The 72,089-nt window shown below is 39.2% G+C and overlaps 1 protein-coding gene across 2 annotated transcripts; it reads right to left on the bottom strand.

Annotated features, from left to right (window-relative positions):
- Positions 1-34,707: 34,707 nt before the first annotated feature.
- SEC62 (SEC62 homolog, preprotein translocation factor) lies at positions 34,708-61,541 on the bottom strand. 2 transcript variants are annotated; one of them, XM_080808230.1, is made up of 8 exons: positions 61,174-61,541; positions 52,955-53,063; positions 51,647-51,752; positions 46,332-46,551; positions 46,009-46,101; positions 43,407-43,467; positions 40,626-40,745; positions 34,708-36,614 (listed from the first exon to the last, which is right to left on the bottom strand). In XM_080808230.1, the coding sequence occupies exons 1-8, from the start codon at positions 61,207-61,209 to the stop codon at positions 36,145-36,147; spliced, it is 1,215 nt and encodes a 404-aa protein (XP_080664356.1). In that variant the 5' UTR covers positions 61,210-61,541; the 3' UTR covers positions 34,708-36,144. The 2 variants fall into 2 exon arrangements, with proteins under 2 accessions (XP_080664356.1, XP_080664357.1); XM_080808231.1 differs by having other exon boundaries at positions 46,347-46,551.
- Between the last annotated feature and the right edge of the window lie 10,548 nt (positions 61,542-72,089).

Raw genomic sequence — 72,089 nt, 5'->3', positions numbered from 1 at the left:
AAAATGTGGCACAGTTCCCTCCTCGTTTTCCTGCAGAGCCTTGAACGAGGGGAGTGGCCTGAGCCTTTCTCAATTTCTCAGAGAGCCTGCGCCGGCTTTACAAGGAGTCTCGTAAACGCCCGCCAGAGGGCGCAAGAAGAACCCCGTGGTAGAAGTAAGTGTGCGCCGCGGAGGGAACCGAAGACCTCCCCTGAGGAGAATTCCCGAAGGAGGGGCGAGGTGAGCTGTCACGAAGGACTGCAGGGTTCATTGGGCAGTGCAGTGTTCCAGCCGGGATCCCACCGAGAGCAAGGCCAGAAGCAAAAAGCTGGGCAGGGTGTGCATGTTCGGACAGAGGAATGGCACGTGAGTCAGTGTGGCTGAGGAGAGGACGCGAGCTGAGTTAGGGCCGGGGCCGCGGGGGGGCCGGATGGTGCTCCTGTGAAAAGTAACAGCCGCCATCCATGGAGTGCAGGTAAGACAGGAGCTGGGCACGCATCGCTTGAAACGAAGCTCACACCAGCCCTACAAGGCAGGGCTCTTACTCCTGAAGAGCGAAAGGAAGGTTTGGCCGGCGACCGCGTTGGGACCAGGTGACTCTGAGGCGCTAGCCTCCCGCTAGCCGACACTTTGCAGGCCAGTCCGGCAGGCTGGACTTGTCGTCCGACGCTCCCAGCATCCCGGGATAGCCCCGGGTGCCTGCTGCTCTCCCTCCGTTCCCAAGGCCTGTGTCCACAACTGCCCTCAGACCCCTCCGGTCTGGAAGAGATGCCCGACCTCGCGGCTGTGCACACGGGACTCCTTCCCAAGGGGAACCCCGTCTCAGGAGCCTGTGGAGGGACGGAGGCAGAGCCCCTGGTCGTTCCCCCAGCATCTGTTCTCTCTCCCTCCAAAAGAACAGAACTGAGCTGGGACGCCTGGGTGGCTCAGTTGGTTAAGCCGCTGCCTTCAGCTCAGGTGGTGATCCCAGGGTTCTGGGATCGAGTCCCACATTGGGCTCCTTGCTCAGCAGGGAGCCTGCTTCTCTTGCTGCCTCTGCCTGCCTCTCTGCCTGCTTGTGTGTACTCTCTCTCTGACAAATAAATAAATAAAATCTTAAAAAAAACACACAAAAAACAAAACTGAGCTGAGCCTGGGACCGCTTAGAACAAAGACTACGTTTCCTTGCCTCTCACAACAAAATTCATCGACAGGGGTGCCCAGAGCCCCCAGAATCCACTTGACGCAGCAGCACTTCTGAGATGACTAGCCCTCCCCCGGCATCTTTGATCTGTCAGATATTCTTCACGAGGCAGACATGGCGCTCTGCCTTCCTGATATCCGCTTCCCCGACCTTTCTGAGAGAACCCACACTTTGTTCAGGGAGGCAACAGGCGGAGTGGGAAAACGCCCATCTTCCCAGAGGTCCTTGCGAGGCTGTCCCGTGACTTGATTCTGGCCATTGGGATGCAGGAGGAAGTTGCCTAACACACCTGAGATTTTACCTTCGTAATATTGCCTTGGTGTTTCCTTCCGGCTGTGAGGTGCTTGTGAGGTTGGAGGAGGGGCGGCTGGGGGGTGTTGTCTCGAACAACTGAATACAACCCTAATGGATACGCTATTCTTTCCCAAGAATAAGCGTCAAACATCAATCCTGATTAATACTCTGCCTAATACAGAGTAGTAATAGCAGAAAGAGGAGGACTTTTGGCATGAAATAGTCCAACTATGAGTTTCAGCTCTTCCTTTTTTTTTTTTTTTGCTAACCACTTTGGGCAAATTTGTGAAATTAGATTTTGTAAAATTAGAAGTCATAAACACACACACACACACACACAAAACCCTATAAAAACACAAAAAAACCCAGAGGTCATAAAAACACATAAAAACACACAAACATAAAAACATAAAAACACAAAATTGGAAGTCATAAAAACATAAACTCACACACACAAAATGCAGTGCCTGGCATACAGTAAGTGATTAATAAATGATCATTGAGATACTGGGATGATTCTTATCTAACGGTTTTTAGTCTCCACCAGATGGATACCTGGCCTTCTGTAAATTCAGAATCACGTATTCACTTTCCAGTTTCATCCCTTACACAAGCCTTTTTGCCTATTCAGATCTTAGATACTTTGTAACAGCAAAGCCAATCCTTAGGTAAAAACCTTCACTTGTCTAGTATCTTGTTTCCTCAATTTCTAGGCTATACCTGATGTACCAAAAATAGTTTTTAAAAAATAAGAATAGAGAGATACATGCTGGCTCAGTCTGTAGAGCCTGCCACTTTTGATCTCCTGGTCATGAGTTCGAGCCCCACCTTGGGCCTAAAGTTTGCCTAAAAAACAAATTAAAAATAAAAAAATAAAAGAATAGAAATGTGTGCTTTGTAGTGACTACTCATGAATTACTGGTACCCAAGTTTGACAAATGCAGGTGCATATTTGTTTGACTCTTTCTAAAACAAGAAATTCTAATTTCAATGCTTCTAGGTTTGCATTTTTAATTACCAAACTGTTAGGTCCCCCAATAATGGGTCCGTGATTAAAGGAGCAAGACTGATACAAAGTGAAGGTCAAGCAAAGCTTTATTTCGTGCCAAGCATCAAGAATCAAACCTAATGTTCGGGGCTGCACCTCTTAGAAGAGAGGGCGACCTTTCTCTGTTTCACAGACTAGCTTTTAAGGGCAAAGGCCATGAGGTTGGGCCTGGCCACGCACAGGTGGCCAATGAGATTGTAACACACAGAGAAAGTTGCACAGTGATACTAGGTGACCAATTGAATTACAATTTACCCTATAGTAGGCATTTGATCCAGCCTATCACCTTGGTTAGAATTGGCGCCCAAAAGGTTCCCAAAGGGTGGGGCCCATACTCCTTGGTAGCTAGGGAGACAGTATGTAACCCCCCACTGATCGGATGTCTCCACCTGGCCTGACCTATCCTTGTATCTGGGCTTTGTTACCTGGGGCTGGTTTCTGGGACTTGTTTTTAAGTTCCCTGGGGAAAGGGGAGCAGGGACAGTTTAAGGGTTAAACAACAAGGTTATTGTTTAATCTGGATGGAAGTCTCTGGCTAAATAGGTCCTTACACAAACAAAATGTTTTAATGGTCCAAAAACATGCTTTTGTTGAAACTGTATCATATCCCTCTTTGCTGAAGTTGAATAACATTAAAAATGAGTATTAATCACTTAGATTTTTAATTAAAAAATATACATGCTTTCAACTACTGCGGGTTTGTTTGCTTGTTTTTTTAAGATTTTATTTATTTATTTGACAGAGAGAAAGAGATCACAAGTAGGCAGAGAGGCAGGCAGAGAGAGAGGGGGGAAGCAGGCTCCCTGCTGAGCAGAGAGCCAGATTCAGGCCTCGATCCCAGGACCCTGAGACTACGACCTGAGCTGAAGGCAGAGGCTTAACCCACTGAGCCACCCAGGCGCCCTACTGCAGGTTTTTTTCATTTAAATTTTAGGTAGTTAACATACAGTGCAATATTGGTTTCTGGAGTAGAATTCAGTGATTCATCCCTTACATACAGCACCTGGTGCTCATCATAACACGTGCCCTCCTTAATTATTTTTTATTTTTTACTTTTACTTTTATTGGGGGGAGGGGCAGAAGGAGAGGGAGAGAGACTCTTAAGCAGGCTCACACCCAGCATGGAGCCTGTTGCAGGGCTTGATCTCACAACCCTGAGATCATGACCTGAACTGAAATCAGATGCTTAACTGACTGAGTCACCCAGGCACCCTGTAATTTTTAAGTTAAAAAATTACCATAATTTAACCTGCCTTCTATTACTAGACATTTAGGTTATTTTTAGTTTCTCTCATTACAAACAACATTGCCTTGAATATCTTAGTCCCTACACTTTGGCCCATGTTAAGCTGACTACATCTCCCTGCTCCACTGCTACCTCCCCATTCTGCCATCTCCAGGCCACCATCTATCTGTTGATTGGATTATTTGAAGAGCCTCCTGAATGGCTCCCTTCCCCTCTTTTTTTTTTTTTTTTTTAAGATTGTACTTATTTGTTTGACAGAGAGAAATCACAAGTAGGCAGAGAGGCAGGCAGAGAGAGGGGGAAGCAGGCTCTCTGCCGAGCAGAGAGCCTGATGTAGGGCTCGATCCCAGGACCCTGAGATCATGACCTGAGCTGAAGGCAGAGGCTTTAACCCACTGAGAAACCCAGATGCCCCCCTTCCCCTCTTTTAATCCAGCTGCTGCAATAGTCATGTTAAAATGTTAGGTCAGGGGTGCCTGGGTGGCTCAGTGGGTTGAAGTCTCTGCCTTCGGCTCTGGTCATGATCCCAGGGTCCTGGAATCAAGCCCCGCATCGGGCTCTCTGCTCAGTAGGGAGCCTGCTTCCCTTCCTCTCTCTTTGCCTTCCTCTCTGCCTACTTGTGATCTCTGTCTGTCAAATAAATAAATAAAATCTATTTTTAAAAAAGTTCTAAAATGTCAGGTCAGATATTATCCCTCTCTGCTCAAAACTTCCCAGGGGCTTCCTTCTTGAATTCAGAGAGAAAACCAGTCTCTGCAATGGACTATAAAGCTGTACTGTCTGCCCCCAATGCCATTACCTCCCTGAACTGTACCCCACTCTGTTCCAGCCACACTAGCTTCCTTGTAGCTTGTCTATTTTTTTTATGTGCCATGTATGCTTCTGCCTCAGGGCCTTTGCACTTGCCATCTCCTCTCTCTTAACTCTCTTCTTCCAAATACCATAAGACTTTATCTTTTACCTCCTTCAAGTCTTTACTCACAGGCGCGTCTTCCCTGGCCACAAATTACTAAATGCCCAATATATCCTGGTTCCCTTTCATTTTCCTTTCCCCTTAGCACTTTTCACCTTCTAACATGCTGTATCTTTGAAGTGTTTACCTTCTTTACTGTCTGTTATGCCTCCATCCTTCTACCTCAAGATGTGAGCTCTGAGAGGGTAAGGATTTTTGTTGTTGAGAGTAGGGATTTATTTCGTTTATTGCAGTATCTCTAGCACCTAGCAGTTTTCAGGATAGACTTGTCGAGTGAATGAAATATGTAAATATGTAAATAAATATTTAAATATGTACTTCTAGAATAGAAGTACAATTTCTGGGTCATGGGGACTTATGCTCAAGATTTTCATCAACACTTCCAAATTGCCCTTTCAAAAGGTTGGAACAACATTCCTACCAACTGAGCACTGGTTTCCCCTCATACTCATGGCTTTGATCACATACCTGTCTTTCTTCAGTGTTATTTATTTATTTATTTTTTAAAGATTTTATTTATTTATTTGATAGAGATCACAAGTAGGCAGAGAGGTAGGCAGAGAGTGAGAGGGGGAAGCAGGCTCCCCGCCGAGCAGAGAGCCCAACTCGGGGCTCGATTCCAGGCCCCTGGATCGTGACCTGAGCCGAAGGCATAGGCTTTAACCCACTGAGCCACCCAGGCGCCCCTCTTCAGTGTTATTTAAAGGGCTTATCAGATAGAGTCTCAATGACAAACAATGGAATCCATTTTAGCTAATGTAAGTAGAAAAATAAAAATTTTTAAAGGAAATTCACAGAATCTCAGGGCAGAACAGAGAGCCAAATGCACCTCTGCAGACAGGAACAATGCCAAATTGTACCTTGGTGACTGTACCCACAAACACCCCACTGCTGGTGCCTCTGGGCCCAGATGCCCAGCTTGCCCTCCTAGACCACCTGTCTGATTTAATAATTCTTGCTATTGATTACCTTAGTTTGATATTTAAAGGATTCATTGCTCACCAATGATCCACTAAGGTAGTGTCTTTCCCATTTTTAAATTCTTTATCTCAGACTGTCTTTTGATTGTCTTGATTTTGCAAGTAACTTTTCTGAGAAGAGTTGATGCATCAATGCCATATTTTGAGTCACCCCTCCTTATATCTATCATCTCAACTCATTGTCTTTCCTTTACCTCGGCCTTCTCTATTTTCTCAAGCCCATCTTCCAAGTCATTGATTCTTTTTTTGTTTTTTTCAAACATATCTGCACTTTGTACCATTTCTGTTATGGTTTTCATTTCCAAAATGCTTTCAATGTTACATCTCATTCCTTTCCTGGTTGATGCCATTTTACTTCATCTTCCTCTCTGACCTCTCATATCTCTTCCTGAAGCCCTTGAATTATAGGCTCAGTGAATCACAGGTTCTTTTTAAATTCTTTGAGAGAAGTATTTTTCTTAAATATCCTCCCATATGTGTCTCTTTCTTTCAGTTGTGCTGATATGACTTAAGTCATACTCTCTGTGTTCGACTCACCTCCAGATGTGAACAGTTATGCCTGGGTCGGTGTTGTTCAAAAATAATTTGGAGAGGGTCAGTGAAGTGAGCTGGCATAGAAGGCAGCTTCAAAGTGAAAATGTGGCCTCAGACTGCTCATGCCAAGTTATCTGTGTTGTCCTTGTTCTGAGTGGGACTGGTCAGCACCTGCCAAGCCAGCTTTGGTCTCCTCTTCCTTCTTCTGACCTCCAAGCAACTTCAATAGGTTAGAACACAGGTTCCAGAGAAAATAAAAATGATTCAGGAATTCAGTTTTATCATCAGCTCTACTTTCCTCTTTGTCTGTTCACAATTCTGTGGCTTTGGGGTTTGTTTTTGCTTTTAATGGTTAACTTCCATGGCGTAGTACACATGGGCAAGGCATAATTCTAAGTGTTTTACAACTGATATTCCCTGATTGAAGTCTTCCAACTATACTCAATTTTATGATCCCCATGTTACGGATGAGGAACCAAAAGCACAGAGAGAATGAAAGAACTTGCTCAAGCTGCATGATGTACAAAACAGAACAGGGTTTGAGTAACCAGGGCCATTGCACTTTGCCATCCTTGTAAACTCGCTATAACCTTGCTCAAGATCTGAAGAGCCACATTTCTTCATCGTCCGGGTTTTAGATGTTGTAGTTATTTCCTTCTTTTTGGATGGACTTGTCTAAGTTTTTGTGTTTGTTTGTTTTTGGTTTTTTAAGAGATTTTATTTATTTATTTGACAGAGAGAGAACACACAAGCAGGGGGAGCAGCAGACAGAGGGAGAGGGGGAAGCAGGCTCTCCACTGCCCAATATAGGACCCAAACCCAGGACCCTGGGATCATGACCTGAGCCAGAGGCAGATGCCTAACCAACTGGGCCAACCAGGCGTCCCTAAGTTTTTTGTTGTTGCATTTTCTCTTGTTCCTCTCAGTAGATTTCCTGGAGAAGCCCAGCTATCTATAATATAATTCAACTTTTACCAGAAATCTTTATAGCATTATTTTCAAGTAAATTGCCAAGTGGCTGTTGCCTCCACTGTCCCGGGATCTCTAGGGCTACTCTGTCCAGTACAATAGCCACTAGTGTACATATGGCTCTTAAGCCCTTAAAATATCAGTGGTTCAGATAATAAAATCTCATTTTTCAGAGACATGCTATAATTTCAAAACACACACTGCATAAAGGAAAGAATGTAAAATATTTTCATAATTTTGTATATTGATACCATATTGGAATGATAATATTTTATAGTTATTGGGTTAAAGGAAATAGAGAATTAAAATTAATTTCACATGTTTCTTCTCCTTACTCTTTACAATATGGCTACTAGAATGTGTGAAATTATACCTGTGGCTCACATTATATTTTGATTGGATAGTGCTGCTCTAGGGGTCCGTTTCATGATGTAATGGTTTAGGCAAGACAGGGAGGCAGTATGGATCCACAAACAAATGACTTAATTACATTGGTGGTGAACATGCTAGAGGGGAAGAACAAGAGGCAGAGGTGATATGTTCAAGAACCTTGACAGGTAGACCCACCATATTCCCTTGTCCACAATCAAAACTTTGCCCCTGTGGTGCATTCTTGTCTGCTTCTGCAAACACCACCAATAATCCATGCCAACCTTCCCATGTTTTTTGTGCTCCAAATCACACAACTTTTTCCTCTTTCTTGTTCCTGTTTCCCCAAGTATCTTGCTGACCAAGTCATGTTTATTTATTCTTTTGATTCCACGCATTCTACATTTTACCAGCAGAACATAGCATTCAGAATATTCCCAAACATGTTGGCTTTCAACACAAGAGGGGTAGAAAGTCGATGGCAATATAAATGAAACAGATTGGTCATGAGTTGGTCACAGTTGAAGCAGGGTTATGGGTACAAGGGGGTTTATTATATTATTTGGACTACTTTTGTATATGATGGAAAATTTTCTTAATTAAAAATTAGAAACAAATTCCCAAGTATGCATAATTAATACAAAATCATTTTTCATGGCTCAGAGAGCACACACGTAATTTACTCTAACAATTTCTCCCTTTTAAAATACAATCAATTTCCTCTGGGTCAGAACCCATTGGTAGGAAATAAGCAGACAAGATCCACTGCACAATGAAGGAAACAAGCAGAGCTTTCAATTTGGCTGGGAAGACAAGCTAAGTTCATAGCAGGCAGTGTCTTTACAACTTGCAAGTTTCTAGTTTATATTTCTTAACAGGAAAGATTTGGTACAGAGTCCAAATTCAGGGATGCCTGGGTGGCTCAGGAGGTTAAGTGTCTGCCTTTGGCTCAGGTCACGATCCCAGCGTCCTGGGATCAAATCCCGCATTGGCCTCCCTGCTCAGCAGGAAGCCTGCTTCTCCCTCTGCTTACCTCTCCCTCTCTCCCTGACAAATAAAAATCTTAAAACAAAACAAAACAAACAAAAAAAACAACCAAAGTCCAAATTCAACAATTAGAGCCTTGGGCCCATAGGAAACTGACCTTATCAGTAACAGGTTTTCAATAGCTGCTGTTTTCCTAAGAAAGTGTGTACACATAGCTCAGAAACCAGGACACCAAGTAGAAACCACGGATGAACTGGAAAGGGTCCTTTATTTTTTCTTGCAGCAGTACTCAAAGATAGCTTGTCAGCCCCAGCAAAGAGTGTCAGGGGCCTCTCTCTGGAGTTGGACTCCCCAGTTTCAAATCCTGGGTGACTTAGAGTTATCTAAGATTTAATGTCTTTGTAGTTAAAAAAAAAAATCAGCAAAATGGGAATAAAGCATATCTCAAAGGGTTTTATAAGGATTAAATGACATCATGTGTGAAATATGCTTTTGATCACACCTGGACCAAATGAAGGATCCAGTAAATGTCAGTTATTGTTTTATAGCTATTTATGTTTATTCTTAGTTGTTTTGAAAGTTTGCAGATTCTCTGACTAATTAATATTCTGATTCCTATATATATGACATGAGAAATTACCAATTTTCAAACAATTAGATGACTGTCTTTTCTATGAGACTCAGCTCTTTGAGGATAGGATCTATGTATTATTCATCTCTGAATCCTTAGTGTTTAGCATAATATAGCTCATAATCTTTTTAAAAAGTCATATTGAATATAACATGTAACACACTGAACAGAATAAAAAACACTGAAAATTAAAAGCCTAAGCACTGCTCTTGTGGTTTTAAAAGGTTTAGGACATTGGTCTCTAAGCAATTTATAATGTGAAATGCATTGGCTTTTGTGTTTGCCTTTCTCGGGCACCTCATTCGACAAATATTTATCAAGTGTTTCTTTTTTTTTTTTAAGATTTTATTTATTATATGACAGACAGAGATCACAAGTAGGCAGAGAGGCAGGCAGAGAGAAAGAGATGGGGAAGCAGGCTCCCTGCTGAGCAGAGAGCCTGATGCGGGGCTCAATCCCAGCACCCTGGGATCATGACCTGAGCCAAAGGCAGAGGCTTTAACCCACTGAGCCACCCAGGTGCCCCTTACTAAGTGTTTCTTATAATGAGGGTATTGAATTGCATGCTGGGTCTCTTTAGGGAATAGGATAGGCACAGTTCTTTAGTCCATGGAGTTGACTTCTAACAGGGGAGACGACTTCGCATGACTACTTACAAAATTATGTATGTATAACTGGAGGAGAAACACAGGATACCAACTGTGCAGACATGGGGTTCCAAGCCCCAGCATCAGGGCCTCTCAGGAGTGATGTGTAGGGTGATAGCAGAAGACATAGCAGCTGACCCTGAGCAACAAGGGCAAGAGAAGGGAAAGGACAGGCTTTCTGGGCACTTGAAGATAGCCCAAGGTGAAGATTTCTGGACCACGAGGAGACAACTTAAAATGCTGGAGGAACTGAGAGGGGGCCGGTGTGACTGAGTCTGGGAAGGGGGAATAGCGAATTGTGATCTGTAGTCAGAGAAGTCCACAGGGATCAGATTTGAAGGAATTCAAATTTTATTCTGAATGCGTGAAAAGATCCTTCTAAAAACCGATGCCTTCTGGATTTGTTTTAAATAATCCAAGGACATTGACCAAGAGGGTGGAGTATATATGAAGGAAAATTGGCCGTTCATTGATCACTGTTGAAGCTACATGCCAGTTACATGATACTCTCTATCTTTGTGAATATTTAAAATTTTCCACAATTAAAAAGAAAAAAAGAAGAAAAAATCCCTCCAGCTGCAGTGAACAGAAAGGATTGTAGAGGGGTCAGAACAGATGTGAGGACAACTGACTTTGCTACAGACCAAGTAAAAGAGAAGATAAGATCTTGAACTGAGGTGATAATGGTAGGATTTGAGGGAAGTGGAAAGTTCTAGGCATAATTGAGAACTTGCATAGTTAGAATTTGGTGATTGATTAGATCTGAGGAAGAGGGAGACATCACCAGTGGGTCCTCGTCGTCTGGCTTGAACAGTTAGGTGGAGAAACTCTCATGAGGTTGAGTGACCTGCAAAGAGGGGGCTTCTGATATAGTTCTACTACTTCTTCCTGCTAACTCTGTCTACCACGTCCAGGTTTAATGTAATTCAGCAAACATTTGTTGCATTCCTACCATGTGCTAGGTACTATATTGGGAGATATGGAGTGGGCTAAAGAGAAAGATACAGCTATAAATACAGTTGGGTACCATAAATTGTCTGTGATGGAGAAGGATTTTACATACATTAACCCCAAATTCTCACAGCTTCCCTGTGAAGTGCATAGATGAGGAAATTGAGGTTCAGAGAGGTTATGCAACTTGCCCAAAGTCATACAGCAGGTGCTGAAATGGAAGTCAAGGCAACTTTTTTGGCTCCAAAGTCTTTGGTCTTTTCACTACCTAATACTGCCTCAAAGGAGTATTGAAAAGGCAGGTGAGGATGTTCCAAAGAAAATTCTACCCATTTCTCAAGTTCTTTTTCTCAGCTTTGTACTGAGGCTAAAACCACAGCTCCACGATCCAAAGGGTTTCTAAGTTAATATGCTGCCTAGAAATTAGTGCATGAAAATTCTGAGACAGGTCAAGCCAGGTCATCACTTTCATCATGAAGAGCCACAATCATCCCTTAGTCAAGTTAAACTGTTTTTTTCCCAAATGGTATCGTTAGCTCTTTGAATCAAATTATTGGAATAATGTTCTAGAGTTTTATTGTTTCTTCTCTGGAGGATAGGACCATTATTATTTCAAGACAAGCATCAGTCAAGATATCCAACACTTTCTCTTCTCGGCTGTGACTCTGGTGACCATAGAAAATGATTATTTTGTCAAATATCTGTATGCTTGCTTTTATTTATTTTTTAAATCTAAGCAATTATTTATTTTTTTTAAAGATTTTATTTATATGAGAGAGAGATTGAGAGAGAGAGAACACAAGAGTGGGGAGGGTCAGAGGGAGAAGCAGACTCTGAGCAGGCAGCCTGATGTGGGGCTCGAACCTGGGACTTGGGGTGTCATGACATGAGCCAAAGACAGACGCTTAACCAACTGAGCCACCCAGGTGCCCCTAGGAAATTACGTAGGGAGTAAAATACATCCAAATGTTAAGTTCCTTTCAGTGACACAAAGTGAAATGTGAGGACTTTTTTCTCCTTAACATTTTTTATTATGGACCATTTTAAACATGCAAAAAATAGGTTAGTATAATGAACACCCCATGTTCCCACCACCCAACTTCAGCAATTCTTAGCTCAGGCTTATTTCATCACTACCTACCCACTTCCACCCACGTTTTGTTCAGAAGCAAATCCCAGACTTTGTATCATTTCATCTGTAAATATTTCAGTATATATTTCTAAAAGATAAGGACTCTTCAGGAGCTGAATATTTTGTCAAGCATTTCCTGAGACTGGTTTGTGGAGACATTTGCCAAGGGCTCACATGCTTCCCAGAAAGTGGGCCCTGGGAATGCACTCATCTCACCTTCTGGTCCAGCCAACCAGGTGCCTGGCGTCACATTCCTGTGAAGAGAGGGAAATGCCTCATGAAACAGTCTGTCAGCCACAGTTGATAGAACCAGAGAGAGAAAGGCTAGAGGGACAGAGCCGTGCCTGCTGGAGGCCGGCAGAAGCGTGGCTAGGATGACACAACAGGATGTCAGGAGAGTGATGACAGGGGCCCGCCGTTATGGCAGAAGGGTTTTGACAGAACAGCAAAGAAGGGATGGATATAGAGCACAAGTGGTCCCTGTGCATGGGCAAGGGGGGCAGGGAGCACGCTAGGGCCACAAACGGACAATTGTGACCACTGGGGAACACTTGTGAGCTATCTAGGGACTCCTTGAACAAGAAGGAGGGATTTGGGGGCTGGGGTCCAGGTAATTTTGGTGACTGGGTCTGCAGCAGACCATTTTGTTCCTCCCTATCTGCACTGTTGTTAGGATTTTAGCCTAGAACAAGGAAGACTGTAAGAGGTTTTCAAAAGCCAAGCATGAAGCCTTTTGTTGTCCTATCAGAAGTCTAGGATCGCTCTCAGCTTTCGGTTACCGACCTGGTTGGTGTAGTTTTGAGAGCTAGGGTTTTTGTTTGTTTGTTTGTTTGTTGTTTTTTGTTTTTTATCAGAGGCTTGTCTGTGATCTCCCATCACTTGAGGGAGAAGGTGACTTCAAAACACCAAATCCTTCAACAAGGGGCATGTCAAGTCCCCTTGTTTTCCACCTGAAAATCACCTTCAAGGTCACGACGTGGTTTTCCCTTAAAAGTTGGGAAAATTAATATTGCAGAACAAGAGACCAGCTCTTTGAAGCCCCTGGCTCTGCAAAGTAGCAGCAAAGAGGGGGGGGGGGCTTTAGGTAGCATGATTTCAATCCCAGCTGCCTCTTGGATGTTTGCATTTGCTGGCGGCAGCCCTAGAGTACCATCTCTGACTTACAAGAAACCAGCTTAGTTGAGATCTGAGCTTCTCTCCAAAACAGCACTAAGGTGGCTACTGCTGGCCAACTAAGCTAGGAACCCTGCAGCTAGGAGGCTCTTCAAGCATTTGTCCTGTCCTTTGGGAGAAGTCTCAGAGCTGATGCTCTTAGACCTCCACCTGAGTTGAGCAGCATGCCCTGTGGGTCATCAATCATTTCTTCATTAATCGGGCACTTGCTATGTACTCAGTACTGTGCTAATGCTTTGGGGGGTAGATGTATAATGCAAAAGTATTGGCATGGGGGAGACCCGGGTACTTTCCCTCTGGCTCCCCTTCACCCCCTATTAGCTAGCCACAGGACCCCCCTTTGCAAAGCCATTTAATCGAATGTTAAATGTCCATGCAACTGTTTCTTCATCTGTAAAATGAGAGGGGGCAGACTCCATGCCTTTAAAAATCTTCTCTCATTCTAAAATCTAGATGCTAAGAAATAGAAAAATCATAACTAGATATTTTAATTGGATGTCCACTAAGTGTAAGATACAGTGAAAATATTAAGATTTCCTCAGTTCTTTCATTAAAACATTAGGGAATACTTTTTTTGAGATTATAACATAAAAGGAACTTCCTAATTATGTGACTTGATTAACAAAGTGTTCTACCCAGAAGAGACTTGACAAAGGAGTTAGGTGCCATGTCATTCTAGAACCCCTGCTGTGGTAGAGGCTAGGCCTACAGGTCTCCATAGCCATCCTGCCCATGTCTTGCAAGTTGTGTCTGATAGATGATTCAGTCTTAGATCTCTGATTCATTTTTAAAAGGCAATAACCAACTCTATATGAGTTAAGCAAGAAGGTGAAACACTTTTGCACATGACATGGAAATGTCAAGAGATTGGCAGGGTTTGGCATAGTTTGATCCAGGAATTCAATGATGTCCTAGTTCTTGGCTTCTCTCCATTTCTCTTGTCCGCTCATCTTCGTGTTGGCTTCATTCTCAGGCTCCATATGGTGGCAAGACGAATGCCAGGAGCTCCAGGCCACCTGCCTATCTGGACTGATAGCTGCCACACAGGTCCTGGAATTCACTCTGATTAGACTAAGTTGGGAACGACTTAAAATAAGGAGCCACATTTGAGCTGGAACTTAAAGTGTCAGAACTTGTGAATTGTTGGTGGGATGGAGAAAATAGTCCAGGCAAAGGCAGAAAGATCTATGAGAGCTTGATGCGTTTAGGGAAATCTGAAACTCCAGTCCATCAGAAGAATTTGTGGTGGTCACTGGGGAAATGAATAATGAGTGGTGTGCCCAATTTTTTATCTTGAGTTTTAGACAGCCTCTTTACTTGATCTCCACAGTTTTGACAAAAAATCTTTCCTTCTAGTCTACCTACTTCATTTGAATCTTTTTATAAGTTGAAAATGTCACCAAATAAACCACAAAAGCTTGATTGACAAAGATTCCACCCCCAGAGTTACCAAGTTATATTAAGTTCTTAAGAAAAGTAGCCCATGAGTTCATATTTGCAGACCAAACCCTTGGTTCTTTCAGAAAGGATGAGTATCACTGGAATTTTTGACCCTGTTGGAAGAAGGTGATCATAGGACCTGGGAGTGATGTTTGCCTTTAAACCCGGCAAGGGCCTGATTGTTTGTCTTGACTTTGGCTCCTGGAAGCAGGCCCTGAGACAAGGATTTGAGTGCCTGTAGCTTATTGGGCAGTGATAGCAAACATCAGCTGGAGAGTAAGAAAGTAAAACAAAGAAGATGTTAGGGGTTGAATTGTTTCCCCCCCAAATTTGTGTTGAATTCCTAACCCCCAGTGTGATGTTATTTGTGAATATGATATTCCACATCCTACACACAGGATAAAGTCATCTGAAGTGGGATGGGCCTTAATCTGACATGACTGATGTTTTTGTTAAAAGGGGAAATTTGAACACAAACACACCCAGAGATAGAAAACCACACGAACATGAAGGCAGAGATCAGAGTGATACTTCTTTAAGACAAGGAACATCAAAGATTGCAAGCAAACCACCAGAAGCTAGCTTAATGGAATGGAACAGATTTTTTTTCTCTGTTTGGGTGAAACCAAGATGGCCAGCACCTCGATCTGGACTTCCAGTCTCCAGAACTGTGAGATAATACATTTCTGTTATTGAAGCCCCCCTAAGTCCGTACACCTTTGTTCTGGCCATCCCAGATAAATGATGTGCTGTCAAGCGAGTTACCAACGTGCCCTAATGCGTCTCAATCTCAAATGGACAACTCTGCAAACAAAGGGGAATGTGCATCTTAAAACTGTCCTGCCCGACTCAGCAATAAAAAGGCAACTCAATTTAAAAATGGGCAAGGATAGATATTTATCCATATGTAAATAGCCAAAAGGTACAAGAAAGGATTTTAACATCCGACTTAGTCGTTTGAGCTGTTAAAACAGAATACCGTAGACTGCACAGCTTAAGCAACAGATATTTATTTTTCACAGTTCTAGACGTTGAAGTCCAAGATCAGGGTGCCGGCATGGTCAGGTTCTTGGAGAAGGTCTGGCTTGCAGATGTCTGTCTTCTGATTGTATCCTCATATGGAGGAGAGAAAGAGGACTAGCTCTCTTCCTCTTCTAATGAAGAAATTAATCCCATCCTGAGTCTCTACCCTCATGACCTACTTACCTCCCAACATCCCGACACATTAGGGCTTCGATATATGAATTTTGGGGAACACAAACATTCAGTCTATAGCAACATCATAAAAAGTTAGGGAATAATGGCTAATTATGAAAAAAGACAGACAATAACAAGGCTTAATGAAGATATAGAGAAGTAGGAAACTTCATTCCTTACTGGTGAGATTGTGGTGCAGTCTCTTTGAGAAACAGTTTTCTAGTTCCTCAAATACTTAAACATAGAGTTATCATATAACCCAGCAATTCCACTCTGAGGTATATACCCAAGAGAATGGAACATACATGTGCACATGAAAACTTGTACACAAATGCTCACAGGAGCAAAATGAAACAGAAACAACGCAAAAAGATGAATGCATAAACAAAATGTGGTCTATTCATAAAACGGAATCTTACTCAGCAATAAAAAGGAATGAAGTACTGATACATGCTACAACATGAATGAATCTTGAACACATGTTAAATGACAGAAGCCAGTCACGAAAGGCCACATATTATATGATTCCATTTATTTGAAATCTCTAGAAAGACAAATCCATAGAGACAGAAGGTAGATTAGTGATCGTCAGGGCCTGGAGTGAGGGTGGAATGGGGAATGGCTACCAATGGGCATAGGGTTTCTTTTCGGTGTGAAGAAAACGTTCTAGTAGTGATGGTGGCACAGCTTTGTGAATATATAAAAACCACTGAATTACACGCTTTAAAGCGTGAGTCTTAGTGGTGCCTGAGTGGCTCAGTCGTTAAGCATCTGCCTTCTGCTCAGGTCATGATCCTAGGGTCCTGGGATGGAGCCCCACTGTGGGGCTCCCTGCTCAGTGCGGAGTCTGCTTCTTCCTCTCCCTCCCCCTTTACTGCCTCTCTCTCTCCCTCAAATAAACAAATCTTTATAAAGTGTGAGTTTTATGGCATGTGAGAGAGAGTGGATCTCTAACAAAACTCTCCTGCCTGGGGGTTAAGGCAACTGTAACAGTTACCTACCAGCCCCCAGCAGTCATTGTTGAAAGCCACTCCTGAGATGTGCTAATTGTCTGGAACTTGTAGCCAGGTTTATATGTAGAGCCCAGGACTCAGAGAGAGCCTTTGCAAATGTTGGAACTTGGAAATTAGGGAAAGATATTTTCAGGAACTCTCCATTTCAAAAGGGTGGGGAATTCCCCAGGGCCTCAAGGGCAAATGCTCCTTGCTTTCTAGGGTTATGTGGTATTGACTTCTTACTGCTCTGGACTCCTAAAAGTCACAGTCCTGACTTCCAAGTCCCTCAACTTGGAAGATGAAGCATCACATGGCGGGGGGTGGGGGAGGGTGGTTTCCAAGAAGTGCTTAGGTCTCGCTTTGCTTTGAGATCACCTACAGTCACTTTGGCCGCGAACACTGGAACTCCACCCTGGCTAGGATAGCTGTAATAAAATGGATGGCCCGTGACAAGTGCGAGGGACCAGGGGGCAGAAGGGAGCCCTCATTTATGGTTATGAGAAACAAATGCACTGAGAGGCATTGTCCGCGTGGCTCTGAGACTCCTGGGAGAAGCTGGAGCAGAAGAAGCCGCGCTGGCAGGGCGGATCGGATCCCGCGCGCTCTGGTTTCCCAGGCCAGCACCTTCCGCAGTCAGAGCTTGAACGCTTAGCATCTCACGTCGCGATGTCTACTGGGAGAGTGGGATTAGGGGGCTCCCTGAAGGCAAGACTCATACTCTTGTCTTCTGCAAGTGTGCAGTTTCTTTAAAGTAAAATGGATGCAAGATGGTGGGAAGGTGGCGGCCAATGCCGCCAGGGACATGGAAAGTGTCCCTGTGGGCCGATGCTAGCTATTTATTTATTTATTTATACTTACTTACTTACTTATTTATTTATTTATCTATCTATCTATCTATCTATCTATTTATTTATTTATTTATTTATTTATTTATTTATTTATAAGTAGGCTCCGTGTCCAACAGGGAGCTTGAACTCAGAGCGCTGAGATCAAGAGTCACATGCTCTACCGAATGAGCCAGCCTGGCGGCACCTCCCCCCCAACAACCTCCATGCAATTTAAACGGTAGTATTATTAAATGCAGCCACAATCAGCGGTCATATCTGTGTCTCAAACAACTCATTGCTGAAGTTGCTGGGCATTTATATTTGCGAGGCACAATGGGTCCACGGTGAGCAGGTAAATGATTTACACCCCAGAGCAATCTCCTCAAAGCTTTTGTCCTTCCTTTATTTTGTGCACACCTCCAGCTTGGGTTTCCTGGGTCTTATGCTGTCTGCTTCATCTGTGAAGCTTTTTCTTCATCCCTTTTCTCACCACATGGCTCGATGTGTCACCACACCCTCATTTTCATCATCTTTGTCAAGGGCCTTTAAATGCTAAACTGCTCTGGAAGGGCAGCCCTCACATTTTTTTGGTCTTAGGGTTCCTTAAATAATCTTAAAAAGGACTGAGGATGCAGGAAAAGCTTCTGTTTCTGTGGATCATTCACTGCACTGAACATTTGAAAAACATAAATTAAAAAAATTAAAATTAAAAAGATCATTAATTTTAAAACAACAGTGAAAGTGATTACAGATCAATTTAAATCACATAAAGATGTTTTCGGGGAAAAGAAAATCAGTGGCATTTTTAACAAATCTCTTCAATGTCTGGTTTCATAGAAGAAAGTTGGAATCTCTTATTTGCCTCTGCATTTATGTTCTGTCATATCACACTAGGAAACTCCACTGTACACTTTGGAAAACGGGCACGGAAAGGCAGAAACATATTAGCATTATTATGAAAATAATTAGAACTCGCAGACCTCCTGGAGGGGGACAACCAGCAGTCCCCAGACCAGCTGTTGAGAACTACTGCCATTTTTGGTGTTCTTCATTCTTTGTGTGGATCTAAGCTTCCATCTGGCACCATTTTCCTTTTACATTTCTTGCAGTGTTGGTCTGTTGTAATGAATTCTTTCAGCTTGTGTATGTTTGGATAATGTATATTTTGTTTTGGCTCTTGAAAGATATTTTCACTGGGGGGGTGGTTAGAACTCTCTGTTGACAATGTTTTATTTCGGTTTTTTAATGGTGCTGCTCCACTGTCTTTTCACTTAAGCTGTTTCTTTTTGTTATTGGGATATAATTATAATTAACATATAACATTGAAACAGTTTGAGGTGTCAGCAGAATGATTCAATATTTGTATGGAATTGCAAAAGAATCACCACAATAAGTCTCACTAACATCCATCACCACACATAGTAATGTTTTTTCCTTGGGGTAACTTTTAAATACACAATATAGTATTTTTAACTTTCAAATATACAAGATAGTATTATTAACTATAGTCATACTGTGCATTACATCCCTAGGACTTATTTGTTTGATAGCTGGAAGTTTGTACCTTTTGACCACCTTCATCCATTTCAACCACACTCCACCATCTGCCTCTGGTAATGACCAAATCTATTCTCTGTGTCTGAGTTCAGGTTCTTATTTTATTTTTTTAGATTCCACATGTGAGATCATGCAGAATTTGTCTTTGTCTGAGAAACCTATTTCATTTAGCATAATGTCCTCAAAGTTCATCCGTATTGTTGCAAATGGCAGGTTTTCCTTTTTTATGGCCGAATAATATTCCATTGTATTTATATATACCACATCTTCTTTATCCATTCATCCATCGCTGGGCACTTAGGTTGCCTCCATGTCTTGGCTGTATAAATAATGCTGCAAGGGAAGTGCGGGTGCAGATATCTTTTTCAAGTAAGTATATTCACTTCCTTCGGATAAATACCCAGGAGAGGAATTGCTAGGTCATATAGTAGTTGTATTTTTAATCTTTTGAGGAATTTTCATGCCGTTTTCCATGGTGGTAATGCTAATTTTTATTCCCACCAACAGCACAGCTGGGTTCCCTTTTCTCCACACCCTCATCCACACTTGTTATTTCTTGTCTTTTTGACTTTCTGACAGGTGTGAAGTGACATCTTACTGCAGTTTTGATTTGCATTTCCCTGATGACAGGTGTTGTGAAGCACCTTTTTAAGTACCTTTGGTTTTGTTTATTTTCTTTTACTTTTATTGTTTGTTTTTTCAAATTTTAATATAAATTTTAGTTAGTTAATATACGGTGCTTCGTATACCTTTTGACCCTCTATTTGTCTCTTTTGGAAAATTGCCTGTTCAGATCCTCTGCCCATTTTTAAAAAATCAGACTGATTTTTTGTTATTGAGTTGAATGAGTTTTTTACATATTTTAGATATTAACCCTTTATCAGATATAGAATATGCAAATATTTTCTTCCATCCAGGACATTGCCTTTTCATCTCATTGATGATTTCCCTTGCTGTGCAGAAGCTTTTTCCTTTGCTCTAGTCCTACTTAGTTGTTTTTGCTTTTGTTGCCTTCACTTGCATTGCCTCTGATGAGTAATCCACTGTCGCCTTTATTTTTGTTTCTCTGTATGTAATGTATTTTTTTCTATTTCTGCGTTTAAGATTTTCTCTTTATCCCTGGTTTTGAGCATTTTGATTATGCTGTACCCTGGTGGAGTTTTTTTCCTTCTTCTTCTCATGTTTCTTGTGCTTGAGGTTTGTTGGGACTTTTTGATCCATAGGTTGAAAGTTTTCATCAAATTTGGAAAACTTTGGTCGTTATTTCTTCCTATGTTCTTTCAGTCTCCCTCTCTCATATTTCAGGGATTCCAATTACACACATATTCGACTAAAGTTTTTCCACAGCTTACTAGTGCACAGTTCATTTTTAATAACTTATTTTAAAATGATTATAGACTTACAGGAAATTGCAAAAGCACACAGTCCCTTGTACTCTTCTCCCAGTTTCTCCTACAGATATAACTGTAATGCAATATCAAATCAAGGAAAATAGCATTGGTACCAGTCTGTTAACTAGGCTATAGATCTTATTTGGTTTTCATCATTTTTAACATATATCTGTGTTTGTGTGTATAGTTCCTTTTTTTTTTTTCAGGTTTTATTTATTTGGCAGACAGAAAGAGAGCACAAGCAGGCAGAGTGGCAGGCAGAGGGAGAAGGAGAAGCAGGCGGGGAACCTGATGCAGGGCTCGGTCCCAGGACCCTGAGCAGATCAGGACCTGAGATGAAGGCAGATGCCTAACCACTGAGCCACTGAGGTACCGCTGTGTGTATAGTTCTGTGAGTTTATCTTACACATAGATTTATATAACTACCACCACAATCAAGATATGAGACCATTTTATCAGCACAAAATAACTCCTCTGTGCTATCCTATTATATTCTGGTAACCATTAGTCCATTCTCAATGTCTATAGTTGTGCATTGTGAGAACTTTATATAAAGAGAATCATGAAGTACGTAACATTTTAAAATTTATGAGTGAAACTATCTGAACCTAGAACTTTCTTTATGGGAACTCAAGGAAAAAAAAGAGAGAAGACACAAATGACAAATACCAGGTGCCTATGGACATTAAAGAGGTAGGGAATATTGAGAACAATTTTATGACAATAAGTTTGATAAATTAGGTGAAATAAAATTTCTTGATAAGGTAATTCTCTGCCACATATTTTCTGATTTTTCTCTCTACTTGTCCTGAGACAGTAGTCCTGAAATCTTTATATCTGTAGGACAGCCTTTTTCTCCTATGAAGTCTAACAGCTTTTGTTTCATGTCTTTTGAAGCTTTTGTCTTAGGTGTGTACATATTTAGGATTGTTATTTTTTTAATTTTTTTTTAAGATTTTATTTATTTGCCAGAGAGAGAGTACACACAAGCAGGCAGAGAGGCAGGCAGAGGCAGCGAGAGAAGCAGGCTCCCTGCCAAGCAAGGAACCCGATGCGGGACTCGATCCCAGGACTCTGGGATCATGACCTGAGCCGAAGGCAGCGGCTCAACCAACTGAGCCACCCAGGTGTCCTAGGATTGTTATTTTTTTTAAAAAAGACTTATTTATTTTGAGAGAGAGACAGTGTTCTTGTGAGAGCAGGGGAAGGGGCCAAAGGAGAGGGAAAGAAGCAGACTTCCTGGTGAGCACAGAGCCCAGAGCAGACTCCATCTCAAAAGCCTGAAGTCACGACCTGCACTGAAAGCAAGAGTCAGATGCTTAACTGACGGAGCCAGCCAGGCACCTCCAGAAAAATTCTTAACAGGGATTGAGCTACAATGGTTAGCAAGTTCTCAGGAAATTATTATTCTAGCCAGGATCCACCCTCCATGGATAATGGCAACTATGCTTCTCCAAGGTTACACTGGGAGATGAGGAAATGAAGTTGCACTTGGAGTCCTAGTCTGAGGGAAACCTTACACTCATCTGTGTCATTCTCTCTCCCCTCCAGGATGTGATTATTTGTCGGCATGGAGAAGATGAAGGTATTGGTACTATATACAATATAGATTTCACAATGTTGAAAGTCCAACACAGAAGACTACCTATGAGGATTCCCTTTACATGAAGTTAGAAAGAAGCAAAACTAATCCATGGTGTCAAAAATGAGCACAGTGGGGAGAGAAGGAGTCAGGTGCTTGGGAAGTGCATGGGGAGCTTCTAGATGCTGGTGTTTGACTTCTTGGCTTGACTGATGTCATGTGGGTAGGGTTTTTTTGTAATGATTCACTGAGCCATGCACTTAAGATTTGAACATTTTTCTCTAGGTATGATACACTTTATTTTAAAAGTTTGTTTTAAAATATTTGTTGTGCATGTATACATTTTGAATTTAATTATCCAATTAAACTGTTCTAGCAACAGAACATTAAAAAGCAACAGGAAGTGGGTCACACACATTTTTTCAAGACTTTATTTTATTTATTTGAGAGAGAGAGAGAGGGAGAGAGAGAGAACAAGCAGGCGATTGGGGAGAGGGAGAAACAGACTCACTGCTGAGCAGGGAGACCTATGCAGGGCTCAACCCCAGGACCCTGGGATCATGACCTGAGCCGGAGGTAGACACTTAACTGACTGAGCCACCCAGGTGTCCCTGTCACACAAAATATTAAAGCAAACCACCTTCTCTAAATGCATAGTTCTTTGTTGCCTTCTTCTGCAGGGGGATCTTATGTTGCTCTAGGAGGAATTAAATTTTCAAGCCCAAATGTATTTGGAAAAAATTCCCATAATTGCATGTCATATTAAGAAAAAAAATCCATTTCTTACTCCACTGCTATAGGGTGTTAATGGATGGTTAGTGAGCGAATGTAAAATTCTACAGTCCTACTAGTAGCTGGGAAGTTTTCAGCTGGTTAGGAGTGGGAAGAACCAAATTTCTTCTAGATCTCAAAGGAAATTTGGGGCAGCTGACTTTAGAAATGAAAGGTGAATGAAGAAAAAGACAAGGGAATCTCAAGCATACAAAACACAAAACCAGCCATTTGCTGACAGAAAATATCTCCTAGGAGGTTATGGTCAATTCCTGAAGTCATTTTATCAAAGTGCACCTAGCCTGCATCATGGTTGATATATTCAGCTATACATCCCCTCAACCACTTCTCACCAAAATGACTAGGAGGAGGAACACCTAACAGAGGAAAAATTCAGAGACTGTGCCCTCTCCCACAGAACTATTGGATATGGACATAAACAGTTGGAAAGGGAATTCAAGGTAACAATCATCCAGGCAATGGCTAGTTTGGAGAAAACCATTAGTGACAACATAGAATCTCTAAGGGCAGAAGTGAAAGTCACCCAGGAAAAAGTTAAAAATGTTATCAATGAGATCCAATCTAATCTAAATACTCTAACAGCTAGGGTAAGTGAGGCAGAAGATAGAATTATTGATCTAGAGGACAAACTAATAAAGAAAAAGGATCAGGAGGAGGCATGGAGGAAACAACTTAGAAGCCATGAAAACAGAATTAGGGAAATAAATGATGCCATGAAACGTTCCAATATCAGAATTATTGGGATCCCTGAGGGGGTGGAGAAAGAAGACTAGAAGATATAGTTGAACAAATTCTAGGTGAAAATTTCCCCAATCTGGGGAACAGAACAAGTGTTTGTGTCCTAGAGGCAGAAAGTACACCCCCAAGATCAGTGAATCTAGAAAGACCTTCAGACACTTGATGGTGAAATTCATGAGTCATAATTTTTAGACAAGAGGTCCTAAGGGAAGCTAATGGGAAGAGATTCCTTACATACAGAGGAAAGTCCATCAGAATAATATCAGACTTTGTCCACAGAAACCTGGAAGCCAGAAAGGGCTGCAAGACATATTCAGGGCACTAAATGAGGAGAACATGCAGCCAAGAATACTTTATCCAGCAAGGTTGACATTCAAAATGGATGGAGAGAGAAAGAGCTTTAGAGACCGGCAAGGTTTAAAAGAGTATGTGACCACCAAGCTGGCACCATAAGAAATATTAAAGGGGGTTCTATAAAAGAAGGAAGAACCCAAGAGTGACATAGAATAGAAATTTACAATCTATAGAAACAAGGACTTCACAGGCAACATGATGTCAATAAAAATTTATCTTTCAGTAATCACTCTCAATGTGAATGGCCTAAATGCTCCCATAAAATGGCTCAGGGTTGCAGATTGGATAAAACTACAGGACCCGTCCATATGCTGTCTACAAGAGACACATCTGGAACCTAAAGATACATCCAGACTGACAGTGAAGGGATGGAGAAGCATCTTTCATGCCAACGGCCCTCAAAAGAAAGCTGGGATAGCAATTCTCATATCAGATAAATTAGATTTTAAGCTAAAGACTGTAGTCAAAGATACAAAAGGACACTACATCATTTTTAAAGGGCTTATCCGCCAAGAAGATCTAACAATTGTAAATATTTATATCCCCAATATGGGAGCAGACAACTACATAAGCCAACTGTTAATCAAAATAAGGAGTCATATTGATATGAATACATTAATTGTAGGGGATCTTAACATGCCACTCTAGACAGATCATCCAAGTAATAGACAGATCATCTAAGCAGAAAATCAATAAAGAAACAGGAGCTTTGAATAACACATTGGACCAGATGGACATCATAGATATATATAGAAAAATTCCACCCTGAAACAACAGAATACTCATTCTTCTCAAGCGCACATGGAACTTTCTCCAGAATAGACCACATACTGGGTCACAAATCAGAGCTCAACTGATACCAAAAGATTGAGATTATTCCCTGCTTATTCTCAGACCACAATTCTTTGAAACTGGAACTTGACCACAAGAAAAAGTATGGAAGGAATTCAAACACTTGGAAGTTAAAGACCACCCTGCTTAAGAATGTTTGGATCAACCAGGAAATCAAAGAACTTAAACAATTCATGGAAACCAATGAGAATGAAGACATATTGGTCCAAAACCTATGGAATACAGCAAAGGCAATCCTAAGGAGGAAATACATAGCCATCCAAGCCTCATTCAAAAAAATTGAAAAATCCCGAATACACCAGCTCTTTTGATACCTTAAAGAACTGGAAAATCAACAACAAATTAAGCCAACCCCACACACAAGAAGGGAAATGATCAAGATTAGAGCAGAGATCAGTGAGTTAGAAACTAGATATACGGTAGAACACATCAACGAAACTAGAGTCTGTTTCTTTGAAAGAATCAATAAGATCGATAAACCACTGACCAAATTAATCCAAAAGAAAAGAGAGGACCCAAATTAATAAAATTATGAACGAAAGGGGAGAGATCACGACTAACACCAAGGAAATAGAAACAATCATCAGAAATTATTATCAATAGTTATATGCCAATAAATTAAGCAACCTAGAAGAAATGGATCCATTCCTGGAAACCTATAAACTTCCAAGACTGAAACAGGAAGAAATTGACAATCTGAATAGACCAGTATCTAGTAATGGGATTGAAGCAGTGATAAAAACCTCCCAAAAAAACAGAATCCAGGACCTGACGGATTCCCTGGGGAATTCAAACAAACATTCGAAGAAGAAATAATACCTATTCTCCAGGAGCTATTTCAAAAAATAGAAACAGGGGCGCCTGGATGGCTCAGTGGGATAAGGCCTCTGCCTTCGGCTCAGGTCGTGATCCCAGGGTTCTGGGATCGAGCCCCACATCGGGCTCTCTGCTCAGCGGGCAGCCTGCTTCCTCCTCTCTCTCTGCCTGCCTCTCTGCCTACTTGCGATCTCTATCTGTCAAATAAATAAATAAAATCTTAAAAAAAAATAGAAACAGAAGGAGAACTTCCAGACTCTTTCTAGGAAGCCAGCATTACCCTGATCTCCAAACCAGGCAAAGACCCCATCAACAAGGAGACTTTCAGACCAATATCCCTGATGAATATGGATGCCAAGATTCTCAACAAGATCCTAGATAATAGGATCCAACAGTACATTAAAAAGATTATCCACCATGACCAGGTGGGATTTATCCCTGGGATGCAAAGGTGGTTCAACATTCACAAATCAATCAATGTGATAGAACAAATCAATAAGAGAAGAGAGAAGAAACACATGGTCCTCTCAATTGATGCAGAAAAAGCATTTGACAAAATAGAGCATCTGTTCCTGATTAAAACTCTTCAAAGTATAGGGATAGAGGGAACATTCCACAACTTCATAAAACCCATCTATGAAAACCCCACAGTGAATATCATTCTCAATGGGGAAAAGCTGACAGCCTTCTGTTTGAGATCAGGAACACGACAAGGATGTCCACTCTCACCACTCTTGTTCAACGTAGTACTAGAAGGCCTAGCAACAGCAATCAGACAACAAAAAGAAATAAAAAGTATTCAAATTGGCAAAGAAGTCAAATTCTCTCTCTTCGCAGATGACATGATACTTTATATGGAAAACCCAAAGACTCCACCCCCAAACTACTAGAACTCATACAGCAATTCAGGAACGTGGCAGGATACAAAATCAATGCACAGAAATCAGTTGCTTTCTTATACATTAACAATGAAAATATAGAAAGGGAAAGGAGAGAATCAATATTCCATTTACCATAGCACCAAGAACCATAAGATACCTGGGAATAAACCTAACCAAAGAGGTAAAGGATCTGTACTCGAGGAACCACAGAAGACTGATGAAAGAAATTGAAGACACAAGATGGAAGAACATTCCATGCTCATGGATTGGCAGAATAAACATTGTTAAAACGTCTGTACTACCCAGAGCAATCTTTACTTTCAATGCCATCCCACTCAAAATTCCACCGGCATTGTTCAAAGTGCTGGAACAAACAATCGTAAAATTTGTTTGGAACCAGAAGAGACCCCGAATTGCTAAGGAAATGTTGAAAAAGGAGGTGGGGTTTGGGTGAGCCTGGTGGTGGGTATTAAGAGGGACACCTAATGCATGGAGCACTGGGTGTGCTGCATAAACAATGAATCTTGGAACACTGAAAAAATGAAATTAAATTAAAAAAATAAAAATAAAAATAAAAAAATATTAAAGTGGGAAAAAATCCAACAGGAAGGAAGTGGAATTGTTCTCAGCAGCCTAGAACAATGTCTTTGGTTGCTTCCTCTTTGTCACATGGTGGGTGGGGGTAGGAGGAAAAAAAAGAACATCCTGGTAGATTTCATTTTAGGCAGACTTAACCTGAGCCATGATAAGTGAAGAGATACTTCAGAGAGAAATGGAATGCTTAGTTGAATATTGTCCTAGTGTTACGGCGTGGTGCTGGAAGTCTCTATCACAGAGGCCCGAAGAGTTATCCTTTTGTCCCTTTCCTTTCTACTCCAACAGTTAGTGGCTATTTGCTATTTTTCACTTGGATTTGTAAACTCCTGGAGGGCCATATTCTCAGGTTTGGAAAGCAGCTGTTGATGGCAAAAAAGAAACAGGGAATGAGTGATGACAGCTGTACCATCCTTGCTGGCTGGACGAACATGATCTCATTGGTCTTCTCTTTGCCTCCCCAATCCCGCCTTCCGGTTCTCTCTAAGTCCACAGCATCGGTGTTTTGTCTCTAAGGCACATGGGGTTTGGCTTTGTAGTTGCTCTATTCCCCTCCAGGCTGGAAACTTTCCGGTGGCTGAGACTGTAGCTCTTTGGGTAGAAATGGATCTCCTGCCCCTTATCTGTTCTTGCATGGCCAAAGCTGGTTGCGAGCTCCTTCTCTGGACTCGGCTGCCTGGGGGCAGAAGCTGCAGGTCCCCTGTGTTTTATTTTCATTGTTCAGTACCTACCAGGGGTTCAGAATGTGTTCACTGGCTGAATGAAGAGAAGAAAGAATGGTGGATCAGGGTCTTTCAGTTTCAAGATTCTTCAGATGACCTGCCTCCCGAGTCCTGCAGGAAACTGTAACAGCCCCCTGAAAAAGGAGTCTCCACCGCATTCCTCCTGTCCCTACTGATCACCACACTCCTGTCCATCTGGGTAGGGCAGAAGAAAGAATGTGAGGTGGCAATGGGCTGAAAATTGGAGCTTATTTCCCAGGGGTTAATTTCCCTGCTATAGGGAACTCATCTACTTATAATTGTGGCTTTACATTGATGGAACCTTTAAAACAAACATCCTATACTCCCTGCTAAGACTGTGATTTAGTAAGTCCTTTCAGCTGGAAACTGAGGGAGGTACTAGACATCTTCAGAGTCCTTCCATATGCTGTTCTAAAGAAGTAAAATTTGCAACCAGATCTTTGGGAAGAGACCAAGTTGTAAGGTGAGGTAGAAGAAAGTGCATAGGAATTTGAGAAATGGAAAACTCTGGGTGTTCTTTTATTAAACTTCAGTAAGAGAAAATGTTATTAAGGATAGGAGTTTCAATTTTGTAAACCTTGAAGACTATATGCAGCTGAAGAGTGGGGACAGAGCTATCACCTGTCTTCCTTTCTGTGATGTCAATAGCTCTTTACAGTTGTGAAGTCTGACGGATATTGAATAGACTCTAAACGTGCAGACCACTTTCTATGTACACACTGCTTTCTCTCACTTTTAGACTAATTTGCTTGTTATTGATTTTACTTCTTCTTTCCTGCAAAGTCTCATCATTGTAAGAGGTGAAGGTGTATATTTGAAGTTATGGGAAAGCTAATGATGAAATTTTCTGATCCCCTCTTACACTGATCATCAAACACCCTGCAATGTGGAAATCCTTGTCTATGGCATGCGTTTGGCATACACCTAGTCTAAGGTTAACATTAAGTTTGCATTTTGAAGTTTGAAGGTGATGAACAGGAATATGATTCAAAATCATAAGCTGATCAGTGATTTGTTTTTCTGGAAAAATGTTAAGTCTCTGGTTTCACACATGTTCTTTTTCCAGATCATTTATATGGTATGATCTCATTTGCTTAATACCTTTTCCTACTTCCATGAATATGCTGACACATGTCACAAACGTAAGGGTTTAGAAAGATGTATATGAGTTTTAACAGTGATTGTCCCTGGAGGTAGGTTTGGGGGTTTTCTGTTTCCTTATTTTTGCTCTTGAGTATTTTTTGAGTTTTCTATAATACGAAAAAATCTCAAGTTGTTTTGGAAACAAGAGGGAAGTTATGGTTAGAATATGAAAATCTGAGGATTCTTAGAAGTATTCAGAGAAGGTGATGGCCACTCCAATAGCCACATGTTTGTTTTGTTTCTAGACAAGCTCTGCCTATGTGAAGGCAACATAGCCACTGGCAACCCATGGTCCTTCAAACTCGGATCCAGAGGAGGGGAGAGGCCGGGGGTTGGCCTGGGTTGGATCACGTGCTCTTTCTTGGCCCGTCACTCTAGAACAGAAGGAGGAGTACAACAGAGGAGAATGGGTATTTTCAAAAGGAAAGGATTCGAGGCAAACCATGACCTCTTCTCTCTCCAGACTCATCTCTCTCTCTCTCTCTCTCTCTCTTTTGGTTCTGCCAAGACCTGTACTGGATGGTTTCTCCCAGAGAGGGAGCACACTTGCCCACGTGGCGGTGGTCAGGCATTGCTCGCCGCTCTTCTGCCTCAGTGGATTGCACCTTGGGCCTGACCCTGCCTGCCTGTGGTCAGCAGGGCAGCGGAAGGCTCCAGCACGGTCGCTTCTCCAGGCGGCCAGACTCGAGCAGCTTCTCGATCAGGTCAGCATGGGCCAGCAGCATGCAGCCCCTGCGGTAGCCCTTCAGGCCCCGTGCCTCCAGGGCAGCCCCCTGGGGGCTGCCGGCCTGCAACAGCCCAGGTAGGCCTCCCAGTTGTTGCTGGCGATCATGCCACAGGGGAAGCAGCACGTGGGGATGATCATGGTGGCAGCAGACTTGTTCCCGGGGCTGTGCGACTGTCAGCCACACTCCATGATTCTCCAGACTCATATCTGTCCCAGCTGCACCTGAACTGTTTTCAGTTCCAGGAACATGGCAGACTCATTTCATTGTCTTTTATTTTGTGCATCTCGTTGTAGTGACCGCAGATAACCTTTGTCTCTTTTTTATGTACTGCCAACTCATCCTTGAAGCTCTTCCTGATCTTCCCTATCTGGGCTGGGTGTACATTTATGTGATCCCACAAGCATGTCATTGATACTCTTGCCATCACACTGCGCTCTGTTGCAAGTACTTGTTTACATAAGCACTTGTCTCTCCCTCACTGAACTAACTCCTTGCGTTCAGTGATTGCACAATGAATGTCCCACAGATATTTACTGAATGATTGGAAGATAACCTCAGCATGGATAAGAGTGTGCCCTGCTTTGCCCATTAATAAAGTTCCTACAAAAACTGAATTTTTTTGATATTTTACTTTTTTAAAGTTTTTTTTTATTTTTTGAAAAAATTTTTATTAACATATAACATATTATTTGCCCCAGGGGTACAGGTCTGTGAATCATCAGGCATACACAATTCACAGCACTCACAATAGCACATACCCTCCCCAATGTCCATTACCCAGCCACCCCAACCCTCCCAACTCCCTTCCGCTCCAGCAACCCTCAGTTTGTTTCCTGAGATTGAGAGTCTCTTATAGTTTGTCTCCCTCCCGATCCCATCTTGTTCCATTTTTTTCCCTTCCTACCCCGACGAACCCCCACCCTGCCTCTCAAATTCCTCATATAAGAGAGATCATATAACAATTGTCTAAAAAGTTTTTTTTTTTTTTAAAGCAATCTCTACACCCAACATGGAGATTGAACCCACAAGCCCAAGATCAAGAGTTGTACACTCTACTAACTGAGCCAGCCGGGGACCCCAAGGTATAAGGTATTTTAAATAAAACCTCACACATGTAATTTGTTACATATGTGTTAATGAAGTAGACATGAGATGTGAATAAGATTAAACACCAAATTATGCTAAATTAAGTATCATTTGAATATGATGGCCTTTGAATATGATATTATAGTTCTATTTGAAATATTGCCACCAATATCTGGTTAGCTAGTTAAGGAACTCTTAACCTGGAGTCACAGACCTATAAGAGATTTAAGGGCAGAATTCAGAGGATATGTGCACTTGCATGGGAATAAAAATTATTTTCTGTAAACTGTAAGTGGAATTTAGTATTCCCTTTGATTATAATAAGTGCAACAATGCAGAGCTGTATCAGGCCAGTGACTATGACTAGTCAATAACAGAAAGCAGGTATTTTCATATCTCATTAGTTGCTACAGAGATCTCCATATAGTGTTTATGCTACTTGCTGTCAGAGCAGTTATTAAGCCTCCTGCTAGATTTGGTTATTAAGTGAACACATTTATTACTGTATCACACATATATTTTGATAACTTAGTTCAATATAATTGGTTTTCTTTGTAATCCCATGCATTTCATTTTCTGCACTTAAACACATTATTCTGAAAAAGGGTCCGCGGTAGAAAAAACTGAATGGATCTTGGCATTCACTTTAAATTAAAGGAGACCAAAGTGTGGTGATCTGACTCCAGAGAAACTTAGCCCTCCTGCCCTCTCTGCTGCTGGGTTAAGAATAGAGATTACAGGCCTTTTGGACAATTCTAAAACTACAGATCTAAGAAAATTTCTCAGATTGAAAACCTATTTTGTTGGGAAAGCTGTGTGACTTATTTAAGTTTCAAAGGGTCCGCAGGGTAAGCTGAAAAAGTGGAGTAAATGCAACTAGACCTACTCATAAGCTCACAACTAAATCCTGCAGACATTGGCTTAAGAGCTTGTCCGAGAAAACAAATTTATTTCTTTATGTAGTATCTGGATAGGTATCTACTAGAATAGGATTTGGGTTATCAAAACTGTTAGAACATACTCAGTGAAGTTGTGAGATCCTTTCTGATAATTGGTGACAAGGACTGTCAGAGGTAAACTCTTTGGAGTATTTTCTCTAGTAATTCCTCTTTGGTTTCTTGGTCTTGGTTCCAACAGGAAGCAGATGGTCCTTAAATTAAGATACTCTGAGGAGATACTACTGTACAAAGCTATGGGTCCAGGGAGCCAGAACAGGAAGCACACTAGCTTTAGCAACCCCAGGTTAGTGGCAGCAGAGGTGACATGACCTCTCGGCCAGAAGGGAAAAGAACAGGGAGTGGCAATTCAAAGGAAACTAGTGAAGGGAAGTTTGGAAGAGGTTATGACAGAGCCAAAAGAATTGACACGCTGATTATCTATCTTTGACAAGGACACTCCTTGGCAAAACCCATTCAGAAGCCCCGAGGCAAAGGAGCTCACTGCTGTGGTCCATTCATTAGCTTCATGGGAAAGAGGGTGAAGAAAAGGTGGAGGCGGAGAGATATCCACCACATGTGACCAGTCTCTACCAGAACACATATCACACTATTCGATGGTCCAAGGGGGCACATCTGTAATTTTCAAATTCATGGCTGTGCCTAATAAAATTCCGGCACACATTAAGTACTGAGTATTACTGAATGATTAAACTGAGAACTGAAATGCCGCTGAAACAAAGAGTGAAAGCAAACTATCTATGACAAACAGTTAGGAACCAAGTATTTACTGTTAGACATTAAACATTTTAAGTATTATGGAGGGGAGAGCACCTGGGTGGCTCACTTGATTAGGCTTCCAACTCTTGATTTCGGCAAGGTCATGATCTCAGGTCATGAGATCAGGCCCCATGTTGGGCTCCATGCTCAGTGGGAGTCTGCTTGACATTCTCTCCTTCAGGTCCAACTTTTGCATGCTCTTTAAAATAAATAAATAAATCTTATAAACAAAAAAAAAAAAGAGAGAGAGAGAGTCACAGAGGGACACCTGACTGGCTCTGTCAGTGGATTGTGCAACTCCTGATCTTGGGGTTGTGGGTCTGAACCCCATGCTGGGTGGAGAGATTAAATATATAAAATCTTTAAAAAGTTATAGAAATATGGAAACACGATTCAGCAATATTCTGTAGATCAGGCAGATAGATATCATAGCTTTGTAATACAGTTAAGTACGATTGAGCCTCATTATACATGGGTTCTGTATTTGGGTGTTTGCCTACTCTTTAAAACTTTCCTGGTGCTTTCACGGTCACCTGTGGAGTGAAAATTTTGACTTGCTTAATGTGTATGTTCCCACTTGAGGTTGAGCAGGGTACCGCAGCCCTCATATTGTAAAATGAGCATCCTTTGCTCTAGTTAGTACCACGTTTTTTGCATCTTTGTCCTTTCTTTGGTGATTTCCCTGTTTAAAATGGCCCTCAGATGTAGTGCTGAAGGGCTGCCTAATGTTCCTAATAGGTACAAGAAGGCTGTGACGTGCCTCATGGAGAAAATAACATGTGTAAGACGAGCTTTAGTCAAGCGTGAAGTTACAGGGCTGTTGACGGTAAGTTTAATGTTAGTAAGTCAACAAAACACAAAGACACCTGAAACAAGCTTAGGTATTGATTAGTTGATAAAAATGTGACCAGAGGCTTGCAGAACAATAGCCCTGTATTTCCCCTAGGAGCAATGGTTTAGCATTAATTCTGTGTTAGTGGTGACCATAGAACTCTTCTGCCAAGAACAACAATAAACTGTACTTGCCGTTTTCCAGTTCCTAATAAAGATTCAAGTAAGAAAATTCAATTTATGAAAGACACGATTTTTTTTTTATGGCAGCTGCTAATTGGTACTTACAAGGTAAAACCAAAAAGGGGAGAAACATTAAAATCCATCATCATTGCATAATTTTGATGTGTTACAGTAAAATTTATTAGTTTCTGAATAGTATTTGACTAAATCCAAATTATTTCAATTAAAGTTGTCTAGAAGGCCATATAGTTGGAAAATTAAAGAAATTAGTGGGAGGAAAAAGTGAAAACAATCTATTTAATACAATGACTTTAAGAACAATTACATACGATTTATGCTTATTATTTGGACTCAGCTGGTTAATTCAATCCTTAGTTAGGCCAATTTATATCTACTCCACAGTAAGTCGTACATTATCCAAAAGCTTCATGCTTCTACTTACAGTAGCATTGCAAACTTGAAGTTCCTTAAAAAAAAAAAAAAATCACCATTTCGTTGACTAATGTAAACAGTTCTTCCATGCTCTGGCCTCAGAATATTTAACGTTAGCCAACAAAGACAACCAGCTATTCTTCTGAGGCATCTAATAGTGGCAGCCTTTTGATTTTTATAGTTGTTTAAAGTATACAACCTTGAATAGTAGAAGACACTGAGCTGAAATTTCTAACTCACTTTCTAACCATAGTAAGAATGATATTTTCCCGCAGGGACCACCAAATATTTATAAAAATTTGTACTAACATTCTGTAAGAATCCACAAACATCAATGAGAAGCTGACTTTCTTGCCATGCTCCAAATGTCTTTAAGACTAGACACACTACATATATTATAAAGAGCTTTAGGATAAATACTGAGTGCCTGGGTATTATCACAGTAGTAAAAATTAAGTCATTTTTTATTTTTGAAAAAACGCTTCTGGTACCATTACAATACCCCAAAATAGGTATTAGTGCTACTGGTGATTAAGACGCTCAGACGCTGTAATTTGCATACTCTTACTGTGGAAATAAGCAGTAGAGCTCTGAAAATGTGAGGAGGAAACACCCAGGTACTTAGCAAACATTTGCTAGGAGGAAACTTTTTAAATGACTGTTTGCAGCCTTGACAGAGTTGCGTTAACATCAAATAGCCATATTTCTGTCCACTTACAAGGAATACTAATAAGAAGCAGTCAAGTCATTTAATAAAAGGTGTCAGTATACAGAAAATGTCCTTTGTCACAATTAAAAAAATTTAACATCTTTAGTCAAACACTAGATGGGAAACAGCCTAAAAGAAAAAAAGACCTACCCACAACACCCATTTCAACTACAAAGCAAAATGCTCTGTGACTGAAGGAAAATAATTTAATATTCATTATCATCTTAAAAGAGTAGAAGTCCAAGGAATGATATTCTGCTCATAGGTAAACACAAGATTTTTCCCAAAGATTTGTAACTAAGGTATGCAAGACATAAAATCAAACTGAAAACTAGTTCAAAGCAATTAGAGTCCAATGGTTCTCTCATGTTCTTTCATGTTCTTTATTTTAAATTGGTATTTTAGAACAGTAAATTATCTTTCATAGCAGTGCCTCGTGGTCTGATAATATAGTACCCCCTTTCTGAATGTAGAGATTTAAGATAAATCAAAATGAACATTAAGGCATACAAACAGCTACTTTAAGTCTGCTCTTATTAAAAAGGATCTTTTAAACTCATATTCAAATACATGGAATGTTGGCACAAAACTGAAGCTGCTGTAGAAAGATCACAGATGTTCTGTGGGTTATTGGAACTTCCATTTCTCTAAAAACATACCCTTACATGGTCTTAATTTTACAAATTTAAGTGTTGAGAAAATGTCTAAATAATAAGTAACAATTAAAATAAAATGTTTATTTGTAAATTATGTACAGAATACATTTACTTTACGACAAGGAAATGGAAGAAGAGCCATCGCCTTCCAACCAATGCTGTTTTGCTTTCTATGTTGGAGATGACTATCTTTCTCTGAGTCAGATGTACAAATCAGTTTGGATTTCCTAAGTTGGAAAAGGAGAATTTGTAGCTAAACTAAAAGTGTTGCTGTATTATTAGTTGACCTGTTTCCACAAAATGCTTTTGAACCCTGCTAACTCAGAATCTTAGAAATTTCCTGGTATACTTTTATAATCAACCAAAGCTTAACTATCAAGAACAAGGAGTTTAAGCATTTCATTGTAAAGAAACTGTGAAATGGCTATATAACTATGCATAATCTGAAATGTTGGTGTTTCCTGTTTATCTCTTTTAGTTATTTTGATTAATCTAATAGTAAAAAGCCATACAACTATCAAAAATGCCATTAATCTACATATCATTGTGGAAAATGCATCTTTGATAACTATCAAAATGAGTAAGACCTACTTACTGTAAAATTATCAAATAGATACAACTTATAAATGGCTTTAGACTGTACCAATAATAGTATTCTATGAAATGAAGGACTGAATATAATTGCCTGGATGTCAAAATACATTTCAGCAAATGGAGTTGAAGAATGCTACAAATGTGTACATTAGGATGATCAGCCAACATAGAAAATCCAACCTCCTGCACTTATTTAGTCCCAAATTAGTCAATTATGATTTTTCATGAGAAGATTTAGTTGTTTCTCCATCATTGTCTTCTTCTTCCTCCTCTTCACAATCCCCATCTGTTTGCTGTTCCAGTTCCTCTTTTGTGATCATTTCAAAATCATTCCCATTTCCACTACTGTGCTGGGATCGGTCATCTTCCCTCCTGTCACTGTCTGTGTCTGAATGCCGTTCTCCACCTGAGCCTTCTGTTCCATGATTCCCTGGTCCTACTTTTCCCTCCTCATCTTCCTTTTTCTCACTGTCTGACTTTTCCTCACTGTCGGACTTCTGTTGCTTTTTGGTTTCAGATTTCTCATCTTTCTTGAAGTCTGCTTTTGGTCCTTTATATTCATGTGTGTACAGAGGCCTGAAGGAGTCGATGAAGCCGACGTCAGCAGTCAGGTTTGGCAAGAACCAAAAGTGGTGCCTTCCTCCAGTTATGAGCCAAATAATGAGAAACAGAATGCAACGAGCTGTAGGGAAAAAAAAGTCTCTAATTGAGTAATTCAAGCATTGATTCAGATAGCGGGGAATAGTTAATAAAAAACTGAAAAAATGTTCAGTTTATTATTTGCACATTACATGTACCATGAACATAAACAATCAAATCCTGGCTAGTTTACAGCAGCAACCACAGTATTCTTGGTACAGAGCATTCTGCTCTGATCCTGAGCGACACACTTTGCTATGACATAGATCAATAAGCACAGCCTCAGTTGGACGTTTAAGTATGCATGAGACCATGGCATAAGAAAAAGGAAATAAATGCAGTCAGGGATGGAGGATATCTTAAGAAGCACTTTAAATGAAAAAAACAAGACTGCACCATGACTTTCCTGGACTCTAGGCACTTTTGCCTTTGTAAGGCAATTCCTTTGTAAAAAAATATTAAAAATTATACTCTTTATAATCATATTGGTGTAAATACAAATATGCACAGGTTCATTATTAGATACATGTGTATATATTACTACTTCTGATTAAAAAAAAATGGAAATACATTTCTATAGGGCCCTGAATATGTCATGGGTCCACGTTGTGTGCCTACTCTGCCTGAACAATATGTCTTCTAAGTAAAATTACATACTTCTGAATGGTAAGAGAATACAGCTACAATTTCTATTAATTAGTTATATAATTTCTGTTATTTAGGGACCATTCCTCTCCTGATATTAGGAAATAATAAAACAGTAGGGCTTGAGGTTACTCTCAAATTGCAAACTTAAAACTGTGGTTAGGTAACGGAAGCATTTGAGAATTTTAAAGTTTATAGTAAGGAGTTTTCACAAACACAATCTCAGTTTTTCATAAAGTTTTCTCTAATTTACCAGTTATACGGAGTTGTGTGATTTTCCTGTTTTTTTTTTTTAAGTCATAATTATGAGAATGCTATGGACAAACAATTATGACAGATTTTGGTTTGTTTTGCTTTTTGTTTTCTTTACAATTATACCACCATTTTCATATTAGGTCTGAAAAAAGCTCAGCTATCTGTGCCTCCTCCATTAGACTGCTTTGGATAAATAAAAGGAAATGGTTATAACTGCCTTGAGTTTTATGAAGTAGTAATTGCTATTTTCACAAAGAACATAAATATTCTGAAAGTCTGTACACACTGATATCTTTTAAGGTACAAAGAATAAAGGCAAATATGTTTGAAATTACGATTTAAGAATAAATTCCACAGATAAAAAGAAATAATGAATATCTCTTAAGGAGGCTGCATGTTTTTTTCCTCCAAATAAAATTATGATACTATGATAGACACTGTAGGGTTGTAAGACAGATGGTCCATAATTGGATATCTTGATTCAAATCCAAAAAAAACCCCAGAAATGACACAAATAAAACTTAAATTCTCCACATATATAAATTGGGCACAGTAGAATTCCAACAGGTTTTATGTGGCATTAGATTACCAGGGGCAAACATGGAAGAGTCGTGGGAAAACCACTGTGTATTTAATGTCCTATTGCTCTTATACTAAAAAGGACACGTTTAGAAAACTGCCAAAGGTCTTATACATATTCAAAGAAGCACCAAATATAATTTTGACCAATATATAATACTTCACAGGATAATATAAAATAAATATCCAGGTTATAAGTAGGCTACAGGTGAACACTATTTGAAAGTATATTTGGCCTTGCATTTTCTAACAGAAACAAAATGTTGGGTTTGTTTTCTGGTTTAATTCACAAGATTATTAATCCACAATGCATACTTAGATTAATAGTATATTTAAAATGGAAAACACTATTGAAAACTATTATTTTAAAGAGCAAAATGACATAATAACCATAAATTATTATGAATACTAGTTTAAATAAAAGATAAGTAAGTGGGTTAATTCTATTCAGGAGAGTTAAATCTTCACTGAAATTTTTCAAAGAGCTTCTAAATTTTCAGGGATTTGAGAGCCTGAAGATACCAATTTGATTCTTTTTTTTTTTTTTTTAAGATTTTATTTATTTATTTGAGAGAGAGTGAGAGAGAGCATGAGAGGGGAGAGGGTCAGAGGGAGAAGCAGAGTCCCCTCTGAGCAGGGAGCCCGATGTGGGACTTGACCCAGGGATTTTGGGATCATGACCTGGGCCGAAGGCAGTCACTTAACCAAATGAGCCACCCAGGTGCCCACCAATTTGATTCTATCTAATGTCAGATCAAAGTTTATATATAGCTTTTCATTCTTGATGCAGATAGTATACTATCACTAGTTAGCTGCTTTACAATCTTAGATATAATTTCTTGGCCTACAAATGTGCTATGTTGTATGTAGAAGCATCAGGGGATTTCCTCAAGGTGATTAACCAGAGGAGGGAAAATATGAAAGGTGGTGAAAAAAGCTTCACACAGTCAGAGATCACAGAGAAAAAAGGGAGGCCCATAAACATGATAAATTGAATGAAAATACTACATGAGCCACTGGTTCCAGGGATGGTGGCACTAACTCAGGACACCCTGATGTTCAGGGTGAATGCACATGCAGAGGAAAATTGCTTAGGGCCAGATGAGTAATGCTTTACAATATAGGAATCTATTATATTTCACAAACCTGAGAATAACATGTGCTCAGCTCGGATAATCTTAGACAAAGTACGTCCTCTAACAGCAAATGTTAGGTCAATACTGTGATGTTGTATTTTCTTTTTGTACAGAAAGTACTCTCTTATGTCTTGGTGGAAGATGGATTTGTCATTTGGGGAAATAACCAGAACTTAGTACCATTTGCCAATATAAACTCTACCAAAGAATTATATATAGAAGTTTAAAAATCAATATACAGCTTTAGATAAGCAGAGAAAAATTCCCATTTCTTTCTCAAAGTAAAAATTAAATTAGATCTGCCCACCCTATAGGGGAAAATCTTCAAAGACTAGGATTTTAAGTAAAACAGTATTTGTTGTTTTTTTTTTCATGGTAAGTAATACACTCATTGTAAAAAATACAGACAAGTATAAAGAATAGCTTTAAAAGTACTCACAACTACCATAACTTATATTTAGGTGTATTTCCTTCTAGTCAAACCCTCCCTGGCACTGAGTATTTCCATTTCAAAAAAAAAAAAAAAATCTTCCTAATTAAACAGGCAAAAACCCCACTTTATTATCTTAATTTTATTGTTTGATTACTGGTGATAAGAATTTTTCATGTATTTGGGGCACCTGGGTAGCTCAGTAGGTTAAGCCTCTGCCTTCGGCTCAGGTCATGATCCCAGGGTCCTGGGATCGAGCCCCGCATCGGGCTCTCTGCTCAGCAGGGAGCCTGCTTCCTCCTCTCTCTCTGCCTGCCTCTCTGCCTACTTGTGATCCCTGTCTGTCAAATAAATAAAATCTTTAAAAAAAAAAAAATTTTTTTCATGTATTTAAAATCATTTGTTTTTAACTTTCTCATTTGAAGTAAGTTATTTTCATATTGGTTTGTTTTTAGTTATAAAGACCCTAATTCATCCAGAAATGTAAAAAAATATTACTTATATTCTGATTTTTAAAAACCATTTAAAAATTCCTTAATGTATCTAGAATTTATTTTGGTACATGGGTGCAAAATTTTTTCCCAAAATGGCAACTCAGTTGTTTAGAATCATTTATTGAATATACACATAGAACTTAAATATTTAATACAAGTTTCATTTGCCTTAAATCGATACATAAAAATGCTTTACTGAAAGTATTACATCTCATAAATGATCAACCACTGTAAAAATATTAAAGTCTTTGTGATGGCTAAACTTTAAAACATATCTATATGCAGATTAAGAGACATTAAATACTTTTTCTTCACAATAGACCAAATCGAATCAGGTACATATTCTACTTCAAGCCTGAGTCAGTTTTGGGATATAACCCAAAAAGTAGGTCCATATACTTCTTCATTCGCCTATATTAGTTTTGTTATTAAGCTTTACTTGAAGCTCCAGACTACAGTCCCAACTCCTTGGTGTCAACCTTACTAAGGCCAAATATACTAATGACAATACTTACCAACAGCAAGAAGAAGAATGCTCGCTACAAAACAGCCTGCACCCACACTGAGGTAATAAACACCTACTCTCATTTCTGCTGGCCAAAGAGGGAAGAGGGTGGCTGCTATCACTGCAATCACTAGAACAAGAAATGACAAAGTTACATAGACAACTTTGAGATTAAAATTTTAAATGGCTTGGTTGCAATAACAGTAAATTATTTTCCTAGGGGACAAAAGTGAAATATAAACATATTGAAACATAGAGATTTGCCATTTTTATAGGTAAAAAATGGTAAATTACCGGGCATTTTACACAGTTCAATCTAACATTTTAAATACCGCTTTCAGGTTAAGATTTTTTCTAGTACAAATTACGTATGATTAGAAAAAAGTGTCTAAAAATGTGAAATTGTTAGCCCCTTAAATGATCAACTGCTACTGTTTCCAAGCAATGTCTGTCTTATTTTTTTAATATATCTGCCTACTGAATAAGGGGAGCTTAAAGAAACAATCGCCAAACAACACTAACTAAAAAAACGATTCCCAAGATCCCTCCCGCAGGGAGGGGTGAGTCTGGGGTGGAGCTTTGACATCTATAGACTGAAAAGCTCAGCAGGTAGACTCTGATAGTTTTTTGGTAGTTAGGGAAAACTGGATACAAACACTTCCAGTTTTTTTCTAAGTACCATGGGACGGCATGGAATAATCAGAAGAAATCAGAAGTCTGGTTTCAGGTCCTGAGAACAAGAGAGCTCTATCATTTTTAAGCTAAGTAACTCTAGGCAAGTTATTTCAAGGCTAAGTTACCTTATATTTAATATGTGCCTCTTCCTCTTTTTTAAAGGTTGCCGTGAGGATGAAATAATGCATGTAAAATATTCAATGAAGTGACTAGTACTTAGTAAGTGACTGACGTTTATTAGCAATTTGGGTAGGATTTAACTGAGTTATTTTGTATGGGATCCTATGCTATCATATTGACCACACTTATTTTTGACTGCTATCTATTTTTTTGTTTGTTAAATACCCTTCCTCCCCAGGCTCCCACCTTGAACTTACAGGAATAACAGATACCCATGATAAGAAAAACAATCCAAAAGGTATAAAGTGAAGTCTTCAACCAATTAATGGTCAGAGGTTACTACTACTATGTTTCTAATTAGTACTGCCAGAGACTGCCTATGTATAATTAAAACAAGGGACATAGGATATTTTTTCTACAAAAATGAGTTTATATTCTTCTTACATTTATAGTCTCTTTCACTTAGTCTATTTTAGATATTTTTCCATCAGTATATCCTACCTAATTCTTAAAAGCTGCATGGTATTCTACTGTGCAGCTGTGCTATAATGTATTTCACCATTCTCCTATGCAGGAACTTGAATTGTTTCCAGTTTTATTCTATTACAGACAACAATGCAACCAATACCGAAGTATTGTACATTTGTGCAACTGTGATTAGGGTAGTATACATAGGATAAGTTCACAGGATATATTCCCTGAAGTGTAATTTTTAGGTCAAAAGGTACTGACATTTAAACTTTAAAAGATACTTGCTAATTACCCTAAATATAGTCTGAGGGTCTTGGATTAGAATAATGTGTCAATGAGGGGCGCCTGGGTGGCTCAGCTGTTTAGGTAGCTGCCTTGGGTCATGATCCCAGGGTTCTGCAAGCTGCATGGAGCCCAACATAGAGCCCCACACTGGGACTCTCTGTTCCCTGGGGAGTCCGCTTCTCTCTCTCCCTCTACCACCCCCCACTCTGGTCATGTGCATGTGCTCTCAAATAAATAAAATCTTTAAAAAAAAATGAATAATGTGTCAATGAACATTTGTGAATAGATACTTTGTGTAACTGTATTAAGAACAGTCATAGGATAAATTCCTAGAAGTATAACACCTGAGTTAGTGTGTGTGCATTTAAAATTTGGAAGACATTGCCAAATTTCTCTTTAAAAATTAAAACAGTGGACATACAATCAATTCTAGAGAGTGTTGGTTTTTCCTAAGTGTTGGACCTACACTAAGACTCTGTACTATCAAACTCTGTAAGCCTCTTAATCATGGTTGCTTTAATGTATATATTACATAAATATATATTATGTGTGACTAAGTTTTTTTTTTTTAAAGGTGAAGGAAAGGTCATTTGCCTTTTTTTTTTTTTAAAGATTTTATTTATTTAGTTGACAGACAGAGATCACAAGTAGGCAGAGAGGCAGGCACAGAGGAGGAAGCAGGCTCCCCGCTGAGCAGAGAGCCCGATGCGGGGCTCAATCCCAGGACCCTGGGACCACGACGGGAGCCTAAGGCAGAGGCTTTAACCCACTGAGCCACCCAGGCACCCCACGTGTGACTAAGTTTTGTTTATGATTATTGATTACTGTATTTATCTGTGGGCTGCCTTTACCATTTTTCTTTCCTTCTTTTTTAAAAAGATTTTATTTATTATAGAGAGAGAGCACACAAGGATGGGGAGCGGCAGGCAGAGGAAGAAGCAGGCTCCCTGCTGAGCAAGGAGCCTGATGTGGGACCCATCCTAGGACCCTGGGATCATGACTTGAGCCGAAGGCAGACGCTTAAACTGACTGAGCCACCCAGGCATTCCTACCATTTTTCTACGAGGTTGTTAATCTCTTAATTTTTGTTTTCATGCCTTGTAATTATTTTCCTTAGCTTATCATTTATCTTCTAACTTCACTTGAAGTATACCTATTTTAAAATAACTATTTTATGTTGAATATTTTTATGACTTTTGTATTTTTATTTTCCTTTCTAAATTTTAGAGATTGTACTTACCAAGAATTAATCCCATGACAAATGTTTTAAAGTGAACTGGGTCATAGATCCACACAAATACCTAGAAAAATCAAGAAAAAAAAAATCAGTGCTTTAAGGTTACTTTAGAAAGTTAAGCTTAATTCTATATCCTCTACTACAGTGGCTTTCAACTTCTTAACATATAAGAACTATTCCCTAAGGCAAACAAATTCCAAAGACCCTTTCGTCAGTAGTAGGGTTTCTCTGGGTATTCATTTAGCTAGAAAATTATTTTCAAGACTATAAATTCTGTAATACACTTAAGTAAATTTCCAAATATTTAACATGAATTTAACAATTTGTTCATGTGTGCCAACCATTACTTATTTTCAACCCAAAGACTAGCACTTGTACAACTTTTTGTACCTAATGGAATGGTGCACACTGGTGTAAGTAGAAGCAGTCTGGGCTAAGAGCACAGTTAAGATAGATCGAGCCAGGCCCTATTACAGATCCAGCAGTAATCAACTCTACCTTGTTCCCTTCATCAGTGAAATGCAAAGACTCATTAATGAAGTTCATGCTTACTGGACATAAAGATGCTATGACTATCTGCAATAATTACATTGCCTACTCCCTTGTGGAGGGTGTATAGCCTGTAGGTTGGGAACCGCTGCTTTAAAGCTTGATTTACTTTTACACGAGAAGTTTACTTCATTCACAACAATCAGAACTCTGCTCAATCCCTATCTAAAACTCCTACTTTTATCTTAGTTTCTATAAATATCAGTACTCTTCCATTTCCTGATTTTATTTTGACCAGAGTTCTTTGTTATTGTCTTTTTGATTTGGTTCTATTTCTAACACGGGGGTTCCATTCCTCTTTTTAAACTGCAAATTTCCCCTGGAAATCAGATCCACAGACCTCACTTCTGCCAGTTAGCATTCTAAAAACCAGGTTTTTTTTTTTTTTTTAAATTTTATTTTTATTTATTTGACAGACAGAAATCACAAGTAGGCAGAGAGACAGGCAGATAGAGAGGGGGAAGCAGGCTCCCGGCTGAGCAGACAGCCCGATGCGGGGCTCGATCCCAGGACTCTGGGATCATGACCTAAGCTGAAGGCAGAGGCTTTAACCCACTGAGCCACCCAGGTGCCCCTAAAAACCAGGTTTTTAAAGACATTTCCCAGCTTTAAAAGTTTGAAAGCATGTTGCTTCCTACAGAATAAAATATAGTCTTTTCAAGAACGCAAGCACCTCTGCTTTTGCTCAGGCTGTTTCCTTCACCTAACAGATCTGGAATTCCTTCCCACTGCAGCTGGTAATCTGCCAGTCGTCCTTTAGCTCAAGTGTTCAAGGTCTCCAGACCCTTCTTATCCTGTCTTGATTAAATTTACTATTCCTAATTGATATTCTCATATTATAACACTCACCACACTATGATATAGTAACGTTTAAAAGCTTGTATCTTTGCTAGAGTATAAAGCACTTCCAAGAAAAGAAAGAATTTATCTTATTTATCATGCTATTCCTAGCACCTATAAAAATGTCTTTGCATATAGCTAATGCTTGATGTTTAACTGAAGGTATCTTAGCTTTCACACTAGCGAAGACCTATGGTCTTCTATTACAGTGGTTCTTAACCAGGGGTTAAGAAAACACACACACACACACACACACACACACACACACACACACCCTTACATTCCATACTACAGATTCTCATGCAAGTATGTTTGGAATGAGCCAAGAGCACATATTTTCTGAAAAGCCTTCCCAGAATTTCAAACTCATAGCTCTAGGAACCACTACTTCATATATACTATTACTTTTGTATTAGGTGTAACAGAAGAAATATGTCTTGAATTTCACAAGAATTCAACGGCTAGTATATAACTAATGTTTCTGTATGAGTTAAATGACTAAGTAATCTTCACGGAAGGCTATCAGCACAGAACTCTCCATTACAAAAGAAATAAAAACAATAAAATATTGTGTCTGACTATAAGAGGACAAAATTATAGGTGTTCTCCATTAACCATTCTACTCTTTTTTCCTCTGAGAGTAAAGGAAATTCTGCATTTTAGCTGGGCAAATGACCACCAGTATAAAAGCACATTTCTAAGATTTTACTGCAGGTAGGCCATAACCATGTGACCAGGTTTTGGCCACTGGAATCCACACAGAAATGCAGCCACTCGCTTCCTGGAAGGTGTCCTTAAAGAGAAGGCATGTCCCTCATTCTTTCCTCCTTTGGATGCAGAGGTGAGGCTGGCAGTCATTTTGGACCATAAGTTAACCTTTACTAATTGCCTCAAAGAGCTCCACCATAGGGCTGCCAAATCTGTACTGCTTACCTGCAGATTTCATTGATGAGAGAGAAAGAGCATTTATTTTAAGTCACTGTTATTTCAGATTTCCTATCACTCATAGATAGCTAAACCCAATTCTGACTGATTTTCTCACACATTTTTTGTAACTCTAAATTCAGGGAAATTACTGATTTTTTTTTTTTTTTAAAGAGTACTATCTACATGGTTAGTTACCAAAAGTACTTCTTGTCTTAGTAAAGTTATCAAAGATAATTCTAAAAACTCCTATGGAAAACTGGAATTCTATTTATAAGTTAGATACTCTCACCTCATTTCCATCTAGAAAAACTTGATCATCATGTGGCTCAAGTTTGAATTTTTTCTTAGTTTCCTTCTTTTTGGGAGTTCCTGGAGTTTCCTCCTAATAAAACACAAATTAAACAGAAGAAAAAAACACTTACAAAAAGTAAAAAAACAGTAAGACATTCACAGAGTCAAAAAATGTTTCACTTTCAAGACAGAGATAAAAATTCTCAACCATGGTATTCATAAGAAACCTAATACAGTTATATTTAAGTGTTGTTGCACAGCATTTCAAAAATACTCATATGCCAGTGATCATGTCCACATAATAATTTATTCTGACTTAACTGTAGTTGAAATCACCTTTTTGGGTTCTTCCTTTTCACCATCTTTTTTTTTTTCTTTTTCCTTTTTCGTCTTTTCATCCTTTAGATTTTCTTTCCTGCTCTTTTTATCTTCTTCTTTTCCACTTTCGGCCTTTCCTTTTTCTTTTTCTTTTTTTATGTCTTTATCATACTTCATTTTCATTACTTTTAGTGCCCGGTGAAAAAATTGTTTCTTTAAAAGCCTATGGAAAAAATGGTATGACATTCCATTCCTTATCAACTACACAGACACAGACTGAAAAGAAAAACACCAAACCCAAATAAAATGAGCAAACACTACACTGGCAACTCACAAAAGAAATTACAACTAGTAAATCGATGGAAAGAATCAACCCCTAACATAAATAATTAGAAAAAACTGTATTGCCAACTGTATTGATTACATCAAAGTTTGTCACTTTTCAACTACATAATTTAGATATAACAGATTACAGGCTTGGAATTATGCTTATGAAGCTTTTCTATGAATTCATAAAAGTAAATCAAGATTCTATGTTATTTAATGTTAAGTCTCAAATTCAAAAGCAGACATAAGGGGAAATTAAACTGTTTAAGAAATGTTGGATTAAAAATGTGCCCATGATTTGTCTGATCTAAATCATGTCTTCAGCTGTCTTTCTTCTTCAGGTCTTCCCTCAAATGTTTCCTTCACAACTAGCCCTATCCTGTTTAAAATTATAAACCCATTCTCCCACCCTCCCTCCTGTTTCCTCTTATCCTATCTATAGCATTTATCTTTTAACTTAATATACAATTTATGTTTGTCTGCCCTCTTCGCTAGACTATAAACTCCTTAGGAGATCTTTGCTTTATTCATTTCTTTATCTGATGAACTTAGAAGACCCAAAATTAAGTCAATGTAGATGGTAGATCCTTTCTAACATTATAATTCTACTCAAGAAACTGGGTGGCCCTTGCCTTTATTACCTAAAAGCCATCCTTTCAAATTTTATGTTCCAATTTCAGAGTTGACTTCTTCCTTCATTCCTTCCTTGATGATGTACAACTACCAAAACACAACCTACAAGCTACATTTTAACTGCCACTATCTGTGCCTGTTGACTACCCACCTTTCTACTGCCACTAATACCTGTTCAGCACATCATACCATTTGTTAACTAGATGCTTCATTCTTGCCCAATGCCCACTTACTTCTGGTCATTATGCTGTGCCCTCTGAGACTTGTGTTTTCAACTGCTTGGCTGGGCTTCATTCTCCTGCCCAATTAGGTCCACCCCATGAACATCTCCATAAAACTAACTTTTAGGTCTTCTCATTTGGCCTTCTCCTTGTTCAGAAAATCTATACAGCATAAAATTACACAACCTCTGAAATGCCCCAAAGACTCTACCATTAATATCTACTATCCAGGTGCAATTGACCCTTGAACACAGGTTTGAACCATGCACGTCCATTTACATGTGGTTTGTTTTTTGATAGGTACAGTATGTGCTATAAATGCATTTCTCTTTCCCATGAGTTCCATTTTTTTTTAAAAGATTTTATTTATTTATTTGATAGAGAGCAAACGAACAAGAAGGGGGAGAGGCAGGTAGTGGGAGAGGGAGAAGGAGACTCCCTGCTGAGCAGGGAGCCCGATGTGGGACTCAATCCCAGGACCCTGAGATCATGACCTGAGTCGAAGGCAGATACTTAACCGACTGAGCTTAGTAACATTTCCATATTAACATCTTTTCTCTAGCTTACTTTATTGTAAAAATACAGCATATAACACATATAACATACAAAATATGTGTTAATCAACTGTTTATGTTATCGGTAAGGCTTCTGGTCAATAGTAGGCTATTAGTGGTTAAGTTTTGGAGTTCAAATATGGATTTTTGACTGTGTGGTGAGTGGGCTGACACCCCTTAACCCTCATATTGTTCAAGGGTCAACTGCGGACTATTAACCAATCAAACTGGTGTTGAAAGGTCACATTCAGGTACATGAGTTCAAATACCATGACTACCACTTAACTGTGTGGGTTTGGGTAAATTACTTAATTTTAGTAAAATTTCGAAAATGGGGTATGTACCTCACAGGGGTTTCTAGGACTAAATGAGAAGCGCAGACTGTTTATAGTGTGGTCCCTGGAATATATGTACTCAAAGTTAGCATTATTATTGCTATAGCAAAATCTTAATTTTGTTTAATAGTTATGGAATATACACACACACATTTTGGGTTCACATTATTACATTACAGCATCGATCTACTCAGTAATAAGTAAAATTATTGACTTACTCCTCGATAGGTCCTTAGAGAATGCCTACTTCAACTCACTCTCTGGCTAGAAAAGTGACATGACATTTACTATCGTAATAAAATCAGGGTCTCCATTATTTAACACATCATATAGTATAAATCACTCACACAAACCTCTCTTACATTTTCACAGAACTACTGCCTTGTCCCAGTTGTTCTGTTCCCTTTGCCAGGATTGACTGTCCTTCTCCCATTGTTTCCTGGGTAATCACCTATTTATGTTTCAAATTTTGGTTAAATATTTTCCCTGTGGAGCCATTTTTGAAGTTTTCTCATCCCTGTCCTCCTTACAGAATGCAACATACTATAATTAGTCATGAATCTTCTCTGAAGGCTAGAATATGTACTTAGGAGATGGGGACCAAGTCACAGTCATCTTAGTATTCTTGGGGCCTGGAATACAACAGATGTTTGATAAATGTCTGTTGAATACACAAATGGATTACTGAAAGCATCTGGTACAAAGTTATTAATTGCTTATATTTTTCCTCATCTCTTTTTTTTTTTTCAGGTTTTACAAACATTCATTGAAGCCAGACATGTGTTAAATCTTTCACCTACGTGGCAATGGTGAAGTTTTATTAAGTGGTATATGAATGAGAGTGAGAAAGACATTACTGTAGTAATGGGTTGGAGATGCAAAGTCACATGGAGTTAGAATGGTGCTAGATCAAAGGTTCATACTCAAATCAGATCACTAAGAGGCACAGAGCATATTAAAAAAGGTTGCTTTGTATATCATCCTACACTTTCCTGCTTTCTTTTGTTTCTCTTCAGACTCCTTCAAGTCCACTTATCAGCTTCATAAAATGAGACCAGACAAACGTCCCTTCCTGGTTTTGTTTAGAGTCAAGCTGGAATCCATGAGGGCTGGCTGTGGTTGTTATCAGAAGTGGCTCTGAAGATGCGGAGAGAGGGGAACCCTCCTACACTGCTGGTGGGAATGCAAGCTGGTGCAACCACTCTAGAAAACAGTGTGGAGGTTCCTCAAAAAACTGAAAATAGAGCTACCCTATGACCCAGCAACTGCACTACTGGGTATATATCCTAAAGATACAAATGTGGTGCTCCGAAGGGGCACGTGCACCCGAATGTTTATAGCAGCAATGTCCGCGATAGCCAAACTGTGGAAAGAGCCTAGATGTCCATCAACAGATGAATGGATAAAGAAGATATGGTATATATACACAATGGAATACTATGCAGCCATCAAAAGACATGAAATCTTGCCATTTGCGACGACGTGGATGGAACTAGAGGGTATCATGCTTAGCGAAATAAGTCAATCGGAGAAAGACAACTATCATATGATCTCTTTGATATGAGGAAGTGGAGATGCAATGCGGGGGGGTTGGGGAGAGGTAGGAAAAGAAAAAATGAAAAGATGGGATTGGGAGGGAGACAAACCACAAAAGACTCAATCTCAAAAAACAGACTGAGGGTTGCTGGGGGGAGGGGGGACGGGAGAGGGTGGTAGGGAAATGGACATTGGGGAGGGTATGTGCTATGATGAGTGCTGTGAAATATGTAAACCTGACGATTCACAGACCTGTACCCCTGGGGATAAAAATACATTATATGTTTATTAAAATAAAATTTAAAAAATTATAAAAAAAAGAAGTGGCTCTGAAGAATTTATGTAGTTATGCTTCTCTATTTTGTGCAGAAAGGACACAAACAACCTGACATGAATGAGAATAACAATATACAACAAAAAGTTGAGTGTATCTCTAGGTCTTTAGGGCTTTTCACAGAATACTGTAGGATGGCTCCTGAAAGGACAAGAGATGTGCACTAATACTGGCTGCTCTGTCTGGGTTGACAGATTTAATATTCAAATAGTATTGACAGACAAATCCTTCATTTTAATTTTTGTTTCATTAATGCATCCTCATTTTGTTGGAGGAGAAAGGATACCACAGTGGTTAAGGGTATGGACTATGAAGTTTGAGTGCTGGATTTAGAATTCTGGCTCTATCACTTACTAGCTATGTGACCTTGGGTAAATTACCTAACTTCTCTGTTTTTGCATGTATAACATCTCTTAATTTTCACACCGTATGTACAAAATAAATCTATTTTGAGGCAGGCATGAAATTTGCACTTTAGAGTTCTACATAAACGGCTGAAGAGAAAAATGCCAGCTATACCACTAAGCTCATTCCTGCCCCAACAGTGAAACTTTCATTGTTTCTGAAAGGTCCAAGAGTGACTCTAGTTACTGGCAACTAAGAATTTTAAGAAATATTTGATAATTCTTTGACTTCACAGTTTTAAAACCAGGTTGTGAAACAGTGGTTTTCAGATAGGTCTCATCTGGCTGATACTTTAAATGCCATTAAACAACATATTAGTAAATACTATGTGTATATCACTACCACGGATATAAAATAATCTGAGATGTTAAATTCCTACTGATTATAAACTTCAGTTTTGATGTTTCCCAAAGTACCTATTATGAAAAACATGGATGTTACTGAACTATCTACACTTCACCATGGAATCAAGAAAAGCCAGATGTTGTAGTTGCCTTGATTTTATCAGGAATACATGAGCAATCACTAAATAAAATAAGGAAGGGTACCTGACTAATAACCCCGTGTGGGCACAAAAATAACTAACAACCAACCAGGGGATAACAGGTCTATTAGGAATCCCTGCCAAAGTTCTGGAAAAGACTTCCTAGCTATTTGCCCTAGGAAAAAAAAAGAATTTTTTGGTTACTTTTTGCACTGCTATATGATTTTTATGGCTGATCTTTCAGTTCACTCAGCCTAGCAAATGTACAAATAGAACACAAATTAAAATTAAGAAAATATCATATCTAACACCAAATAAATGCCATTCCCAGAGGTACTAAAAAAATTCAGGTTGCATATAAAAGCTCTGTTTGTGCTATGTTGTAATATTACTATATTTAATGATAAAAATGGGTAAGGGGCTTCTGGACTATGGCAAGGATTTTGAAATTACTACTTATGTTATCCATCACTAAGAAATAAACACTACCTGTTGCAGTAGTCAACCACAGACTCCCTTGTTGTAAATAAAGCTTCCTCTCCTTTCTTGGCCTTTGCCCACTTTGAATCCAAAAGGCAATCCACTGCTTTTGAAGCTAAAGAAGAAATTTGTCATTTTAAATTTAGTATACATGGGAATTTATGTCTATCTAAATAATAATTTGTAAGACATATATCAACATTCTGGCATCAGAAAATAAAACCAAATCCAGAGGAAATGATCATGATAAACAAACGGTTCCTCAAAACCTCAATTTATGAAACACAGCAATAAAGATCTTTTTAAGATAATGCTGGGAAATAAATGACATTCAAAAATATTAAGTAAAACATAGGAAAATGTTCTAAACAAATATATTTAAAATAAATGTAAGTATCACTCTTAATCAAATTATCACAATTAAATGTATGCTAAACAAACCAAAAATCTTCTTCTCCCACAGTAACAGAAATTGTTATCGAGCTTTACTGTTACCCACTGAGAAATAAGTCTGTGAACAATCTACTGCTACCACTAGAAGAAGCTAAATATATTAGATCTGAAGAGAATAGCATTTATTTTTATTTTTAATGAACATCAAAACCATTAATCGTAACACTAAAGAAAAGGAAGATAAGAAATTTCTTTATAATGGCAATTCAATCTTAATCAATGAGAGGCAAACTCAACCACTTTGTGGTTAGTGGGTGAGTTATGGGGCTATATTATAGATGACATTAGCTTATAATGAGGTTCTTCGGATTATATGAAGAACCAAAGCTCCTACATTAGTTCCAACAGACTTATTTCACACTGAATTTTACTCTAGAGTTTTTTAAAAAGATTATTTTCAATACATATACTATCTGAATAAAAGGTAGTACTAATACTGAAAATAAATCTTATTTTTAAAATTTGTAATGAATGGTATTGCACAGCGCTTTCTTTTTTTTTTTTTTTTTCTTTTTTTTAAAGAGGGAGAGAGCTGGGGAAAGGCAGAGGGAGAAGGAGAGAATCTTAAACAGACTCCATGTCCAGTGAGGAGCCTATGCAGGGCTCGATCTCACAGCCCTGAGATCATGACCTGAGCCCAATCAAAAGTCAGACGGTAAACTGACTGAGCCACCCAGGTGTCCCTTTTATCTTTTGCTATTCACATTTCCAAACATAAAAGAAAAGAACAGAATCATCAATTGCCATATGCCCATGACCCAACTTCATCAAGCATACTCAGAAAGCACTTTTAAAACATCTACAAAACTGAGACTTAGTTATCTTCATAAAATATGTACACTAATATTACTGACGTAATCCTACCAATAAAATAATCAACTCGGTGCCCCATCATATTAGTGGACTTTGTTGGACAGTTGAATCGAAGATACTTGGCTACAGCCTTCTCTTCTTTAGATGGTTCACCAACTTCCTGCAAAATAAGAGTATTAATTTAATATAATCATTTATTTCACAAATTCGTGCACTGAATTTACAGATGTGTTTGGCAAATCTTTTAAAGTGAAGTACAAGCCTTCCTTTTAAGCTTTATATGGAGCAGAGCTGGTAATGTATACAAAAGACAGAACAGAGATTTTAAAAATCACATGGTTTTCAAATACACGTTGATAGGGCCAAAACCTGCCTCTTTGTCTCAGCTACAAGGCATTTATTTATTTTGAGTTGTTTTTCCAGTATGGTAACTACTTTGTACTAGCCCACCTTCTCTCTTGCCCGATCTCCTTATAACCCGTGAAGCAATAATTTAAAAGATTAACACGTTGCCAAAAGTGAGTGCCCAAATGTCAAAGTAAGTAGAAACAGGTGCCATAAATAAATGTTAAATAATAGTCAAAGCTATGAACCCTGAACAATGGGCAAAAGACTATAGGAGGAATTCTCAGATTAATCACAGAGATCTGTCTCAGTGTGGGAGCCCTAAGACTATTTCAGACTCTTTTTTCACCTTGTCTTTCTTTTCTTCCCTAGTAGGGGTGAAGCAAAAACAAAAATGCAATAAACAGATAAATTATAATCTAATTTAACTCATTAATGGAAGTACCCAAGAGTTTGGAAAGGCTGCTTAAATCCTTCCCTATTTTCTCTTCATTTCTCCAAATTTTCTATTACTTTCTTCATTGTTTATCATTCCCTACCTTCTTTTTATTTCCTTACATTCTGAACTACTCCTTTAATTTGACAATTCCTCTTGTGTACTTACTCTTACCACCCATATACTGAAGAAAATGAAGGCAGTCTACATTTGTATACATCTTATTTTTTTTCTTTTTAAAGATTTTATTTATTTATTTGACAGAGAGAGATCACAAGTAGGCAGAGAGGCAGGCAGAGAGAGTGAGAGAGAAGCAGGCTCCCTGCCGAGCAGAGAGCCTGATGCGGGACTGGATCCCAGGACCCTGAGATCATGACCTGAGCTGAAGGCAGCGGCTTAAACCACTGAACCACCCAGGCGCCCCTTGTATACATCTTATATATAAACTTCTATAAGTTGTCTTACTGCTGTAAGCTACTGGAACAAAAGTACTGTCTTTAATTTCATGTTTAAGCATGATATATACTCAAGCACTATTTCCAGCAATGCATAATCTAAATGTGAATGATTTTAGGAAGGTTTGTTTCTTAACTAAACGAAGTGCCAAATATTAGTAAAGAATTATCTGCTGAGAATCTAGAATGCTGAAAACAATTAATGGTACTAAAGACAGTTATTTTTTTTTTTTTAAAGATTTCATTTATTCATTTGACAGAGAGAGAGACAGCTAGAGAGGGAACACAACCAGGGGGAGTGGGAGAGGGAGAAGCAAGCTTCCTGCTGAACAGGGAACCTGACGTGGGGTTCAATCCCGGGACCCTGGGATCATGACCTGAGTCCAAGGCAGACACTTGACGACTGAGCCACCCAAGACGCCCCTGACAGTTATGTTTTAGACAAGACATTCTAATAACACAAAATAGAAAAAATAATCTACCCAAATCATCTGTCTTTATGTCAGTTATCACACAAAATTTACATAAGTCTGAATTCAGTTATGTTTGATGAAAATGAGGAAACAATTAACAAACGAAGCTTCCAGCTTTGATTTTATCTAGAAAAGGAGTAACTTGTTGGATGAAGTGAAAGCCTGTGCTTTGGCTATTAAATCACCTGGTAGCTACTTCTCCTATTTCCTCCTCTGCATTTTCCAACTCCTCTACTTCCAACTGCCCAATTAATAGTTCATGATTCTTTTTTTTTTTTTAAGATTTTATTTATTTGTCAGAGAGAGTGAGCACAGGCAGACAGAGAGGCAGGCAGAGGCAGAGGGAGAAGCAGGCTCCCCGCTGAGCAAGGAGCCCGACGCGGGACTCGATTCCAGGACTCTGGGATCATGACCCGAGCCGAAAGCAGCTGCTTAACCAACTGAGCCACCCAGGCGTCCCAATAGTTCATGATTCTTACACTCTGTTAGTAAGCCATCTGTGGGTTATATGTGGCAATAAAAATTAAAAGCTCAAACCCTTCAATCCAAAAGAAGACTAGAGTAAAAAACAACTGTGTGAATAAAAAGCCTTTAGTTTTATATAAAAATATGTATCATAGAAAAATAAAATCTTAAAAAACTACAAATTTAAATTTAACACTATTAACAAAATTAATTAACAAAATTTAATGCTCCAAGTTCACTAACAGCTGCAAGGTTCATAATGATTTGGGACTTAGCCACAAAATATACTTTCTGACAAACTAAAAAGGTGAAAAGTCTGTATTTCCATTTTTGAAATCACACTAAAATATATTAATATGTATTAGTATATGTGAAATGATAGTATTTAATTATGCTTGTATAATACAATGGATTTCTAGGAGGCTCATCTATTAGTAAATAATATCCTATATATTTGTGGTGCTGCCAAAAAAGTAATATGTAATACGATAAACAGTTGAAAATAATGCAATACTATAAATTTGTTTATAGAAACCAATTCTATTTTATAATCACACCAACAAATGCTCAATTTTCTTCTCAATTGATACATCTGTTGTCACTTAAAGTTTTATGTACTTAACTGGTAAGTTGTTACTGGGATATACTTGATTGAAAATGACCATATTTGTTCAAATACATACTTACTGAGTGTATACCTTAGAATACCTTCGGGTGTTTAGGTTAATACCAAAATTTGTAAGGCATGATATCTATACTCTGTTACAACTATCTAAAATAGCAACTGTTATATTCTAGAAACATATACATATTTTCCAAGTACATCAACTTTATCCAAGTACATCAACTTTAGATGTGACAAACTTATACTAGCACGCAAACCATTTACTAAACAGAGGTATAAATGTACAAATCTAATGATTTTTGTCAGAGGGAGCACATGTAAAATCTGATATAAGGATACAAAAGAAATGCAAAAAGTCCATTCTACTACTTAACAGTAGGGAATCTGATACTCCATGAATCCACAACACTTTTATACCTCATTTTAACAATTAACGTCCAGTTTACCGAACTCTTCCAACAACCTCAAGATAGATGCAAGTAATGTATTTTTATTCCTTTCCCCTCCTTGGTAAAGGTACTACTAAGTAACAATGAACAGAGGAGACCCAGAAAACATGGACTTGAATAATCTTTCCGAAGTAGACACAGTTACTTATCCATTGATACTTTTCAAAAGTATCAGTAACTTCCTTTGAAAATGACTAGAAAAGTAGTGACCTCTATCAAGATAATTGGTATAACAGAACTGATAACCTTCTTTATTCCTTCTTCAAATTCAAATCCTTAGTAAGTTTCTATTTTCTTTTGTGAATTATGAAATGTTCATTATACCACATATAAGTTATATACATTGCAGAATGCCTTTAGGTGAAAAGTATAGAATTTGTGCCATCTGTCGGGGCTTTGAAGACAGAAAGAAAGATTGCTATAAAAGACTACCAAGAAAACATGACCATGGGAAGCTGGTTACATAGAAGATCTTGCCACGGAGTCTTCACTCTCACTGCTCCCTGCTTCCCCCAATGAGTATATAAAACAGTCTTATCCTCTTCCTGTTTATACTTTAGACTTTAGTACTTCCGTTCTTTGTTCCCTTTTGATGTGAACAAATCTTCGGAATATTTTCATAACTTTCCTAGAAACCTTCTAACAAAAAGTGAAGGCCTTATGGGAACAGCACCAACCACTAAAAAGAGAAGCCAGCTCATCAACCCTCAAATGGAAAGAACTTCATAGCTCAATGAGTGAGCTCAAATGTCTTAGAAAGAGAAAGCAAAGAAAGAGCCAATAGGTTTTGAGGCTGGACTGCCATCTTTGCACCCAAATACCAAATGCTGGCTGTCACAACTTATGATCCAAAATTATTTAAACTGAAAGTTCGGTTAGAACATTTTTTTTAAGTTACTTAACAAATACTCTTTTACTTTAGAATAGATCAAGACGCAAATACAATAATGAAATAAGGATTACCATTTTAAACCACAAATTGTTTTAGCCAGTACCTATGATAACCTCTTCAGGAAAGAATATTAGATCAAAGGTCAATACACCAGTCTTCAATCTTACTGAATTTTTAAAATTACTATATTCAGTAGAAATAAGCTTGCTTGATTTGTTGAGTGAAGTAAGCAAAAAAGAAAAAGATTCGTTCACAAATCATTAATTTTTATTTTCATACAAGCAGTATAAAGTATTTGTGAAAGGCAAATAGATTAACAGAGTAAAATCTGAAAGTTGGGGGGGGACCTTAGATAAATCATTTGCTTAAAGTCACACAGCATATTACTAATAAAGCTTTTCAAGAGTCTCTGTATCTTGACTATGACAGTGCCCTTTTGTAAATACACCACTGTTCATTCCTATTGCAAACTCTCCATTAAGCCTCTGGGGGAGTTTTCAGACTTAGTACTGGCTTCCTGGGTTCCTTCTATTTTCTTCAGAGGTTCTCAGACAGTTTACATAGTCACAAACTTTCTCTTTCCTTCCCTTTTCTGAAATTAAGCATATAGGCCCATGATATGTCAGGGTTTTACTGCCAAGCAGACAGAGGAGTGCAATAAAATTAACTGAGATGAAGATTATAAAAGTTCTAAGAATTAGTAAGCCATTTAAATGTCCCAATACTCAACTGACTACACATAAGCAGTACACTAAATGGGATGTTTCTCTCTTTAGCAGGGACAAATTATGTTAAATCTTTATGTTATACAATTTAATATAAAAATTTTAGGATTAAAGTATTTCAGAACAATTTATCACATCACTGGGGAGGTGTAAAGAACACTCAACTGGGAATTAGAAGACTTGGTCTAAATTTGGGTTTATTACCTTGATGAGAGACACTGGGTCAAATCACATAACCTCACTGAACCTCAGTTTATTTATAAAATGATGGTGATATATTAGATCTATAAGTTTATACCTAGTAAACTTGTAGATGTCGGTCCTAAAAATAGTTTAAAGGACCATGAGGTATGGGATGATGGTAGTGGGGTACTGAGGTGATAGGGCTTTGGGCCCATCATCCTGCTTTTACTTAAGAACTGCATGTGTGCAAAAAAACCAAACCAAACCAAACCAAACCAAACCAAAACAAACCCCCCACCAAAAAAAAAGAAAACCAAAAAACCTGTATGTGTGCAAAAGGATCCCAAACACATTCTATTATCTGAAAATCCTTCTCAACTCTAAAATTTCATGACGCCCCGATTCCAAACCAATAAGCACTTTGTTAACCAAAAAGCACATATTGTATATTCTTAAAAACTTACATAATTCATTTCTCAAATCTTAAAATTAGTTTCAAATGGTCCATTAATTTGGATTGACATCATTCTCATTTGAGAACCTCAGTCATTAAAATTTCTTATTATAACATTAATAAACATGTAGCTCACTTCCAGTTTTCAGTGATCAGTGAAGTGAATCCAAGAAGAAAACGTGACAAAATAGTTCTCTTCCTTCCAACTTTGATGGGATATCAGAATCTGAAATTATGCAACACTAGAAAAAGCAAATGAATTAGCTACTTTTCCAAACCCTGAAATTGTATCAATCATTTCCCCCAATGTATCAATTACAATTCAAGGTCACTTGAATCTTTAAACATAAAAATTTTTTCTAAACATGAAACATCAAGTAACAAGCAACAGGAAATCCAGTTGATATTACAGACCTTTTTGCCCAAAAGTCTTACAATAGAATCTCTTCTGTAACTTAAACTCTGAACTTTGTCATTACATTTGATCTTTTTGTCTAAAGTGATGCCAATATTATAGTTTCTGATTCGGGGTGGGATGGGTGGAGAGAAACCCAAGGATGTTATAAGATACTTTACATTTATATTAATTTGTTAACACGGCATAGTAGTACTCCAAGTAGCATTCCCAAGATCTCCACAACATTCTAGCACAGCTATATATAAACTTTGAGGATGGGAAAAATAAATGTTATATGTTTTAATTTAACAATATGTGAAGCTGATTTTTAACAAATCAAATCCTCACATATTTATCTGATTCTCAAATAAATAATATTAGGTAAATAGCTATATTTTATGGAAGCATAACTTAATGGTTTATTTACTGAATAGATAGCTGTTAATCTTTCTTCAGCATATCAGAGTGGTTAAAAAGAAATAAAACAAACTATCCTAAATCCTTCCTCCTTTTAAAGAAGTGGAAAGGAATGAATTATACGCCAAACACTCTTTTACTAACTTCCACAACTTTTAATAACAAATCACTGACTCACCTATTTTTCATAACAACTCTACAACCTCTTTTTGAAGTACATATCCTTTCTTATGATTTGTAAATTGAGGTAAAAAGTTAAGTAACTCGCCCAAAATTACACAACTAATAATTAGTGAAACTAGGGTACAAACAGGCACAGTTTGGCCCAAGTTTTAGCTCCCTGCCACTGCCACTACTACACAGCTTCCTAATCTACCTTACCACTGAATATAAGATCAAAACTGAAAAAAAAAAAAGGGGGGGGGAGAGATCAAAACTGAAAAAAGAGCAGCTATTCAAAAGTGAATAAGGATCACCTTTACAACAATGATAAAGAAAACCTGAAATGTACAAATAATGTGTATTAAAGGGCATAACATGTACTATATGTGTAAATTTAAGTAATTACAAATCCGGCCAACAACTTCAATATAAATTCTAACCAAAGTATTACATATCCACACCCAACCAATAACCCTAAATTCTGAAACTAGGAATACCAGAATAAGAAACTTCTTCCATAATAACCTCAAGCCCTGGTTTGATGACCTGTTGGAACTTGGGGGACTTGTCTCTTTTTGATTCTCTTCTGTACTCTGTTCGGAACTATTTTCTTACTTCTGCTCTATTACAAAATTCCAAATTTACTGATCACTGGCATCTTTTTTTTCTAGTAATTCGTAGTTTTCCAGAGAATTTTAACATGCATGGCTCAAATCACCTGGGGTATAGGCCAAAAAACAAAGTTTTTTGTTATTTTTTTTTTAATGGTGGAGTAAAACTTTAAAAAGTCATTCTCAGCAATGAAATCCTAAGAAACAAAAAGACATTAAGTGTAACAATTTGGGATTAGTATATTAACAAGTCACAACATTTCATCAATTTATGATAACATATGAAGGTTTCTAGGCAGATAAGCTGATGAGACAACTGACTAATAAAAAAAATCCTGAGTGTAAGATGTTCCACGTATTTAATCCTCTTGGCAAAAAGCAAGAACAACAGGGGGGAAACTGCAGGGAAGAAATGCACCAATGACATGCATGTGGAACAAGCGAGGGATGTTATGTAGGTTATGAGGCTAACACACTGGCATGTGAAAGGTTTCTGGGCGCGACCAGGTCGCTGCAGTACCAACAAGGTTGTATTTATTTACACTGTGTCGCCTGAAAGAGAGCCGGAAGGCTTCAAATGGACTATGAAGTTAGTAACATAGAGGAGAAAGAAGGGGTATACGCAACTGAACATCTGGATAGGCAGACCGTCGCCTGGGCCCCTAGGGCAGCTGACCGAACCGAGATTCCTCCCTCTCCTACGTTCCTATTTGCGCACAAAGAACCGGCTGCTTTAGGTCAATCAGTCCTCCACCTCCTTCTACCCTAATTACTATGGCCTTAATTTCGGGATAACTAAGGCGAGAGGATGAGGCAGAAAAGGGAGGGGAGGAGCCCGGGGAGGTCTGTGTCTGAGCTCGGGAGGAAGCTGACCTCCCAGCGCAGGCCTGGGCCGGAGCAGTCACTGAAAGCCTCCTCTGGCAGCCGCGCCTCCGCGGCCGATTCCGAGCGCGGCTCCTCTTGCCTTCCGCCGCTGCCCCACCACGTCCGCCTAGCTCTCCACGGTCGCCAACACCGCCCCCCCTCAGGCCCCTCACAACGACGCAGCCCGCACCCGGAGACCTCGCAGCAGAACCCCAGCTCATCTCGCCCTCGGTTTCGCTCGCCCTTCCAGGGGCTTCCCTCGCTTCTTCTACTGCCGAGCGCCCTGAAGCCCCCTACCCAGCGCTCGCCTTTACTACCTGGATCCGCTTCTTGTGTCGCCTGCGTTCCGCCATGTTGGCCGCTCCGCCCGGTTCCCTCTGACGTGGAGCGAGGCGGGGGGCGGGGGGTGGAAACCTCGCGAGAGCGCGCGTGGGCCCGTTATGTAATCTGGCGGCTGGCTGCCGGCTGGCTGCCGGCTGCTGGCGCCGGGCGCCCAGAGGGGGGGAAGGCTGGCGAGAACGTGGGACCCCGGCGGCCCCGCGGGCCGGGCGGGCCTTGTTGGCTCCTCCTTTCTCCTCTTCACTCCTTTTGTTGCGGGAACTGGAAATTTCTGGGACCAGAAGGAAACTGAGAAGTGGTTCAGAGAACAGGAGGGCTGGAAAGAGTCCTTGGTTCTCAAACCCGACTGAGCAACTGAATCACCTGGGAACTTAGTAAGATACAGATTCCCGGGCCCCACCCCACTCAGGGTCTGTACGTTCGGGGTGGGGCTCTTCACAGTGAGTTTTACTAAGATTACGGAATTCCGGACGTCTCTGTGGCAATTCCTATCTTTTCAACGAGTTCTGACCACCGAGACTTAACCCGTGTGTCAATTCTTTTAAACCCACTTAAGAGAGGGAAAACAACTGAGGGGCAGAGTTTTGAACTGATTTATCTAAGTCCCCACAGTTGGTAGACTGGCGGAGCCGGGACCTAAACTAATTTTCTTTTCCATAGGAAGTACGGGGTAGGACGGCTCATCTTAAAGTTTGGATTCTCCACTCCATTTTCTACCTTGTTTCTCAAAAGTCACCTTTAGAATCCGAGAGTCGGAACCTAGGGAAGTACAAGCAACTAGTAAGATAAGTGGGAGAAAGAGTCTAAGAAGTTGGGAGTGAAGAAGACTGCAGGCTTCTTGAAGTCTGGTGAATTACTCTTACTACTCCAGCTATTATTATTTTAGAGATTCTCAGTCTCAGGCTTACAACTTAATTTCAAAGTATACTGCGTGAATGTTTATTTCTAGCTGTCTTCTGGATATTTCCACTGAATATCCAATTAAAAGTCACCATTTCCCCCACAAAACCTGCCCCTTTCGCTGTACTTTAAATCTCTGATAGTTTTATCACTGTTCACGCAGTTACTCATATTAGGAACCTTGGAGGTATCCCAACCATGCTTTGCTAATCGGTTACCAATTCAATTGATTCTACAGCTGAGATGTTTGGAATTCTTCCCTTCCTCATCATTCCTACTGCCATTTCTTTCTCAGGTCTTCAGCATTACTGACCTAGACTATTGTTGCAAGAGACTCCTGATCATTTGCCTCAACTCTACCCTCTCTACTACACTCCAGCGGTCTTCCACTCCCCCACCCTATGGCTCCCCAATTGTGTACAGCATTCATGATAGCTAATGTTCACACATTTAAGCCAAATTTACAGCTCAAACACTCTCCCCAGCATTCCCTTTATATATTTGGTGGTAGTCGGGAGTTTCTCCTAGGCATTTCTTGCTCTGATTTCCTTTTGAATTTACAATCTCACTCCTGTCATTTGACTGTTCTTTCTTTCCCAAAGGAGGAGCATTGCCTCTTTTTTCCTGTCTTTTGCCAAAGTAAAACTTTTCTTTGCCCCTAAAGTCTGTCACTTCTCCCTAGGGCTCCCTCTGAAAGTTAGATTTCTCTTGATTCATAGAAGAGAGGAATTGCGTTCTTTCCTCTTTACTGGATTCCTTTGGACATATAGATTAAAAGACTCATTACCATGCTCTATTAAAAAAAGGGCTCTCCACTTCACATCCTGTCTCGGGAGGACTGATGAATAGATGGGGGTTTGAAAAATTCAGTTTCTTGGGTTCTACCATCTCAGTAATTGGAAGGGAATAGTATATAGTAGTATTCTCATTGATCAGACTTAAGTAAACTGGAAACTGGTACATTCAGATTTTTGTTTTAAATAGCACTTTTTCTGGGTCCATTGTATATGTTAAACATATGTATGACTAAATCAAAAAGAAACAAATTATAGAGAAGTATAGCAAAATAAATGGACAGGCCTTTTGGGGGCATGGTTTTTATAAAAGCATTTAAAAATATGTAGTTAATAATGTCAGTGACTTAAAGTTGTTATTACAAAGAAAATAAATTTAATATAAATATATTTAATATAAAATAAAATACAGTTAGCCCCATTTTATTTGAAAATTGACTTAATATTTATTTTTTTGGAAAAGCTATATGCACCCCTATGTTTATTGCAGCATTATTTGCATTAGCCAAATTATTATTTTTTTACATATGTTATTTGTTTCAGGGGTTCATGTCTGTAAGTCATCAGTCTTACACAATTCACAGCACTCACCGTAGCACATACCCTCTCCAAAGTCCATCATCCAGCCACCCTATCCCTTCCACCCTCCTCCCCTCTGGCAACCCTCAGTTTGTTTTCTGAGATTAAGAGTCTCTTATGGTTTGTCTCCCTCCCCTGTCCCATCTTATTTCATTTTTTCCTCCCTTTCCCCCATGACCCCCCCCCCGCCCTGCCTCTCAAATTTAATATTTATTTTTTTAAAGATTTTATTTATTTGACACAGAGACTAAGTAAGAGAGAGAACACAAGTAGAGAGAGCACGAGAGGCAGAAGGAGAAGCAGATTCCCCATGGAGCAGGGAGCCCAATGTGGGGACTCAATCCCAGGACCCTGGGATCATGACCTGAGCTGAAGGCAGATGCTTATCCTACTGAGCCACTCAGTAGGATATAATATTTAAATATAATATTTAAAATAAGTTGGTTATATAATATTTAAAATAAGTTGGTTCTGTAGACGTCTAGCATAAATAAAAAATGGCATAAGTAAGACATTGAGCATGTATTTTTGAAAAACAAGCACAGATATTTTGTTTTGAAAAAGTGCTATATGTATATATGTTTGTATATATATTTAACATGCCAATATTTTTAAAAAATGTATATTTTTATGTTTAATATTTAAAAATCACTTTGTTGGGGCACCTGGGTGGCTCAGTTGATTAAGGGTCTGAATCTGGGTTTTGGCTCCATTCATGATTTCAGGGTCATGAGATCGAGCCCCCCATCGGTCTAAGCCCTCAACATAGAGTCGGCTTGTCCCTTTCCCTCCCCCTCTGCTCCTCCCAACACCCATGCTCTCTCTCTCAAATAAATAAAAATCTTAAAAATATATTTAAAAAAATAAGAAAGTAAGAATCACTTTGTCTTTTTAACCGAAATGGTAATTTTTTTGTCATTTCAAGGACAAATGTTAGCAGTACCAATCTCATTCCAGTAACAGATACTCACGATTTCCTTTACCCTATTAGTCAAGGTTCAGTGTGTAAAAGAGGAACTAATATAGGTATTTTAATAAGAAAGGAACTTAATTAGGGTAATTAGATGTTTCCAAAATTCTTGAAAGATGGGAGGAGCAGATTCAAGTCTGAGGCTGCCTGAATGACTTGCCAGAACCCTGCAGCATAGACCAGTGAGGGAAATCTCTACCCTTGGGGAGACAGGAATCTAGAATTAGGAACACTGAGTTCAAGAAACTCCTAGGATAACTGTGACCCAGCCGCTAGGAAGCCAGAATCAGAAGCTGTCACAACTGCCTCTTAACTCCCACACTGAAGAATGCACACTGGAGCAAAAATGTGGAAAAACCCTGTGTCTCCATGACCTTGCTTGCCAGGAGCACCAGGAAGATGGCCTCCCCATTGCCTTGGTCCTGATATACTGCCAGTGCATCGAATTAGGACCAGAACTCTAGTTGTAAGGGAGTCAGGAAATGAACACTTTAGCTTTCCATCTTCTGCTGTGTGCTAGTTGACCACATCCAAGCATCACCTTCTTCCTTAGAATCACCTAATACATGTCTACCTTTCCTCCTTCATCTTTGATACTGTGAGACGGTTGTGGGGTGGTGGAGTACAACAACCAGGAAAGAAATCTTGAGACATTTTTTTTTTTTTTTTTAAAGATTTTATTTATTTATTTGACAGACAGAGATCACAAGTAGGCAGAGAGGCAGGCAGAGAGAGAGGGAGAAGCAGGCTCCCTGCTGAGCAGAGAGCCCGATGTGGGGCTCGATCCCAGGACCCTGAGATCATGACCTGAGCCGAAGGCAGAGGCTTTAACCCGCTGAGCCACCCAGGCGTCCCAATCTTGAGACATTTTAGTAAATTTAGTTAAACCACAAGGAGACAAGACCCATGGGCAGAAAGGGCTGCACTTTTGCTATATGAAGCTGATGGTTACGTGTTTAGCGCTCAAGCGGGGAGAGAGAATGCAGGAGAATTAGATCGTAAATGTCTTCTTTGAATTTCTATTCATGAAACTATTGCAAGATTTCTCTGGTACTTATCATTCAGTTTCATTTTGGCTATCGGTAAGATGTACAGGCAGTCATGAGACCCGTTAAGAATGTAGCAACCAACATGTATTTGATCCTTATCAAAACTATGCTGGCTATAGGTCAGCCTTTTGGGTGAAAGGTAAACATTTTTCTGCTCTTACCAAGACTACATTCTCCTCCTACTCCCCCATCCTGCCCTGTGCACTTTCACACTCACATGTTTCCCATTTCTTTCCCCTTCCCATTTACCATATCCTAGGGCCAGTTAACACATCACCTCCACAGTGAAACCATCCCTGAATTCTTTCTTCAGCAGACTCTATTGTGTCTTTCTCTGCCCCTTATAACATTTTGTGGACTCACAAATAGTATACAAATTTACATTATAATTTGTTGTTTTTCTTTCTACCAGACTGAAACACTCAGGCTGTTCTCAATGTCTAGTCCAGTGTCTGGTTCAGAGTGAATAGATGGCAATGGAGTAGGTGACAAATGATGAGACTGACAGGTCATTATTCTCTGGAGCTTTAATAAATAAGATGAATATCCTTATAAGGCAGACAAAATTATGTTGGAGACTCTTCATTATATCCCAAGGCTTCTATTATCTATTCTATTATCTCTATAGTCCTCTTGATATTTAAAAGGAAATCAGTTTAATAAGAAGCTCCCCAAGATCAGGTTGAGGAGGCACTTTCCCATGCAAGAAGAGAGAAATCTATCTGTCAGCCATTTTGCCTGGTTTCCTGTGAGTGTAGTCTCATCTGAGAAAAGAGACATGTGAGAATCTACCCTCTCAACCTAACTTCAACCCAGCAATCTGAGAGAAAATACAGGGTTTGGCAAAGCTAAATGCCTCAGATTGAAGCCTTTTGGACATGAAAAGGCAGCTAAACCTCAGAGGTTATTAGTATACTTAAAACTTTTTTTTGTGCAAACCCAACATCTATGAAGATGGGAAGAGAGGAGAGGATTGGCAATGAAGAACAGAGGTCCAACTGGCACAGAATTCATGGAATGGAAGTGAGGTGGGCCAAGAAAACCAGGACTTCTAGACCAGGAGAGCCTGGACATTGTGAGAAAAATCCTAACCTTTTCCTTCCTTATGGTGGCCTCAGATAATTTTCTGACAGCTCTTGTGTTTGACTAACAGTTCAATAATGCTGATTTCTCTGAAATAAAAAGAACAATAGGCCAAGTAAATCTTATAGATTGGATATTTTATCTAAATAACTTGGTGGAGGCTGTGGTAATTATGTGTCTACCCCCAAATTAAAGCTACAAACTATTCAATTATTTTTCCTTGTATATCTATGTAAGCAACTATTAAGATATAACATTTTCTATTCCTATGTGACATGTTAGATATTTTGCTTCCCATGGCTCCAATTGTTGTTATCTTTCTTTCTACAGGTTGCTTCTAAGTTATGCAACTTCTCCCCTGCCCCACAAAAGTACTCACTGCATTTGAAGTGGTAAGGCAAACAGCAAAGCAGTACTAGGTTCCTTTCCTAAGCTATATGTTTAAGGGAAGGGATTTGCAGGGGAGGGGTCTTGATTTTTTTATCTGTCAACTGGAAAACTTTCCTCTTCTATCCAGTTTCCACCGAGGAATTGCTGATCTGAAGGTCAGCTTATTTAGAATTCTATTGTCATAATAAAACACTTCCCAACCTTTTGTCTGTACTGTCATTTGCAAATATCTTCTCCCATTCCATGGGCTGCCTCTTTGTTTTGTTGACTGTTTCCTTTGCTGTGCAGAAGCTTTTGATCTTGATGAAGTCCCAAAAGTTCATTTTCGCTTTTGTTTCCTTTGCCTTTGGAGACATATCTTGAAAGAAGTTGCTGTGGCTGATATCAAAGAGGTTACTGCCTATGTTCTCCTCTAGGATTCTGATGGATTCCTGTCTCACGTTGAGGTCTTTTATCCATTTTGAGTTTATCTTTGTGTACGGTGTAAGAGTATGGTCGAGTTTCATTCTTCTACATATAGCTGTCCAATTTTCCCAGTACCATTTATTGAAGAGACTGTCTTTTTTCCACTGTATATTTTTTCCTGCTTTGTTGAAGATTATTTGACCATAGAGTTGAGGGTCCATATCTGGGCTCTCTACTCTGTTCCACTGGTCTATGTGTCTGTTTTTATGCCAGTACCATGCTGTCTTGGTGATCACAGCTTTGTAGTAAAGCTTGAAATCAGATAATGTGATGCTGCCAGTCTTATTTTTGTTTTTCAACATTTCCTTAGCAATTCGGGGTCTCTTCTGATTCCATACAAATTTTAGGATTATTTGCTCCAGCTCTTTGAAAAATACTGGTGGAATTTTGATCAGAATGGCATTAAAAGTATAGATTGCTCTAGGCAGTATAGACATTTTAACAATGTTTATTCTTCCGATCCAAGAGCATGGAATGGTCTTCCATCTTTTTGTGTCTTCTTCAGTTTCTTTCATGAGTGTTCTGTAGTTCTTCGAGTACAGATCCTTTACCTCTTTGGTTAGGTTTATTCCCAGGTATCTTATGGTTCTTGGTGCTATAGTAAATGGAATTGATTCTCTAATTTCCCTTTCTGTATTTTCATTGTTAGTTTATAAGAAAGCCACTGATTTCTGTACATTGACTTTGTATCCTGCCACATTACTGAATTGCTGTATGAGTTCTAGTAGTTTAGGGTGGAGTCTTTTGGGTTTTCCATATAAAGTATCATGTCAGATAATCATGTCAAAAAATGGGCAGAAGATATGAACAGACACTTCTCCAATGAAGACATGCAAATGGCTATCAGACACATGAGAAAATGTTCATCATCACTAGCCATCAGGGAGATTCAAATTAAAACCACATTGAGATACCACCTTACACCGGTTAGAATGGCCAAAATTAGCAAGACAGAAAACAATGTGTGTTGGAGAGGATGTGGAGAAAGGGGAACCCTCTTACACTGTTGGTGGGAATGCAAGTTGGTGCAGCCACTTTGGAGAACAGTGTGGAAATTCCTCAAGAAGTTAAAAATAGAGTTTCCCTATGATCCTGCAATTGCACTACTGGGTATTTACCCCAAGGATACAGATGTAGTGAAAAGAAGGGCCATCTGTACCCCAATGTTTATAGCAGCAATGGCCACGGTCGCCAAACCATGGAAAGAACCAAGATGCCCTTCAACGGACGAATGGATAAGGAAGATGTGGTCCATATACACTATGGGGTATTATGCCTCCATCAGAAATGATGAATACCCAACTTTTGTAGCAACATGGACGGGACTGGAAGAGATTATGCTGAGTGAAATAAGTCAAGCAGAGAGAGTCAATTATCATATGGTTTCACTTATTTGTGGAGCATAACAAGTAACATGGAGGACATAGGGAGACGGAGAGGAGAAGGGAGTTGAGGGAAATTGGAAGGGGAGGTGAACCATGAGAGACTATGGACTCTGAAAAACAACCTGAGGGTTTTGAAGGGGCGGGGGGTGGGAGGTTGGGGGAGCCAGGTGGTCGGTATTAAGGAGGGCATGTATTGCATGGAGCACTGGGTGTGGTGCAAAAACAATGAATACTGTTATACTGAAAAGAAATGAAGAAAAAAAAAAAAGAAAATGAAAAAACAAAACAAAACAAAACAAAGAAACACTTCCCAGCAAAGGTCTATTCATACTGTTAGAAGGACAGACCTGAGTCACCTAAAAATTTTCACATGCAATTGCTATTCTGATATTCAAGTTTTGGTAATAAATGCTAAAAGCTTAGAGCATGCTTTTAAGAAACGCCTGAATAACTCTACACCTGACTAATCAAAGGAGAAGGTTGCTTGTCTAGTCTTAAATTCAAGAGTGAAGTTATTTCTTTTAATTAATATGTATATTTTTATTTTGTCCAAAACTCAATATTGTAATAAGTCAATTTTGCTCAGCCATAGTTTTTTAAATGTATTTAAAACTTTTTTTACTAACCATTTTGAAATACTTTCAGACTTATGAAAAAGTTACAAAAAAAGAATATGAAGAATTACCATATGCTCTTCATCCAACTTACAAATGTCAACATTTTATGTAACCACAGTACCATTTTCTTCTCTTTTTTTCCACAGTACCATTTCAAAGCGGGAAATTAATTTGACAGAATACTACCCAGTAATCCACAGACCTTATTCAGATTTTGTTATGTCCTACTAATGTATCTTTTTTCTGCTCAGGATCAAGTCCAAGATCCTGTACTGCATTTAGCTTTCATGGTTCATTAGTCTTTAATCTTTAAAAAAAAAAGAACCTTCAGTTTTTCTTTGTCTTTCATGACTTTGACTCTTTGAAGAGAACTGGTCAGTTAGAATGTTGCTCAGTTTGGGTTTGTCTGATTATTTCCACATGATTACATTCAGGTTACACATTTTGAGCAAGAATGTCACAGAAGTGACATTGTGCCTCTCAAGTCATCCTATCAGGAGGAACGTAGTTGATGTGTTCCCATCACTGGTGATGCTAATTTTGATGACTTAGTTAAGGTGGTATCTGCCAGCTTTCATTTCACCACTGAAAAGTTATAGTCTTCCCTTTGAAATTAATAAGAATCTAATGAGGTGATACTTTGTTGTTGTTATTTTTAAAAAAGATTTTATTTATCTATTTGCCAGGAGAGAGAGAGTCAGCACACAAGTAATGGGAGTGGCAGGCAGAGGGAGAAGCAGGCTCCCCGCTGACAAGGAGCCCAATGCAGGTCAGGACCCTGAGATCATGACCTGAGCCAAAGACAGACACTTCACTGACTGAACCACCCAGAGATCCTGAGTGAGGTGATACTTTGAAAGTATATAAATATTTTGCTTTTTGTCATACTTTTGCCGATTATTTTAGGGTCCATTAATTATCTCTGCCTGAAATAATTATTACTATTATGTTTGCCAAACAGAGATTTTCTATTTCCATCATTCCCTCTACATGTATTAACTGGGATACTACTGTAGGGAATAGTTAATTAGTTATTTAGTTATCAGTTTGGCTTGACTCTCTGGAGACTATCACTTAGGAATGGTTTGAGAATGAGAGATAACACAGTGACCGTTGGGTACTATGTTCTCTATTCCACCCCATAAGAACTACTACCTTTGCGCTATGTGTGCAGTCAGATTGTGGGTAGAGGGTCTGGAAGAGAGCTCATGTGTTTTTGTGGGGAGGACCTAGAGGACATCTCTCATTATGAATCTGTTTGCATCCACTCATCTGCATCGAGGTCAGACATCTTTGCAAGAAAAAGACATTGAACTCCGTGAAAGCATATACAACATGGGTGATGGACTGGCAGGGTCCTCCCAGGAGCCAGAATTTTGGAAGTAATAATGTGGGGCATGAGCACAATAGGAGTACCTTACAAGAGAAGAGGGCCTGGTCGGGGAAGTCAGACCCAGTAACAGAGCTTCAGAGAGGGGGGAGGTTTTAGATCATTGGGGTCCTAAACTGCCACTCCTGAGCATCACCCAGAGGGAGTATTCTCCTTCTCACTTTATAAGACTGACATTTGGACCTCTCACCTCAAGGACAATACTTCAATTCCACCTCCACCAGACCAGTGACACTAGAGGTAGCTCTAGGCATTGTTGAGTTTCTGTTCCCCAGTATTCAGGGGACAGCCATGGGTACAGGGGCGATTTCAGTGCTGGGTATCACTTTCATGGAACCATCAGCCCCTGAGGTTGCAATCCTAGTCAAACTCACCAGAATGGCAAGTAATGGACATTACTGACTCATGGACACATGGGAGATCCCCAAGGATGCTAGCAAATTTCCAAAAATAAGGACTCTGTTAAAAACTGGGCCTCCTACAGAGAGTTGAGCAAGTGGGAATGAGGTATAATTGATTAATTAATATTCAATAATTAATATCAATAGGGCTTCATTTGTATCTTTTGTCTTAAGATAATGAGGCACCAGGATCTAGGGTTAAAACAATAATTTGGCCTTGTCTGCTTGGTCTTCAGAGCACACATATGAGCCATTTCCAACTCATGAAATAAGGAGATCTTTATGAAACACTGTCTTCCTGTTGCAAATGAATAATAGTAATTGTGTCATCCTTATTCAGATCTTTTTCTTCTATATGACTTTAATTGTGCTAATTCAAGATCTGAATGATGAACTTCAAAAAATGTATAAGTAACCCAGAGGCAATTATGGCTACTATGCTGCTGAGTGCCCATCTACCAGAAAAATCGAACATGGGTTAAGGCAAGGACAGTCATGACTGAAAACCTTTATGTTTCAGTAGCTTGGAAAATTCCAGAGATGAAGTAAAGTATCTGAGGAACAGGTTCCAAAGGAGCATGAGATTGACCATTTTGTGAGCATGCTGGGTGTCTTCTCTTGCTTTTCGAGGTCCACTTTCCACCCTTCCCCATTACTTTGTGTTCAGGAGGCTAATCAGTAGTCTCCCTCCCACTCAGGTTTCTGGGTACATTCAGCCAATGCAGAGTGCTGCCAGGAGATTGGAGGGAGGGTAGAGAGGGTCAGCTTGCTTAGTCTGCCAGTTCTCATCCCTGCTGGGAGGCAGTGGTCTTGTTGTGTCCTTGGTTGAAGATCACAGCTCTTGCTAGGTGGCCCTCTCCATTCAGGTCTC

This window comes from Martes martes, assembly GCF_963455335.1.
Source record: "Martes martes genome assembly, chromosome: 1".
NCBI classification, from domain to species: Eukaryota; Metazoa; Chordata; class Mammalia; order Carnivora; family Mustelidae; genus Martes; species Martes martes.
The sequence above is the reverse complement of the archived record's forward strand: the minus strand, read 5'-3'. Positions and strand labels throughout refer to the sequence as shown.

What these genes read in the sequence shown, in the direction of transcription:
- SEC62 (XM_080808230.1), bottom strand. Translation starts at nt 61,209, where the DNA reads ATGGCGGAACGCAGGCGACACAAGAAGCGGATCCAG. An exon ending in CCGAGTTGATTATTTTATTG is followed by an intron (nt 51,753 to 52,954) that starts GTAGGATTACGT and finishes TTTCTTCTTTAG; the next exon opens with CTTCAAAAGCAGTGGATTGC. An exon ending in TGTCATGGGATTAATTCTTG is followed by an intron (nt 40,746 to 43,406) that starts GTAAGTACAATC and finishes TTCTTGTTCTAG; the next exon opens with TGATTGCAGTGATAGCAGCC.